The following is a 72,089-nucleotide window of genomic DNA, read 5'->3' as shown; positions in this document are numbered from 1 at the left end:
CTCTTTCAACATGATTAAACCTCTGTGAGACTTTCTTTTCCAAAACTATCATGGCTTGGTGATGAAGATCTAGAATTTTGGTAATGCCATCAAATTTCTGATATGAAACTTCCCCATATTCTTTGGCCATGGTATATAGTCTTTTCTCAAACTCTTGTAGCTCATTTTGGAATAGATTCCGAATGGTGTTGCCATATATGAGGGGCCTGAGGTTTGAGAGGGTTCTGCAGAAGATTCAACTTCATCTTGGCCCTTTGAAGCATTGGTCATTGGATGTTTTCCTTTCTCTTTTCTTGCCAATTTCTGTGAAGACTGAAAGGGCACTAGAATCTTCATCTTATTGAGCTGGTTAATTCCAAAAGCAGCAATCTTTACTTTAACTTCTCCAAGCTCGAATGGTGCAATGTTGTTTACTTAGAGAAAGTATGTGGCCAGCTGAGGATAGGGAATGGGTATGGATTTAGATTTATTGATGGTGAAATCCTTTATCTCATTGTAGATCAAAGCTCCAATATTGATTTTCTCCCCACTGATTATCCTGGCTAACAGAAGGTAATCATCCTAATTAAGGTGGGAAAAGCTTCCAGATTTATTGACCATACTTCTTGAATAGATGTAGTAAATTATTCTATAATAATCACACATCTATTTAGGTGGGAAGTTCAGCTCTCCTGGGTAACTATCACTCTGCATCAAAATCTTATATGCTTTTATGTCATTCATATCCCTTCCTCTGATAGATTCAGGATTTCCTAGTAGCTCATTTATCTTAGTAGAAGTGAGGGTAATGGTTCTGCCTCTGAGTCGTGTTGTGAGATAATTATTCACCAAATTATCTTCCTCATCATACTCTTCCACAAATTCCATATTACAGTAAAATCTCTTAACCACTTCAAGGTAATATTCACAGCCAATACTCAGCCAGTTAGAATAATGTTCTAGAGGGTTACTCAAACTAATATGATTTGCTCATTCTTTTTCAAACTATCCAAATCTATTGAGACCACAGGACAAAACTTTTGAGTTGCAAAATCAGCTTTGAATCTCCCTTAGTTTACGTCCTTTTCTAAATTCCTAGCGAGAAATTCAGATGGTTCAGAGGGGATACCTTGGCTAAGGGCTTGGTGTGACGCACCCTCACTTGCTTTTTGTTTCCTCTGTCTTGGTTGCTTGGGGATAGGAACTCGTAATGCAACCTCCACAACTTTCTGAACTAAAGCTTCCTCATCAGATTCTATTTCAGAGTCCTCGGTAACCATTGATGGCTTGGATTTTGACTTTAGCTGTGGAGATTTTCTCTGAGGAGTAGGTTGCTTTTCGGTCTAACTTTCCTGAATCTTTAATACTCCTCTCTTCTCTGATGGTTCTTCCCTCACTTTTGGTCTGTATCTTTTCTTTGTAGTGTCTCGGGACTGGTTTTGTTTTTCAGTGCTTTCCTCTTGGTTGACATTCAATTGCTTAACTCTCACCATTCTTGTTGTATGGAAGGATTTTGAGGATTTGATTAGTGAAAAGAGTTTTTGAAGGGTGCGGAGGAGAATGAGGATGCTTCAAGAGTGATTTTCGAGTGGAAAGGGAATAGTAATTTAATAGAATAGTAAGTTTTGGACTGTTACGTGGGAACAAGGGAATGATTTATTGAGTTAGGGCTGTGATAACTGACAGGGGGTTTTCAAAAATTGGACGTTATAAACACTAAAATTATCAATCAAGTTATCAATCAATGAATAATTGATCATGTGTTTGATATATATGAAGAATACACAAGAACACTGAAGACAATTATCGATTAAGTTATCGAGCAATGAGTTATCGATCACGTTATCGATAAAAGTTAATGAGAGAAATGTGTACTTGGTCTGGTTTATCGATCATTTGATCGATTAACGGTTTATCGATAATTCTTACCATTTAACTCTGAAATCCTTGTTGCTCTTGATCGATGTGTTGATTGATGATTGACTTATCAATCAGCTTATCGATAACATTCGTTACAACTTCATTCTTTTGCTCCATATACCTTATTTAGTGATCAGTTGATCGATAAATCAATCCTTACTTACATTATGATTATCGATGTCCTCATCGATCATTCTATACTCTATTTGCCTCTGTTTTTCCTGTGAAATAACAGAGCTTCCTGCAAAACCAATTTCTATCCACTCTGATGCCTAAGTTAATCTTTTAATCATCAAAACATTAAATCTAAAGACTCAAATTAGAGAGATAATATGAGATTTCTTATAGCTTATTAGGATTTACCATTCCCATTTCTCTTCTGAAGTATTTGAACTTCTGTTGATTGAGAGGCTTTGTGAAAATGTCTACTGTTTGATATTTAGCGGGGATGAATTCTACTTTTACATCTTTCTTTTGAATATGATCCCAAATGAAATGATGTCGAACGTCAATGTGCTTAGTTCGGGCATGATGAACTAGATTCTTGGATAGATTTATTGTACTCGTGTTGTCACACAGAATTAGAATCTCTCTTAAGTTGATTCCCAAATCTTGTAGTTGTTGTTTTGACCATAGAATCTGAGCACAACAGCTGGCAGTGGCAACATATTCTGATTCTGTGGAGGAAATTGCCATAGTATTCTGCTTTTTACTTGACGACGAGACAAAGCATCCTCCGAGAAATTGACATTGACCACTGGTACTCTTTCTCTCTGTCTTATAACCTCCATGATTTGCATCGAGTATCCCATTAGATATTCTGCTCCCTTCTCCAGATACCAAATTCTCAAATTTTGTGTTCTGACAAGATATTTGAGAATTCTCTTGACGGCTTCTTCATGTGATTCCTTGGGGGCTGATTAATATCCTGCGCACATTCCCACACTGAGTTGAATATTTGGTCTGCTTGCCATAAGATAGAGTAATGACCTAATTATTCCTCTATACTTGGTTAGATTCATGTCCTTGCCCTTCTCGTCTGCGTCCAGTGAAATGGTTGAGCTCATAGGAGTTTTTACACTCTTGGCATTTTCTAATTCATATTTCTTTAGTAATTTCTCGAGATACTTTGTCTGGGATATGAATATGTCATTTTTCTTTTGCTTGATTTGCAATCCCAAAAAGAAGTTAAGTTCTCCCATCATCGACATTTCGAACTCACCTTGCATTAACTTAGCAAACTCTTGACAAAGATCCTCATTAGTAGCTCCGAATATAATACCATCCACGTAAATTTGAACAATCAAAAGTTCCTTTCTACTTCTTTTAATGAAAAGTGTAGCGTCTACTTTGCCTCTTTCAAAACCTTTTCTATCAGGAAATTGCTAAGGTGTTTGTACCAAGCTCTAGGAGCTTGTTTTAAACCATATAAAGCCTTTTTTTTTTAGTTTGTAAACATGATCAGGGAAGTTTGAGTCTTCGAAACCAGAAGGCTGTTCAATAAAAACTTCTTCTAAAATATAACTGTTCAAAAATGCACTTTTAACATCCATTTGATATATTTTGAAATCTTTTATGCAAGCAAAGGCCAAGAGTACTCGTATGGCCTCTAAGCTAGTTACTGGAGCATATATTTCCTCATAATCAATTCCTTCTTCTTGATTATAGCCTTTAGCTACTAGTTTTGCTTTGTTTCTAACGATTTGTGCGGATTCATCAAGCTTATTCTTGAATACCCATTTCGTGCCTATAACCAGATGGTCATTAGGTTTGGATACCAATTCCCAAACTTGATTTCTTTCAAATTGGTTCAGCTCTTCCTGCATTGCAACTATCCATAATTCATCGGATAAAGCCTCGTCAACATTGGTTGGTTCAATATGTGAGATAAAAGCAAAGAAGCGCACTTTATTGAACACTTGTCTCCGGGTTTTAACCCCTTCATTGACTTCACCAATGACTTGTTCTAAAGGATGATTTCTATTATGCCTCCAAGCCTTAGGCTGTTCTAAGTTTTCTTGTGAAAGAGGTTCATTTGAATCATCTTTGTTTTCTAAAAATTCTTCTAAAAGTACTTTATTTGAAGATTTGTTTAAATTCAATTTTTGAAAATTTTGAACGATCTCAACATCATCATCTAGAGGTTTTGAAATATGCTCAATTTCAGCAAACACGACATGTGTTGACTCTTCAATTATGAAAGTACGTTTGTTGAAAACTCTATAAGCTTTACTGAGATTAGAGAAACCGAGAAATAAACCTTTATCAGCTTTAGGATCAAATTTAACAAGATTCTCTTTGTTGTTGTTGTGAATGTAGCACTTACTCCTGAAGATCTTCAGATGAGCCAGGTTAGGCTTTCTTTCTTTGTATAGCTCATATGGAGTTTTCCCGAGCAGTGTTCTGATGTAAGCTCTATTAGAGATGTAGCAAGCCATGCTCATTGCTTCGGCCAAGAACACTTGTGAAATCCCTTTCTCATTCAGCATTGCTCTTGTCATTTCTGTGAGCACTCTGTTCTTTCGTTCAACAACTCTATTTTGTTAAGGAGTTCTTGAATCAATCCCATTGTTGTCACAGTAGTCTGTGAATTCGTTATTCCCGAGTTCTTCTCCGTGATCAAATCTAATAGACAAAATAGAAATACCTTTCTCATTTTGGACCTTTTTGGCAAAAACAATGAATGCATTAAATGAAACATCCAACCTCTCAAAGTATGCATTTGTAAGCGTTATGGTTCAAGTAGGTCAAAATACAAGCCTGTGGATTAAAAATTTCAACATAACTACTCAGATTACTATTCACTGTTTAAATTCAGATTTCAGGTCCAATTTTAAAAAATCATAACTAATTCTATAAAAATCGTATCTCCTTGTGTACACATCTGATAGGTCAAACTGGAGCTACAAACTCACTGCTCCATGACTTACGTTTTATCTCTTAACCTCTTTTTACTTTAATTCTTTCTATTTCTTTGGCATACATAAATTGAGTTTATGCTTTTCCAATCATCCTCATACATTTCTATTCCTCCCATAAACATTGTAATTAAATACATGGCATCATTGGCATCCATAACATAAATACATAATAGGAGAATTACACATTGAATAATAACATCATTCATTAATGTCAATAATTCTCCACTTTCTTCTCCTTGCCTCTTGTGCCATTATTGCCTACCATTGATTGACCTAAATGGTTAGTTAGGGAGGGGTGAGATTCAGGGAAATCTCAGTAGCAAACACTACCCATAAGCATGCAAGACGTAATGCACATGCATGACATGTTATAACATTAACACATGAATGCCATAGAAAGTAAGCTAAAGCATTTCATACTTTCATAACATATTGCCAAGGCAAAGCATAACATAAACTTGCAAACACAACTTTGCAAACATTTCATCATAGCTTAGTCACATCATGGCAACACAACCACATCATGCAAGCATACATATCAAGCACATAATATAGGTAAGTTCACTACCTTGTAACATAGCTTTCCACTTGCTTTTTCTTTAATTCCCTTGTCATTCCAACCCTATGGATTTTCGATCAACACCATTAAACATCCTCTTAGATGTTCCGAGGTCCTAAAAACATCAAGACATGATGCAAAACAATTATTAGAATCAAGTCATCAATTTATCTCTCCTTGATTCTTTCTTGAACATACTTGAACTCTAACTTTTGAGTTTCAATTCCAACCTTCCTAAAATTATTTCCACATGCAATTCCCACATAATTTTGCATGTAGAATCCATTTACAAGTTCAAAACAATCAAAATCCAATCCTAACCATTCAAAATAGTCAAGGCCGAACAGAATCACAAACTAAGAGAAAGTTGGATTTCTTGCAAAATCAACACAGAACCACTTGATTTTTGTTGTTTCCAAGCCTTTAAACATGCTTTTAACATCCATATCATCTTCTCCCATTCCAATAAATTTTGTTCAGCACCTCCCCATGGGATTTCAATCATAAAAAATCCAATCAATCCAACCACCAGCTCAAAAATAATAAGAAAGGTAGAAACTACATTAAAAACGGCACGCATACCATGTTTTAGAGCTTGATATGGCTTAGGATCACTTGGCCTTTCTTTCTCCCTCTTCTTTCTCTCTCTAGACACCATATTGCAAGAGCTTCCCCATGGGTTCAAGGAGCTTGGACGAAATGGAGGGGTGGGGGTATTTATAGAAAGCGAGAAAAATCCTGGCCGCCAGTTCTGATTTGATCTCAGCCATCCATTCTTTCTTCTTGAATAAGTAAGCTTTCTCTCCAAGAAATGTGACACTTGTCTAGGGTGGATGACATCATGCTTACATCATCAAGCCACATGTCATTAATTCAACCGTACACGTGTCTTGCATTCGACCGCACACGTGTCTTGCATCCGACCACACACGTGTCTTGCATCTAACTGTACACGTAATACCTTCTTTTCCCATCTAACTGTACACTTGTATCTTCCATATTTCTTCATCATTTTGGCATTAAAATATGGAAGAAATTAATATAAAATTCGTGTAAAATATAGCCCTTAGGCATTCCTCCACCTATTTTGCCATTCTGCACCATATCGGGTACTTTTCTGAGTCCTGACTAACTTGGTAGCACTGGGATATGTTCTGCCACCATTTTCTTATCTTAATTAAGTGCATATATGGCGTCATCTTAGAAGAGTATAAATGAAAATAATTAACTCTATTAACAGACTATTAACCTTATTGAGTCATGCAGTAGAGATTTCACTATAACGGGTAGACAAAGGACTGTCTAAAATATTCCCGTACTGCATTCTGATTTTTATGCTATCCATAAATATCTTCTGCTGACTCAGCATGATGACTCGTAAGTGTTATGATTGCATTTGGTGACTCAGCATGATGACTCGTAGGTGTCATGATTGCATTTGGTGACTCAGCATGCTGACTCAGCGCCGTCATGATGGTCTTTAGATATTTTCTTTCTCCTTTTCCTAGAAACATTATTAAATAATACTTAATCAGGGTTACCTTCTCTGAATTCTTTCTATCAGCTCATAACTCTGTTGATCTGTCTCTGGGTTTCATTCTTTCCCTTTCATCACGGGAAATTCCTCTAATTTTTCTTGGGTCAAAAGTCAAACTCTAGACAGCTATTTTGACTTTCCCCGGATAGAGTATAAATAGGCTTTAAATTTAATTAAAGCTAACCTTGTCAGTTTCTGGGGATGGAATTAATTTTACAATCTATGTAAATTCCTCAATTACTGTTCCCTAGTTTTTCCTGATTATTTGAGGCCATCTCATAGTTTAAATAATTCAATTTAAGTTACTATCTCAAATTGTGCAAAACCCTAGAATGACTTCAAGGCATTTCTGTCATTTCTAGCCTTATATCGGCTCTGCGATCCTATTCCCATTTTTTCTGAAATTTTTCTAAGTCATTTGGGCCCTTTTTGCTAACTCTAAGCATTAGCCAACTAGAACTTTTATTATTTACAATTAGGTCCCTACTTGGCCTAGGAATCTTTTCTTTGCAAGTTGGTCCCTCCTTAGGCTTAACCTTCAGAACCATCACTTAAAGTTTCTGGCATAACCTCTAGCCCTTAGTTGTTTTCAGTTCGTCATTCTTTAGTCCCCGAACATTATTGTTTTACACATTTGCCCTTAGAAAATCTCTTTTTCCTTCCGAGGGATCTCTGGGACTTTCGTTGCATTGGACTTAATAATCATCCTTTCCTTGTGCTATTACTTGTATCCATGAGTCAAAATTTGGGGTGTTACATTAAACGTCTCATCTTCAGAGGAAAGAAATAGAGTCCAGGTGAATCTCGAATAGTCATCAACTATCACAAGAGTATACAAATTTTCACCGAAACTTTTGACTCTTGACGGACCAACCAAATCCATATGAAGCATTTGGAGTGGCCTTTCAGTTGAGATTGTCTTCTTTAATTTAAACGAGGATTTTGTTTGTTTACCCTTCTAACAAGTATCGCAAATAATATCATGTTCGTACTGAATTTTCAGTAACCCAATAACCAAGTCCCTCTTTGTTAATTTTGAAAGCTGATTCATGTTAACATGTGCAAGACGTTTATGCCAAACCCAACTTTCTTCCTTTTTGCTAATAAAACAGCTTTCAGAAAGTTTTGAATCAATTTGAAAAATATAACAATTACTGTCCCTTGGAGCTCTCAGCTTTACATTCAATTCTTTGTTCTTCAGTGGCAAGTCATCTTTGGTTATTACGAAGCATTCCTCCGAATCAAAGATCACCCAGTTGTTTTTGTCGGTACTCTGACTGACTCTGAGTAGATTGTGACACAAGCCTTCTACGTAGTACACATCTTCAACATTCATCCCTTTATCACTTCCTATTTCTCTGATTCTAGCAATTCTTCCAGATTGATTACCACCGAAGCTTACTTTGCCTCCTTCTCTTGGTTTAAGTGATGTGAATTTCTCGGTATCACCCGTCATATGTCTAGAGCATCCACTGTCGATGTACTATTGGTTCGTTCTGGATGCTTTAAGACATACCTGCAATAACACAATCATGTTTTAGGTACCCATACCTCCTTAGGCCCTTTTTGGTTAGTATGGATTGTCCTAGGCACGTAAGTACCTTTGGGCACCCATTTTAATGTCTCGTAAATTCCTTTCTTCTTATGATAACAAGAAGAGGTTATATGACCTTTACGGTTGTAATAAGAACATAATGCAAAAGAGTTAGAGGAATGAATAGTATTTCTAAAGAAGGTAAGATATGACTGACCACCACTTTTCTTCTTTCCTTTCATCTTATCTTGAACAGGATCATATCCCATTCCAGTTTTATCCATTGAACAACGTTGAGCTTCTAGAATCACTTTAAGTATTTCACTACCCTTAGTGAATTTTTCCAAGGTTCTTGTGAGATCCTCAGCCTTTCTTCTATTCTGTTCACATTCCATACATACTAGAGGTGGAACTGTGTTATCTTTCTACTTCGCTTGTTGTTCCTCCAGAAGCTTTATTTTTTTCTTGGAGCTTACAAACTCCTTTGCAATTCTTACTAATTCTAAATGTAATGCATTGTATTCAGATTGTAATTCATCATAAGAGAGTTCAGAAGTGATTACCTCATCTGTCTCTAAATCTTCATCTTCTTGAGCCACGAGACAAATGTTGGCAGTTTCTTCGTCCTCACTTTCTTCTTCTTCTGAGGAACTATCTCCCTAGATTGACGTGACAAAGGCTTTTTTCTTTCAGAACTTTTCTTTCTTCTTTTCTTTGTCCTTCATCTTGGATAGTTGAGGACACTCTGCTTTGATGTGCCCCGGCTTTTTGCATTCAAAGTAGATAATTGGTTCCTTTGGCTCATTATGAGATGTGGAGATTTTATGTTTTGATTGAAACCTCCTTCCAGTTTTATTTCTGTAGAATTTTTTGAACCTTCTGATGATAAGACCCATTTCATCATCTTCCAGGTCCTCTTCGTTGTCATCTTCACTCTCTTGAGTTCTGAGAGCAATGCCTTTGCGGTTTTTCTCATTCATCTCCTTTTTATATTTTTGCTTGCTCTCATATTCTGCAAGACTTCCAAATAGTGCTACAACTGAGCCAATTAATTCTCCCTTCATTTCCTCAATGGCTGTTACTTTTGGCTCTATTCTTTTGTGAGACCGCTTAAGATTTTTCTCATTTGATCCTCTTGACTATACTTTTTCCAAGTGCAGTAAGATGATTGATAAGGTGTGAAAATCTGACTTCCATGTCTCAGATGCTTTCTCCATCCTTTATTCTGAATAATTCAAACTCTGTGGTGAGAGTGTTGATTATGCTCTGTTTGCTGACCGTTGTTCCTTCGTGGGTGATCTCCAGTGCCCCCACATTTCTTTTACAATTTTCAGACTAGAAACTCAAAAGTACTCCTTTTGGCTTAGCACACAGGTTAGTATATTGATAGCTTTATCATTTAGTGTCACTAGCCTCTTGTCTTCTTCATCGAACTCACAGGGACTCTTATGAACTTGTTGACCGTCTACAGTTTTCATTAGAATCTAGTTCCCATGTTTGATCACGTCCCACAATCCGTATTATGTAGTTTTGATGAAAATCTTTATCCTCATTGTCTAGAAGGTGTAGTTTTCTCCATTGAAGCCAGGTGGCTTTGATGTTGAACATCCTTCAGGTAGTACACTGTCTCTGAAACCTGCCATTGAATCTCTCTTCGGACTATTAGGTCTTTACTGAAGAGACCTGCTCTGATACCAAATTTTAGTGGCAGTCTTACCTAACAGGGGGTGAATTGGGTCAGTTATAAAAATCTTGTGAATTAAAAAAATAGTAAGCTAAATAGAAATAGAGAGCGTAAGTTAGAGTGATTTCACCGTAGAGAGTAGACACAGAATTTATACCAGTTCAGTCTCAACCACTTGACCTACGTTCAGTCCTTAGAACACCTATAGGTATTTCACTAATTTTCAAGATTAATTGAGCTCTTGGTGTCGCAGTACAGCAATTGATTTGCTCAATCACTCGCCCTTACTACTCGTAAGGTTACAGACCCACTCAAGAGTCCACACTCTTGAGTTTCACTCAAAAAGTAATTAAAGATGATATGTAAAGCTCTCTTACAAAGTAAATGGATGAGAAACACTGAAGCCTAGTACAAACAAGAACAGAGTATTGAATGCAACAGTAAGTTATTTTCAAAAGATAGCTCACGTATTCAATCTATGCATACAATGCTTCTTCGCGCCTTTTATAGTTGAGGAAGTTTGTTAGACAGAAGAGCTTCTAGTCATTGAGAGTTCAGTTGCGTGTTTTCCCAGTTGCAACGGTTTTCGCCATTAATGCTTCTAACATGGTAGGTTATAGGCTACTAAACAATCGTTGGATAACCGTTGAGTTCTTCGTAATCCGTAATAATACTTCAATCTAATAAGTTTTTCTTCCAGAGTAAAGCTCAGGAGCACAACTGATCAAATGATAAAAATGAGCATTCGTAGTTTGAAAGTGGAATCAATCAGTTGCTAAATGTATTGAACAAGAACTGAAAATCCTTGATCGAAATAATGATCGATGACTGGTTGATCGATCGAGTTATCGATTAATCAAATAGAAAGAATTTGAAACAGGCAAGTTTATTTATCGATCAAGTTATGGATTGATAATTTATTGATAATTGATAATAAAAATAGTGACTTCAGAAAAAACATGTAGAGAAAAGGCTCAAGGTCACTTTTGATTTTGAATCCCTTAAAATAAAGAATTAAGATAAACAAGAAGGCTGAGAAAAGCTCAAAGGGAAATAATCAACATATTTTGAGAATCACAATAACTTGTTGATGTTTAACTGGAAAGAGTCAATGATCGATCAAGTGATCGAAAACTGCTTGATTGATCAAGCTATCGATAAAGCAAAGTGAGATAGGAATAGATTTTCAAGGAATAACGATCGAGTACTTTATTGATAAATGAATGATGGAAGATTTGATCGATAGAAGAGATTTAACAAAGAGTTTTTCAAAGGGCACAAAGCAAATGATGATCGATTAAGTGATTGATTAATGTTTGATCGAGTAAGCGATCGATAAAATATAACAGAGAGACTTAGTTCTAAAATGCCAGGGAAATGTTTGATCGATCACGTTATGTGAAAACAAGACATTTAGATATATGGGTGATCGATCATTTCATCGATAATTAGATTATCGATCAGGTGATCAAAAAAACATAACTTAAAAAGTAGAGCGAGATAGTGATGATTGATCATTTGATTGATAAATTACTGATCAATCAAGTGATCGATAAATCAACTAGATAACAACCTTGAACAGGGATATATTGAGTGGGTTATTAAGCAATCTTTGATCATGTTATCAAAAAATCTTTGATCGATAAAGTGATAGATAAATGATGACAGAAACAGAATATAACTAAAGTGAAAGAGCTTTACCATTTATCTGTCTTCTTATCGATGACCTATTTATCAATCAAGTGATTGATAAATACTTACCAAAATTATGTCCCATTATCTGATAGGTGTTCGATCATTAGATTATCGATAAATTGATCAATAATTTTCTACAGACTTCTATATAAAACAATGTTAACAATGATCAATCAATTGATCGATCAACATATATAAACTGATTTATCTATCAAGTTATCAATTAACATTTCTGCTAAGTTGCTCATTTTTACAGGGAATTTATCTGAGAAGTGATCGATAAATGTCACACCTTACTTATATAGTACCTTAGCATTTATTTAGAACCATTCCAGACCATCTTGGATGGTCTTACACTTAAAAATTTCAGTTTGGACGTTAATTTTCGGAAAATTACTGTTCACTGTCCAATTTTCAGATTACAGGTCCAACTTTGAAAAATCATAACTAATTCTCGAAAAATCGTATGGAGGTATTCCAAAATTCTATAAAAAGCTCTTTCAATGCTCTTTAACAGAAAAATATTCAATTGGACTTATTCTTGCCCAATTCATACAGTTTATTAGGTTAAGATTACTATTTGTTTGGTAAAATCTGAACTCTCCAGATTCTGCGCCTTAAATTTGAAAATTCATATCTCTTTGTATACACATCCAAATGAGGTGATTTACCACTCATTTTAAAGTTTGGGATGTGTACTATAAGTGTACCAAATTTTGTAGCTTAAATCATTCATATGATAGGTCAAACTGAAGCTTGAAACTAACTGCTCCATGACCTACGTTGTATCCCTTAACATCTCTTTACTTTAATTCTTTTTATTTCTTTGGCATAGTTAACATGGGCTTACTTTTTCCCATTCGTGCTCATACATTCCTATACATGCCATAAGCTTTATAATTAAATACATGGCATTCACAACATAATTATAACATAGGAGAATTATACATTGAATATTAGTGTCAATCATTAGTATCAATAATTCTCCACTTCTTCTCCTTGCTTCTCATGCCATTGTGCCCATCATTGATTGACCTAAATGGTTGGTTACTAAGGGGTGAGATTCAAGGGAATCTCAGTAGCAAACATTACCACATACATGCACAAGATGGATGCTAGTGTATGGTATGTAGTTCTTCATAAACTTAAGTTAACTAGTAACATGCCATCATGCTTTATGCTTGGTATAAAAATGCATGGCCATGGGAACATATTAAAAATAGCATTTCCAGCAACAATCATCATGTCATGACATCATTCAAACAACAAATACAAACCAACACATGAGCATACCATGTCAAGCACATAAAGGGTAAGTTCACTACCTTGCACCTCAAGCTTTCCTCTTACTTTTCCTTTGACTCCCTTGACTTTCCAACCATGTGGACATTCGGTCAACATCACCAAACATCCTCTTTGATGTTCCAAAGGTCCTAAACATAACCATAATGATCACACAATCTATTAGGACCATTAGATTACATAAAGCTCAAGACTAGCTTTCTTGAACCTCAACCCTTTCTCTTAGTCTTAGGGTTTTCTTTCTAACTTTTCTAATATAAATCCTATCATTTCCCATCTTTAAGATCCATTTCTTGTCAATTAGGACCACTTTAGATGGCCTTAGATTCAAGAATACCAAATCTGAAAATTTTGGTTCGCGGGTACTGTTCATGCAGAAACTCCAGAATTTTTGCTCAACTTTGAAAATTCATAATTAAATCTAGAAGCATCCAAATTGAGTGCTTCCAAGTCTCACTGACAACTCCTTAAGTTAAATTTAAAGGAAAAATAGTTTCAGAAACCAATTCCAAGCCGAACGGTACTGGAACTGTACGAAACTCGACACTCTCTCAAAAGTTCAACACTGTTTCCAGATTTCAAACCTTAAATTTGAAAAAATCACCATAAATCGTACACATATCCAAATGAAGTGTTCTACCCATGGATTTAAAGCTCACAGAGTGTAATTTAAGTATGCCAAATTTCAGAACCAGATATGAACAGTAAATAATTTGAAATAGGCATCAAATCAGCACGTAATTCTTCCAATTTTCACATAGATCCACTTGGATCTACCATACTTTGAGGTGTTCTAGCAAGATCTAACAACCAAACTCCCTTCCCCACTCATCAACCATTTTGACCAGCCATCAAAAGGGAGAGAAGACAGATTTTTCAACCTTAAAAGAAAAGGAAAACAAGACAAGAACACATCTAGAACCAAGATCTCACCTTGAATCCTTGATTGATGACCAAAGTTGATAGCTTTCCTTGGTTCTCCTTCCAAAACCCTCTCTTTTCCTCTCCTCTTTGCCTTGGACGAAATTCCCATCTGATTTAGGGGAGAGATGAGCTCCTTAGTGCTCTCAAAATATCTCATCTACCACATTTAATGAAAGTCCAAGTGTCAAATGCCTAAGCCTTCTTGAAACCTCTCTCTTAATTAACTTAATTCATAATATAATTACATTCCAAAGTCAAGATCCTCTCCATTGGTAGCTTGACACTTGGAAAAATTTAATTACCATCCATTAAAGGCTTGACAAGTGGCGACTTGTGGGCCAAGTAAAGTGCAAGACTCTGATTAACACTTTATCGGTGCACTTTTACTCCGGGTTTAACTTCTTTTCTATAATTACAGTGCTCTGGCCTCTGTAATTATTTTCTGTCAGATCCATAAATTTTCTTTAATTCTAGAGAGTATCTATGAATTTTCTTAGGCCATAACACTTCCTTTAAGCCTTGCATAAAATTCATTTACTAAAATACCCTTTTATCGGCAAAACCAGCTTTTTAATTTATTAAAGCCATTCCACTGGCCTTTTGGTTGCGGGACTAATTTCATAAATTAGTACAACCTTCTAACCATTTAATCTCATTTTTATATACATTTTTTGAGGTCTCTTGCTATTTTAAATAATTACCTCAAATGGTATACTTTTTACCGGTAATAACCTCATAAATTCCATTGAAGTTGCCTCAGGGGTATTTTCGTCTTTTCTCTTCACAGAAGAGCCTTAGAATATTATTTTTCATTTTTTTTGGGATTTTCTTGGAATTCTCTGTGTACTCTTCCATTTTTATCCCTATTGGTCATAACTTTCGGAATTTACAGTTTAGTCCCTACTTGGACTTAACTACATATAATCCTCTCTTTGAGGCTTCTAACTTAACCTTTGGCCTATATCTAGTCTCTTTTCTCTCTCTAGGCCTTCGAGACTTTACTGGAGTCTCTAACTTTGATTATACTGAAGCCCCTGAAAAACTTTTACTTTGCAGTTTAGTCCCTGAAACTCTTTGACTTCCTTTCTCATCTTTGGGACTTCTGCTCAAAAAGGGTCTGGTAGCCTATCCAATGCAGGCTACTTTTGATGCTTCTAGGCCCAAAAGTCTGGACGTTGCAATAAACCCTTGATCGATCAGGTGATCGATCAACTTACCAAAGCACAGATTACCCAATTTGTTATCATCAAAACCTTAAATCTAACAAACATTACAATTATAAGTTCTATGCCACCTCTTGTGTCCTTAAATTGCACAGCCTACTTTCTTGATTTTTAAGATTCCCCTTACTCAACAATGTAGCCTATTAAACAACAAGAATAAAGATATTCCAAATCCATAACACCATCCTCTTTATAAAACCTTACCCTTTTAACCTTTAACTTAGAGCTTTTAGCATCATTACGCTTTTCATAATTCCCATAGGTTCTCCCTACATAATTTTTCATGTAGAATCCATTTTTAAACTTAGATTCATCAAAATCCAATTCCTTCCTTTTCCAACTTGGCCAAATGAGTTCCTTAGAGTTCTAAAAATTTCATTTTCAATTTTGATGCTTCTAGATATATGTTCTCCACATATTCCCACTCAAAATCACCTTCTAAATCCAATGAAAGCATCAAAAATAGAAAAATCAAACCCTAAGGCAACATTCTTTTCTTACTTGTATAGTATCCCCATTGGGCACAACTTGATATCTTTCAAACAACAATGTTTAATCATCACTAAACAATCATTTCCTATCCTTTAATCCATATAACAACTTCATATCAATCATAAATCAACAAGAGACAATTCATGCAGCATCAGCCCTTGGAGTTTTCAACCATTAAACTCCACCAAACTAAGTTTAAAACCATTAATCCGAAGAGAATCAAACACTAAATAGAATAGTCAAGCTTTTACCTTGATTGGTGACTTGAAAAACGTGGTTTCACCTTGATTTTTCTCTCCTCCTTCTCCTCTCCACTTGGCCGAAACCATCTGCCCTCTAAGCTCTCAAGTTGACCAAAAGAAAGTGATTGGTGAGTAGAGGAACTAGTATATATAACACTTGTCTCATACTTGCTATGTGGTAACCATTTTAGCCATTGACTTTTACCATGAGACACTTGGCTTCTTCACTTCTCCTCTTCCTCTTCAAGGCAGCATATGTCCCTCTTACATGTTCATCTAATTGAATGAAGGTGCCACCTTATGGGACACATAAGCTGCTATATGTAAAAATCCACATATTTTATTAAAAATTCTAATCTTTCAACTCTTTCCTTCAACAAATTGTACTATTCAATCTAGGTCGTGATCCTCTATAAATGGTGCCATATGAGTCAGAAAAATGGGAGAAAGTTTGGCCCCACTAAGCTTATGGCTATCACAATATGTAATTTCATATAATCGGTTAAATTTTTCTCAAGTCCTGTTAAGTTCACTGTCTCAAAAAATTTGCTTCCTTACACCAATAACTTCCTGTTGATGAGAAAAGGTTCCCTAAATTTTCTTGAATTTTTCCGGAAATCAACCCTTTATCGATATAATTTTTAGCTTTAAGTAATTTAAAGCTAACGTCTATACCTCTAGAGATTGGAAACAATTTTAAAATTCATAATAACCTCCCAAATAATTTTCTTAATTTTTTCATGAATTATTGAGGCTTATATATTTTAAATAGCTCAATTTGTCCAATTTTCCTTTAATTAGCCAAAATTCCCAAAAAATACAGAAAATTCCAAAATAAATTATTTTCATCTTATTTTCTTCTTTCAGGTCTCAAATACTATTCTGTGACCCTTCTTCTATTTTTCATGATTTTTGAGAAATTTTCTAGAATTTTAGGTCTATTTTCCCACTCTATTCAATATTAACCAGATATTTTAAAAAGACAATCTGGTCTCAGTCTAGTTTCAATTCAAAAGTTGTGCCATCTATCTGTTGGCTACTCTACTTAACCCATGTTCTATTTTATATTCTTTATTTTTAGGATTAAAATTAACAGGATAACGCTCACATTTATATTTCTCTCCTATAGAGAATTGAAAAAGTTTTAAATAGAGACTTAAATCATCTTAATACGATTTTTTTACAATTAGTTATGAATTTTCAAATTTAAATTAAAAATTTTGAAATTTACCAGTGAATAGTATCCCGAGAATCAAATGTCAAATTTCCAATCTACAGGTTTATTTCATGATCCATTTAAACCATAATGATTTTAGACACATACTAAGGGGGTTGAAAGGAATGATGTTTCAAACAGCACCTGTTCATGAGAACGATTACCCTAAGTTGACTATAAAAACATTATGGCATTTTATTATATTTTAATTACCATAAAAAACAAAAAAATAAAAAAATTTTATTTATAAAAAGAGAGGAAAAATAAAAGGAAAAAATAAATTATTTACAAAGCTGGACTTGGCCTAGGATAAAAACCTACAGCTTATGTACCCTTTAGAGGGATCAAAGCCCATGTAGTTCAGAATGCGTGTTGCTTGATTGATATCTTTTAAAAAATTAAAATGTTTATTTCATTTTATTTAAGAAAGATCTTTTTTGTTGGTTTTCGTCTTTTAATTCATGAAAACCATTTTTTTATTTTTTATTTAGAAAATATTTTTTGAAAGAAATTTTAGATTACACTCCTTGCAGAGATTCCCATAATCTCACTGTCACATCCAGTAATATGGCAACTAGGAATAAGGATATTCCTAAATATTTAAAGGCCAAAAATGACGAGGAGAAATAAAAGAATTTTAGTGAAAAATAATTATTATAATTTTCCAAGCCAATTATGAAAAGTTTGACTAATTAAGGAAAAATTGGTCAAGAATAATTATGCAAAAATAATTCTGAGTCTCAAAAAATTAAGGAAAGAATAAGGACAATGTTCCTTGAGAATTATATGAGATTATAAAATTAGTTTTATGACCAATTTGCCCTTAGAGAAATTACAAAGGAATTTAAGGGCAATTTAAGCCAATTTAAGGTCTTTATTTGGAAAATTCCAAATAAATATATTTAAGGGGAATAAAATTTCAAAAAAATTCCTACGATATCCCAAGGAATTATAAGAGATTATGAAATTAAAAGAAGGCCCTCAAGTATCCAAGATTTTTCCCAATTCCTCAGAAAAATGGAAAAATCACTAAAGAGAAGGAAATTAGTTTTCCATTTTATTTAATTATTGGAAAATTAAATTTGAGACAAAGAGGGAAATTTGGAAAAAAAATGAGGAGAATAATTTATGGATCTGACAGAAAATAATTACAGAGGCCAGAGTACTGTAATTATAGAAAAGAAGTTAAACCCAGAATAAAAGTGCACCGATAAAGCAAGACTAGAGTCTTGCAATTCAAATGGTTTACACTTAGCCATGTGTCAAGCCTCTAATGGATGGTAATTAAAACTTTCCAAGCGTCAAGCTATCGATGAAGAGGATCTTGACTTTGGAATTTAATTATATTATGATTTAAGTTAATTAAGAGAGAAGATTAAGACTAAGTAGGCTCTTGACACTTGGTCCTCATTAATGATGGTAGATGGGATATTTTGTGTGCATTGAATGAGCTTCTCCTCCCCTAAATCTGATCCATATTTCATGCAAGGCATGAAGAGAGGGAAAAAGAGAGAGTTCAAAGGAAAACTAAGAGAAAGGCATCAACTTTGGTCATTCAATCAAGGATTCAAGGTGAGTTCTTAGTTCTAGATGTGTTCTTGTCTTGTTTTCCTTCTCTTTTATGGTTGAAAAATCTATCTCCTCTCTCTATAATGGTTGGCTGAACTGAATAATAAAAGGGGAAGGGAGTTTTGTTCATCACACTTGCTAAGACACAACAACACAAGTTAGAACCTAGTGTTTGCAAGTGATTATAGTTGGTTTTGAAGCATTTTTCATGGTTATTTCCTTGAGTGTTATTTTAGGCCAAAGTAAGATCTGAACCCTAGGATATTTTTTTCAAATTTTTGAGGCTTCCATTGTGTTCAAAATGAAATATAGTGTAGGGTAAACCTAAAGAACAAGTGTTGGAAGCCATAAAAGCAAAGTTGCAATTTTTGAGTTTTAAACCCTAAGGGTTCAGCCAAGCTGAAACTGGAAGAGGAAAATTTATTTTGTTAAATCCAAGTAGATATTTGGAATCTACATGAAAAATCATATCGGGTTGAGTCAAGAGGGAATTTTTAGGGTTTATGGAAACCAACTCTAAAAATTCAAGAACAAAGATGCAAGCTTTAAGGGCTTAGGAGTTACTTAAGTTATGCTATTGATTTTATGAGGAATGGTTGATGATTCTTGCTACCCTTTTTGTGGATTGCCATGTTAGGGTTTGGCACATGTGGAAGCAAGAAGGAACAACAAGAAAAACAAAAAGCATTGGATTAAGGTAGTGGGATCTAATTAGCCATTAATGTTAACTTTGCATTGTTATTTATGGCATGTATGCTTGCTATTATATGATTGAACTATGATGTTGTGATATGGTTGCTCCTTGCATTTGTTGCCATGGCCTTGCATGTTGAGGTTGCCTATTTATAAAAGATTAGTTCTCCTATGATAGCTAATGTTGAAATGCTTTATAACGATGCATGTTAATGTTTGGTTGATTGATCGTACTACTGGGATTTCTTAAAATCCCATCCCCCAAATATAATTTAATATTTTAGGGCCTGAAACTAATATGAGCAAGCTATAGATTGGAGGCTAAAGTATGGTGTTTTGCCATAAAATTCGTGGACCCTTTGGTTATGTATATATTAAGCTAACAGTGCTGTAAGCACACTGACACTGCCATATTCGTGCAACTTTTTGATTATGCTCCTGAACGTGTTCAATCACAAAACTTGGTATAATGAAAGATAACATCCTGAGCTTCAATTTGATAGCTAATACATTAAAAATGAACCAGTATACGATTTATAATAATTTTTCAAAGTTAAAGGTCAGAATCTGGAAAAAAGGTTTTTGGCAAATGGATAATGTTGTATTTCTCAAAAATATGACCCTTTTTCATATGGAATTGGACAATGAGATTATTTTTTCTTGAAAGAGGACTTAAATAGCTTTAAGTAGAATTTTGAACCACCCCAATTGGATTTTTTTGGAATAAGTTATGAATTTTTGAAGTTGGGCCAGAAAAATTGGATTTTTACCCGATGAACAATAAAAATCTGAAATTTAGCGTTTTTAAGATGAAAATTAAGCCCAAGACCATCCAATGTGGTCTAAAGTGGTTTTAAATGAAATCTAAGTGGATATAATAGTAAGGTGTGACACTCACATGGAAGAATAATTATTTAAGCTTGCAGAGGTTTTAAAAATCTCACACAGCTATGAAAAACATTTTGAAATTATATATTTTATTTTTATGAAAAGAGAACTTCCTTAAACCCCCTTTAGTATGCACCTGGAAGCATTACAATTCAAGCAGATCATGAAATAAGCTTGTGAATTGAAAATTGAAAATTTGATTCTTATGTTATTGTTTACTAGTAAATTCTAGATTTTAGGACCAAATATGAAAATTCATAACTAATTATAAAAAAATTACAGTAAGGTGATTTAAGTCTTTATTTAAAGCTTTTTCAATTTTTTATAGGGAAAAATATAAATTTTGCCTTAAACCTTCTCAATTCATACAGTTAATTCATGAAAATTTAATATTTATTTGGTAAAAATTATACTTTTCAGTTTCTCTGTCCTAACTTTGAATAGTCATAAGTCTTAACACGCACATTCATTTTAAGTGATCTACTATTTGTTTTAAAGCTCAAGATGTGTACTTTAAGCATGCCAAATTTCATTGGTAAATTCTATGGTTTGTCTCACTTTCACTTTGTCACAAATTCATAGCTCATTTTGGGATAATTGATCCCCTTGCTTGGATTAATAATGTATACATATTTATTTCTTTGCATGTAGTCATTCCAACATTGCATAATTCATTCTCAAGTATCATTATACTCAATGCATGTGCCATTCTCATCATTTATCATTACATAGCATTAATGGCATATTCATATTATACATTGACATGCAAATTACATAACGTAATATAATACATTTCCTCAATTCTTTTCCTCTTTTCCTTGCTTCCACTTCATGTATCCTTTTGCTTGTTCATTAACATCTATTAGGGTTGGTTAAGGGAGGGTGAGATTTAAGAGAATCCCAGTAGCAAACATTATCTATATGTATGCAAGATAAATGCTAAGTGGATGACATGCTTGGTCGTATGCTTTCATACTTTCATGCTTCTAAGATGACATGCTTTAATGCTAATCGTTTCATTCACACATGGCCATAGAACATACAAGAACTAGAACAAAATTCTCATATTCTAAATTGTCATCAAGCAACACCAATACTCAAGCATATATATCAAGCATACAATAAGAGCAAGTTCACTACATTAGGTTTTTAAGCTTTCTCTTTTGCTCCCTTTTGCTCTCTTTGCCTCTAACCATTTAGGTTACTTACTCAACCTTTTATATTCATCTTCCTTGATGTCTCATGGGCCTAAACACATTAGCACACAATGCCATTTACTCATTAGAGCGATGATCACAATCAACATCAACACTTTGCTCTCTTTAAACCACATTGATTTCTACCTTTTAAATTTGATTTTCAGTCTTTCTAAAATTAATTCCACATGTTATTCCCCCATAAATTTGTGTGTAAAATTTTTTTCCAAGCACAAATTAAACAAAATCTAACTCCTTCCCCCATAAACAAGCCTTGGCCATGACATATAGGGTTTAGAACAAAAATTTCATTTTCAATTCTAATGCTTCAAACTTGCTTTCTCACCTTTACCCAACACAATTTTTCATTTTAAACACATTAGAAGTATCAAAATCTTCAAAATGTAACCCTATCGAGAACCTTAGGTCTGGCCAAAATATTACACAACATAGGAAAAGTTTGACTCTTTCCAATTTCATAACAAAACTACTTGATTCTTACTCTTTTCTGGCTTTTAAATATGATTCTATCATCAATCAATCTTTTTCATGGTTTAAACATAATTGAATAGCACTCCTCTTTAGGGTTTCAAGCTTTGAAAATCCATCAAAACTATGGCTAAAGCTAACAATTCATAGAGTATCATGAACTAGAAAGAACATCATGCTGATTTATGTTGCTTAAAACTAAATTTAATTACTCTTATTAATACAATAAATGATGCTTAACAAGAGGTCAATCTCAAGGAGCTTTTATTTCTCTTAGTGTTATTAAGCAATTAAATCACAAATTAGTACAAAAAACAAATCTAGAATGCAAGGCTTTTCATATTGAAATCATTTTTATATATTCCTCTATTATAAAGAATAAAAATAGGGAATGAGAAGAGATTAAAAATAGATGAAATGTGTAAGATGATGATGACGATCTTCCTAAGAATGAGACTTTACCTTCATTACCTCAGAACAATAAAGCATAATGCATGTAAAAAGATACACGCATCAAACTATGAATGGTTGGATCGAAAATTCCCAAAATAGTATCAATTGATAGCTACTAAATCTTATTCGATTCAACTACAACATCAAGTTAAACCAAACTTAATAATACAATGAAATCTACTAAAAAGAATGGAATACATTGTCGGTTCAATCAAAATCTAACTTGAATACGTAATATCCTTCAAATTACAATTCAAATCTAATAAGAGAATCATAAATAACTGATACAACCAGATAAGCTAATCATGAATCACAAAAACAAATGAACTTCCTTATCATAGCCAATGTTCTGGTTCAACTTCATATCTTAGGAAGAGTGGAGAATTGACCATATATAACTTGGAGATTTACTATACCAAGCTCACTTCCAGAATGAGCCATGGTAATAAAAATGAGATAAGAAGAGATAATCAAGAAGGAAAGAGTGAAATAGAATCTGAGGTGAATGAGAGATGGGTAAGTGGATAACTAATGAAGAGTGAAGATCTAAAAGTAGTTAAAGAACTAAGAAAATAGAATAAAGAAGTGACAAAAGTAAACTAGAGTGAATTAGATTTGGAATGTGATGTCCCTACTCATGAGTGAATCTGTCCCTCTTTATGTCTAGGTTCAAGATGGAATGAAATGTCAAATCCATTGGTGCTGAGAATGGAAATTCAAATTCCTCTGGATAAAAACATTCCATTACATTGCAATTCCACTGGAAACCAGATTCTATTCCTTCCAAGATTCCTTATAATGTTGCCATGTGTCTTGAAATATAAAGACCCGAAATATAATATCAAATGTTCTATATGTTGGAAATTAGGGAATTAAATCTTAGTCAAAAAGTCAATCAAAATATTAGAAATTAAGTTCTCATTCCCAAAATACCCTTCTTAATCCAATTAGGCCCAATTAACTCATTTTAATTGAAATAAAGTGCTACAAAGCTCATAATAAATATAAGAAATCACTATAAAATAGAGATTCATCATTTGTTCTTACCTTGATTTAGGACTTAATTTCACTGAGGTTTGGCTTGATCTCCTCCTCTTACTTATTCTTTCTCACCTGACCAAGCTCTCCTCTTTTTTTCTCTTACATTAAAAGAGGATTTTGGAGGTCTAGAAAAATTATGAAAAGTTGTGTATGAATAGTAATCAATAAAACTTTAAGATGGTTTAGGATAGAGATCTAATTTGTACGCCATCTTTTTAGACCAAAGTGGGCCTCACATTGGGCTAGAAAAAGGTTGTGATGATTCCATTCTGCCAAGAAGAGATCCTGATGTAGGAGTTTGTTTTGATGTGTTTTGATGATTCCAATGGGCTTAAAAGGTGTTTTTGTGTAGGGAAACACCAAGAGAAAGTGTTTAAAATCAATAGAATCAAATGTGAAATCTTTGAACAAATATATATCCCTATTCTGCCAAGGCTATTTGAGAAGGAAGGAGTTTGAATTTCATAAATCTGAATTGATATTTGAATTCTACATGAAAAATTATGTAGGAATAAGTCAAGACATTTTTGGAATCAAAGGAGAAATAATTATGTTAAAAATCAAAGGAAAGGGGGGATTTGATTAGGTTTAAGGCTAAGTATTGGTGTTTAAGTTAAATAATTGTTAATGTAGTTTACAATTATGCTTGGATTGTAGTTTTTGTGGAAAAAACCAAGGGGAGCCTTAATTACTTGAGGAGGCCAAATTGTATTAAGCATCAAGGGTAGCATTGAATTATAATTCGATTATTTATCTTGCTTGCTTAATATGTTTATGTTGATTACTTGAATTGAGGAATTTATGTTGTGGCAATTGTTGATTTTATGACACTTGATATGCTTTGGCCAAATGCACAGTAATATGTCAATGTGAAAGCGTGAATGTTTCCTCTCTTGATATGATGCATAACATGATTTTATGTGACTTGAGGATGTCTTGAAGTTCGATGACATATCACATTGTGCATTGCTTGATTTACATGATAATTATAGTTCATTGCTACTAAGATTTCCATGAAATCTCATTCCCCCCTATGTCAAATTATACATTACTAAGGAGTGGATCAAGTATAGAAAAGGGCAAGGTATTGGTATTGAGCTAAGGAGGTCATGGAAATTTTATGAAATTGTATAATATTTATGTTGTGTTTTGATGACTTTAGTATAAGTTTGTAATGAGTTAAAGATATGATATACTTTAGAATTATATAATTTTATAATGTTGAATGGTTGTTTATAATCATGGTTTGGTGTGTTGAAATGAATGGTAATTGGAAAAGAGAAAAGAAAATTCAAGAAAATTTGGTTAAGGGATAAAAAAGCCTTGTAAAGGGGCAATTTTGTGACACAAAAAATAATAAACAAATGGATGAATTTGAACTTGAAATTTAGTAGGCTTATAGATCTCATTTTTAGCTTTAAATCAAATAGTAGATATGAAATTCAAAGTTTTGTATTAAGAGATATGCCCTTTCAAAGTTAGGCTGAAATACTAAAAAAATTTAAAAATGACCATATGAACAGTGCAACTTGACAAATTTTCTGGCTCTGTTTCGTGATGATTTGATGCCAATGAGTATTTTTTCCTTATAGAACCATGACATGCTTTAAATAGAAATTAGAACCACCTCATTTTGATTTTTCTACATTTAGTTATGAATTTTCAAAACTAGCAAAAATTGTTGTGAATAGTGAACAGTAATCGGAAAATGAAAATTTTAGAATTAAAATTTTCTCATATTTAAGACTTGTTTAATGATCTTAAAGGGTTCCAATTGTTATATAATAGAGTAATAAAGGACGTGTGAGAATCTTGCTCTAATCCCCTTGTGATTTTGCCACATAAACCCACTTAGGTGTCCAAAACATTTAATATAAATGCCACCTCAAGGGACACATCATGTGCCGCATATTCCACATATGAAGAAAGCATACTATTTTATTACATAATTCTATTCTCCCAAGCTTAACCCTTAACAAAATGTATTATTCCATCCATGTCCCTTTCATCAAATTTGCAATAAAATAGGGAGGAAAACAAAGAAAAATTCTTACATAATTATACCCTTAGCTATTCCTCCACCTATCTCACAATTTTACATTGTATTGGGTATTTTTCTAAGTCTTTACTTACCCGGTAACCTTGGGACATGTTCTAACACCCTTTTCTCATCTTAAATAACTTCACATGGCATTATATAACATGCATAAAGAGGGAATGATGCTCTTCTCTTTATTCTTTCATTAAAACATTTAATAATATTTATTTTAGAGTAAACTTGGTCGAATTCTCTCTATCAGTCCATGACTCTAAGAATCTATCTCTTGGTATCAATACTGCCTTTTTATCATAAGGAATTTCTCTAATTTTTCTCAAGTTAAAAGTCAACCCATAAAGGTTTATATTGACTTTTCCTTGATAGTATATAAATAGGCTTTAAATTCAGTTAAAGCTAACCTCTCTGCTTTTTGGAGATGAAATCCTTTTTAAAACCTGTGATGATTCCTTAAGTATTTATTTCCAATTGATCTCCAATATCCTTTGGCCCTTAATCATCTCTAATTCCCATATTCGGGCCTTTGAGACTTCATTAGAGTCTCTAACTTCTCTATCTTGTGGTTCCAAAAACTCTTACTTTGTAGTTTGGTCCCTCAAAATCCTTTCATCCTTCTAAGAAACTTTTGAAACTCCTGCAAAAGGGGTCTGGTAGCCTACCCATTTCAAGCTAATTCTGGTACTTTTAGGCCCAAAATTTGGGATGCTACAAAAATCATTTTTCTTAAAAAAAAATCTATGTAACCCTATTAGTATGCCTACAAAGAATCCTATAATCTCATGCAACTTACTAATGATCCTAGATGCCTACAGAAGCTCTTAAAACCTCACACGACATAGATTAAAAGAAAGGGTTGCAATGTTTTAAAAAAAATAGAAGAAGGAGAAGAAAGAAGAATGATCACCCATATAAAAGAAACAGGTTAAAATCAGTTCATCAAGAAATCCAACATAATAGGAAAGGAAGAAATCCGTACCTGATATTTCTTTATCATTTGGCTAAGAAGATAAGAAAATAATTAGTAGACAAACCAATGGACATGTTAATATATAGATTGTATGATACCTATCTCTGTTGAATATATAATGAGCGAGTGAATAAGATTAAGTAAGATAATGATAAAAAACAAAGACCGACACACCCTAAGGGAAATCATAAAATAAGATGCAAGAAATGAGCTAAGATCAATTTTCTTCCTATGAGCAATAAATCTATTAGGCAATGGCATAATAAAGTGGATTAAAAGAAATACATTAAAAAATAAGGATAATAAATGTAAATAAAAGAGTGAAAACACTCAACCACTAAAACAAAGGGATCAAGCAATGGAGTATAAAAGAAGAAGAAGAAAAACGAATAAAAGAATAAAAGAAGCAAGATGTGCACAAAAGTACCAGAATGCTTGAATACGTATGCCTCAACTCTATTGATATTTTCATTAGTATTTGATGATGATTAAACCTTGTTATTTGAAAGATTTCAATTTGTGTAGCAATATGGGACTGTTCGGCCAGAGCTAGTTCATTATTCTAGGGTTTGATTTCTATCATTTTGATACTTTCAATAAGTTTAAAAGGTGAATTTGTGTAGGATTATATGGAGAACATATGCTCAGAAGTATTGAAATTAAAAATAGAAATTTTGAACCTTAAACCTACCTCTTAGCCAAATTGAAAAGTGAGGGAAATAATTAGATGATTTTGGTGAATCTAAGTTCAAATATGGATTCTACATGAAAAATTGTGTAGGAAAAGTATATGGGAATTATGTCAAGGAAGATAATGCTAAAACTCTAAGATAAAGGCTAAAAGGTTAGGGTTTTAGAGTTTATTATTTAATGGGATGATGTTATTGACTTAGAATGCCATTGTTTTTGTTGTTTAATAGGCATTATTGTTGAGCAAGTGAGAGCTTAAAAGAAGGACAAGAGGCTGTGTGATCAAGTGGACTAAGAAGTACCATAGAACTTATAATTTGATGTTATCTTACTTAGTTTATTGCTATGTGTAATTTTTATTTACATGCCATGGTGTGGTAAAGCTAAATGGATGATAATGTGCTTAATTCTTTGCAACGCATGCCTTGGCTACATGCATTGTTGAGTTTGACTTTAGGAATGGTTTATTGCTTCCTTTTTATGGCATAAAAGTTGTTTGATATCTTGTGAAATCACATGTAACATGCCTTGCTTGATTGACAGTGTAATTATTGTTCTTTGCTACTAAGATTTTTATGAAATCTTACTCTTCTTTATGCTCAAATTAACACTATTAATGGTTGCAAGTGGTCAAGAAAAAAGCAAGGAAGTAGCCCTGCCTTAAGGAATGATTATGTGCGATTTTATGGATATTATGTTATAATGTTGTAATGGTTATGAATTTGATGTCTTGATGACTATTTTGTGGTACGTAACATATGTGAAGAATGATTTTTGAATTATGTGAGTTATGTTAAAGGCATGCTTTGAATGGTTATGGTAAAATTCTAACAAGTTAACTTTTAAAGGATGGAATTTGACCTAAAATGGATTAAAGTTTGACTTCACGTGATTTTAAGAAAATGAACGAATTTCACCATGAAAATTGGTAGATCAATATATCTCATTTTTAGCTTTAAAATAAGTGGTAATTCATTAAAATTGGAGTTCTGTATAAAATGTTATACTAATCCAAATTTATGCATAAATCCTGAAAAATTGATCATATGAATAGTGCATATTGACATGAAAATTGGGTGCTCGTTGAACTAAGTTCTAACCTGAAAGTATTTGTCCCTTAAAGATCTCTTTGTAAGCTTCAAGTAGAATTTGGAACCATCTCATTTTAATTTTGCTATAAATAGGTATAATTTTTTAAAATTGGACTAATTGTTAGGGTTACAATGCATAGTAACCCAAGAAAGATTATTTTAAAATTTAAAATTTTCTAACTCAAAGACTTAATGGTTCTAATTGCTTCTACTAGATGTGAAAAGGGTGGTAAATTAAGGTGTTATACTTTTTGGTATTGATCAAAGGTTTTGGCATGTTATTTTGTGCTTTAATTGTGTGAATTTATGTTATGTATGGGTGAATTTATTATAGTACAAGTAAGTTGCAGGAAAAAGTATCATGGCCTCTTGTCAAAAGATAATTCAAAGGAGACAGTTAATAAGAGAATGGTGGTGAAACCATATCTTGATCTGTGGTTCAGCTGGAGGAGGATCCTGTTCCTCCCATGAATTACTTTTCAGGGCTGGAGTATGTGTTTGATCTATTGGAGCATGACAAGTCTAAGGTAGCATCCAATGTAGTACTGGATGTTAATATGGATGATGATACATAGAGTGTACTGGTACCTAGACTAGGTAGTGAGGAAGCAAGACCCAGTACTCATCCAGTACCCAGATTAGGCCCTGATAAGGCAAGTTCCAAGGGGGTAAGGGCCTTACCGTTAAAGAAGAGGCCATTGAAGATACAAAAGAATTGTATATACTTGGGGACCTAATACAAGGAGTTTAGATTTTGGTGACAACACATTAAGAGGGTTGAGAATCAGTATGCTACAATTTATCTAGAGTTTCTATATCCGATCTGACTATTACATTGGGTGGTTACCAAGAAGGACTAAACCCTAGATAAGACGGCCTGGGGATCAGTTTTATTTACTGTACTTCTAGAGACAAACTTATGGCAAGACTAGATCAGGTGAATTTGTGATAGTATAGACATGTGTACTTTTGATCAGTTGGTAGACGCCTTAGAAATATTTGTTATATTCACCTTTCCATTCCCGTTTCAGTTATAGTTAGTGTAATTATGTGATGACTGGTTGTGACTGTTATGGTTGTAACTGACTCTCTGACTATGTTGCTATAAATATATGTAAGTATGAATAAAATATAAAGGTGCATATGTATATAATGATTTTGTTCTTTTTAGAGTTAAGAAGATAATCAATGATGGTTAGAACAAGATGAACTGCTCAAGCAAGGAAAGCACAAGAGAGAACCCCTATTGACCCTATTCAAATGATACTGAATAGGTTAGATGAGCAGTAACAAATGATACAAGAGATACAAGGAGAATAAGAGAAAGATGCTACGATAGTGGCAATAATAACAGTAGCTATGGCTCAGAATAGAAACTCAGATCAGGGGTAACTGAGACAGCCTACCCAATCCAATCTTAAGAACCAATAGGTGAGCAGGCATGACCTGTAGTAGAAGGAGACAATTTATAACAGGTGGATTATGCACTTCTGTAAGCATAATCCACCTACTTTTAAGGAAACCCTAGATGTACAGGTGGCTAAGGACTGGATAACTTGGCTAGAGAAAATTTTCAAAGTCCTTAAATATCTAATAGAGAAGAAGGCCTAGATGATCGTATATAAATTAGAAGGAAAATCTGATAGATAGTGGAGTAACACAGAATTAGTTCTCTAGGCTAATAAGACACTTATTACCTAGGAGGTATTCAAGTAACAGTTTTACTTGAAGTATTTTTCATGGTCGATAAGGGATGAGAAAGAGGTAGAATTCCTTACCACAAACAAGTAGAAAATGAATCCTTTAATAAGTACCTAGCAAGGTACATCAAATTGTCTTGATACTTTGCCTATCTACAACATATGAACAATCAATGGTGATTCACAAAAAAGATTATCAGGAGCCTGAAACTAGGGCTGAGAGAAAAGGTAGTCCTGAGGTAGATTGAAAATTTTAATAAGGTGATCGAAGCTTGCCGAATTACCAAAAGCAATCAAAACCACTATGTCGAACTAGGGCAACCCTAAGGGTCGAGAAACGTCCAATAAGGATGATGACAGAGGAAACTTCCTATAATAACAATAGGAAGAAAAGTTTAATTTCAACAAGAAGCCCCAAAAAAAGGATTTGTTAAGGAGGACCCGATACCTTCAGATAATCTAAGACTTGTGAAATCTGTGGTAGAAACCATGGTGATCGGCTATGTATAATGGGTCAAAACCTATGCTACCAATGTTAGAAACTTGGACATTTTGTGAGGGAGTGTTCACAAATTGTTGACAGTTCAAGGCCTCAAGCTTAAGGCAGAGTGTTTGCCTTACTTAGGAGGAGGCTCATAAGTCACTCAAAATGAACTAAGGTATAATCAGTATAAATGATTATGTAGTGTATGCAATATGTGATTCCAGTACAAGGCATTCGTTCATATCACATATTATGCTGTGCTTTACTTTGATGTATTGCTATATGATTTATGTGTTTTCACTCCTACTAGTGCTAGAATAGTAACCTCTAGTATGTGTTTGAACTGTATCATCCGATATGTGTATTATTGCACTGTTCTTGACTTGATATGCATGCCATTATGTGATATTGATATGATAATTAGTCTAAACTGGTTGTCAGCTAATAGTGTACTCCTTGATTGTAAAAACAAAACCCTAATCCTTCCTCCCAAGAAAGTTGTCCCTTGCTCGGAGGTAAGACTGAATTTTATAAATGAGGCCAAGGCGAATAAATGCTTGAGATAGGGTTGCCAAGTGTACATCATGTTCTTCTCGGTGCAAGCAAAGATACGAGAGGGAATTGTGGAAATACCAGTAGTAAGAGATTTTCTGAAGGTATTTCCAAAAGAGATTAGTGGACTTCTACTAAAAAGGGAAGTGGAGTTTGCTATTGATCTAGTGCCCGAGACTGAACTGATTTTAAAGCTTCATATTAGATAGCTCCTAATAAAATGATGGAATTGAAGAAGTAAATAGAGGAATTGTTATAGAAAGGTTTTATCAAACCTAGTGTATCTCCCTGGGGTGCTCTACTATTATTCATAAAAAAAGGGTTGCAGCCTGAGACTATGTCTTGATTACTAGAAATTGAATAAGGTGATTATAAAGAGCAAGTATGCTCTTCCCCAGATTGACAATTTATTGGATTAGTTAGCCGCTGATACTGTATTTTTCAAAATTAACTTAAGATCAGAATATCACCAACTAAGGGTCAAGGTGAAAGATGTTCTGAAAATTGTATTAAGGACTTGCTACGGACATTATGATTTCCTAGTAATGCCGTTCCGATATTCATGGATTATGCAAACCAGATTTTCTGACTGTATTTGGATTGGTTTATCATAGTCTTTATTGATGATATTCTGGTTTATTCTAAATCTCAGAGGAACATGAGTAGCATCTGAGAGCAATATTAAGCATATTAAGAGAAAGAGGGTTGTATGTCAAAATCAATAAATGTGAGTTCTGGCTAGAGAAAGTGAAATTTTTTGGTCATTTGATTACTTAAAATGGAGTAGCCGTAGATCCTAACAAAGTAGAAGTAGTGCTAAACTGGAAGTAGCCCAGAACAGTGACAGAAATTAGAAGTTTCCTAGGGCTAGCAAGGTACCATAGGCGAGTTATTTGTGTGGGATGAGAAATATGAGACGAGCTTCAAAGAGTTGAAACAAAAGCTGACCTCTACTCCCTGTGCTAGTTATTCCCAATCCAACACTATCATATGTAGTGTAGATAAATGCAAGCAAACAAGGATTGGGATGCATGTTAATGCAATAAGGGAGGATAGTTGCTTATGCCTCATGTCAACTAAAATCGCACAAAAAAAACTACCCCACACATGATTTGGAACTGGTAGCAATAGTTTATGCCTTAAGAATTTAGAGGCATTATCTGCACGTTGTGATTATAAAAGTGTCAAGTATCTATAAGACCAGAAAGAGTTCAATATGAGATAGAAGAGCTAGATAGAAATGCTCAAAGACCATGATTATCAAATAAAATATCATCTTAGAAAAGCTAATATTGTGGACATGCGTACGTAGCCAGAAAGTAGTATAGGTTGCAACAATGATAATCAAAGAGCACGAACTACTAGAGAATTCGAGGGAATAGAGTTCTATTTATCAAATACAAATAAGCACAGAAGGAATGGAAAATTTGAAAGTAGATACCTTGCTAACAAAACAAATTATCAAGGCACAAAAGAGGGACCAGATAACAGATGAGTATAAAGCCAAAGTGCTAATAGGGAAAATAAAAGATTTTGAAGTCTTTACTGAGGGATTACTTAAGTTTAAAGGAAGGACATATGTTCGTTCGGTAAATAATGTCATAGAGTAAATTCTGAATAAGGCACATAACAGTGAGTACATTATTCATCCAGGTATAACTAGAATGTATTGTGATGTTAAAAAATTATTTCAGTGGCCTGGTATGAACAAACATATCACTCAGTACATGTCAAGATGCCTCACTTGCCAAAAACTTAAGATAAAGCATTAGAGACTGTCAGGATTTTCATAGCCTCTTGATGTCCCAAAATGGAAATAAAATAGTATTTCAATAGATTTTATTGTAGGATTGTCTTGTACATCACCAGAATACAACGCAATCTAGGTTATGGTTGATCGATTAATGAAATCAACCAATTTTCTTGCCATAAAGTTAAATATTCACTAGAGAAATTAGCAAGGTTGTATGTCAAAGAAATCATATGATTGTATAGGGTGCTAAAAAATGTTGAATCTGACTGAGATCCACGATTTATATCTCAATTTTGGAAAGCTTTGTATGAAGCAATGGGCATAACCCTGAGACTCAGTATGGCATACCACCCACAGACACAGAGACAAATCAAATGACTAGCCAGACACTGGAAAATATGTTGAGAGCATTTGTCTTGGATTTTAAAGGAAACTAGGATGAGTATTTATCATTGGTAGAATTTGCCTATAACAATAGTTATTATTCCAATATACAGATGGCTACGTACGAAGCTTTGTATGGTAGGAAGTGCTGATCTCTGCTCTGCTGGACAAAACTAAGTAAAAGAAAAATTTATGGTATAGAAATAATTGATCAAACCTTGGAACAAATAAAGATGATCAGATAGAGGTTACTGATAGCATAGAGCAGGCAGAAAAGTTATACAAATGTTAGAAGAAAGCCACTAGAATTTGTTGTTAGAGACCACGTATTTCTAAAAGTATCTATGACCACGGGTATAGGTCGAACCCTAAAGGCGAGAAAGTTGAGGCAAAAGTACATCAGACTACTCCAAATTTTATTTAAAGATGGAACGATGGCGTACAGACTAGCCTTACCCCTTAATCTCAATCAATTGAAATGTTTCCCAATTGAACAAGTATCATCCAAATCCCGCACATGTCATAGAATATGACAATATTGAGTTACAAGACAATTTATCATTCGAAGTATGGTCGAAGCGAATCGTAGACCAGAAAGTTAAGCAGCTGAGAAACAAAACAATTCTGCTGGTAAAGATGATGTGGAAGGATATGACACAAAAGGAAGCAACATAGGAAAGAAAGATGAATTTAAGAGTAAGTATTTGGAGTTCTTCCAATAAGGTATGTAAAATTTTGAAGACGAAATTTATTATAAAAAGGAAGGAAATGTAACATCTTATTAATTTTAACCTTGTAAATAAGGAATATAAAAAAGACCATGGGCCAAGCAGGGTAGTCGATAGATAGACGACATAACTTTTGAATTGAAACCAAATTGGGGATCGGACTGTCATTTTTAAAATATCCGGTCAATATTGAACAAAGTAGGAAAGTGTGCCTGAAATTCTAGAAAATTCTCAAAAAATCATGAAAAATAAAATAAAGGGTATAAAATAGCATTGCAGGCCTGAAAGATGAAAATAGTTTGAAAATAATTTATTTTGGAATTTTCTATATTTTCTTGGAATTTTAGCTAATTAGGGAAAAAAACGGACAAATTGAATTATCTAAAATATATAGGAGCCTCAATAATTGTTGGAAAATTATTTGAGAGATTATTATGAATTTTAAAACTATTCCCAGCCTTTAGAGACGCAGATGTTAGTTTTAAATTATTTAAAGCTAGAATTATATTTGTAAAAGGCTGGTTTCGGGAAAAATTTAATTAAAGAAGTTATAGAGCAAAATAAAATCTAAGAAAATTTAGGGAACCTCTCCTCATCAAAGAGCGGAGGTGCTGCCAAACTAAATTCTTGAGCTTAGAAGTGAGCCTTAGATAGTGCATTTGAAGGGAGAAACACCAAGCTTTGATCAAGGATTAATTGAGGTAAGTTTGAGCCTTATTTTGGTTAAGTTTAAAGCTTGTTTTGGTTGGAAATTCAAGTTTTAATCCAAGGTCATTATGATGTCTATTTTTGGTCAAGTGAAGCATGACTTAGGGAAGGATAGAAGCCTTGAAAATGAGTTAGAATTATCATATTTAAGTGATGTTTGGATTGATTTTTGGAAGAAAACCAAGTTAGGGTCCTTAAGTGTACATTTCGGCCATAGTGAGTTCTTGGGGTAGGAGTTTGTTTTGATGTGTTTTAATTATTCTAATGAGTTCAAAAAGTGTTTTTGTGTAGGGAAACACTAAGAAAAAGTGTTTAGAAGCATTGGAATCAAAATTGGAAATTTTGAACAAAAAAGGACCCTATTTAGCCAATGCAAATTGAAAGGGAAGGAGTGTGATTTTGTTAAAAATGAATTGATATTTGGATTTTAAATGAAAAATTGTGTGGGAATGAACCAAGAGATTGATGGAATAAAAGAAGGAACAATAATGTCAAGAATCAAAGAAAAAGGGGATTTAAGCAGGTTTAAAGTTAAGTGTTTGTAATCAAGCTTGAATGGTTGATAATGCAGCTTGTAATTATGCTTGAATTGATAGGTTTTGTGGAGAAGAACAAGGGAGAATATTAAAACCTTAAGGAACCAAATTGGATCAAGGTTAAAAGATAGCATTGGATCTATAATTTGATTGTTTTTCTTGCTTGTTTAATGTGTATGTGTTGCTTGCTTTATGTTGGTTGAATTATGTTATGCTAATGGTTGATTTTATGGTGTTTGGTATGCTTTGGCCAAATGCATAATGATATACTAATGTGAATATGTGTTTGTTTCTTTTCATGGCATAATGCATGACATAATCCTCTATGATTTGAGGATATTTTCAAGTATTGTAACATGTCACATTATGTAAATCATGCTTAACATGACAATTATAGTTCATTGCTACTGATATTTTCATGAAATCTCATTCCTTTCTATGTAAATTATGCACTAACTGGGAAGTAGATCAAACAAGAACAAGGGCAAGGAATTAGTCCTGGGATAGTGCAATTATGTGACTTCTGTGGCTATGTAATATTATGTTGTATATTGATGAACTTTGATATGAATTTGTAATGGATCACAAATGTGGTAAAATTAAGTCCATGTAATTATAATGTTGTAGTGCTGTTCATAAATATGGATTTGATATGGCTGGTTTGATGGGGTATGAATGAAAGGAAGGAAAATGCATGAAATTTGGATTAAAGGGACAAAAATGCCCTAAAACTGGACAAATTTGGGACACATACAATAATAAGCAAATGGATGAGTTTGGACTTGATATTTTCCATACTTATAGATCCTATTTTTAGCTTTAAGTCAAGTGGTAGATAATCAAATTTGAAGTTTTGTGCTAAGAGTTATGCTCTTCCAAAGTTGGGCAAAATTGTTAGAAAATTGAAAAATGACCAAATGAATAGTACAACTTTGCAAATTTCTTGACTCTTTTTCATAAGGATATATACCAATGAGTATTTTTTCTTTAAAGAAAGTACTATAAGCTTCAAATAGAGCTTGGAACCATCTTGTTTTTATTTTTTTATAATTAGTTATGAATTTCCAAAGTTTGTAAAAATTTCAGTAAATTGTGAATAGTAACTTGGGACCAAATTTTAAAGTATGAAATTTCTTACCTTTAAGTCTTGGATAAAGGTTCCAAATGGTCCTAAATGGGGTATCATTTGTTCATAAAGATAGGTATGACAAAAACATTCCCTCTTTAAGTTCCTCAAGTTGGCATAATTATCTATCATAGGGAGGTATTTATAGGTAAATTTTTGCCCTTGTTTTGCCTTGTTTTGCCCTTAGAAAACTTGGAAATTTCGAAGCAACTTATCCCTTGATCATGTCATCTCTGTCAAGATGAAGACAAATGTCTAACCATGTGATGAAAAATTAATTAAAAATTATAAAGCAAGCCCTTCCAAAACAAGATCATGCCATGTGCCTTGTGAGGTGTCTTCCTTTTAGAAGAACATGTGTTTAAAAACATATTATTTTATCACATAATTTATTCTTCTAAGCATGCTCTTCATAAATTTGGGAAACTCCAACCATGTCCTCTCTTCATAAAATACACGTAAAATGGTAGAAAATTAGGGAGAAAATTTCTCCATCAAGCTTTAGGTTATTTCATTGAATAACTACATCTAATCGATTAAATCTTTCTTAAATCCTATCTAATCTCGTAGCTCTAAAAATTTATTTCTTCATATCCAATAAATCTTTTTTAATGAGAGAAAGTTTCCCAATTTTTCTTAGATTAATGTTTAGGATAGAATCATGTGATATTCTAAGGTTAGGAATAATTTTATAATTTGTAATAAACTCTCAAATAATTCTTTCTCATTTTTACTTGATTTATTGAGGCCTCTATATAATTAAAATAATTCAAATTGGCCAATTTTTCCTTAATTAGCCAAAAATGCAAATAATTACAAAAAATTCTATAAGATATGAATGAGTGGCATACGCTTGAATCAAACATTGCACACACTAGGTAATTATTTATACTGATCACATGTTGAATCATCTAAAGCGACTTACAAGCCTCCTCCTAAGTAAGGGTGAATACTCTATCTTGTGTTTTGATGTCTTTAGTTGTCAGCACCTTGCAGACACTTCCTAGTAAAATGTCCTAGTCTTTTATATTAGTAACACATGTTTTGACCTATCATACACAGCCAATCATCATGATTTTTACCATAGACCTTACATTCTTTACCTTTCTTGGTAATATTGAACCCTCCTTGTCTGGTTTCTCTCATCTACCTCCTGCTGTCACTGTAAGAAATTCCTTCCTGTCTAGTTCTTATGGAGGATCTCTCAACCCTAAGGGTTACTCTAGCTAAATTGTAATGATTTTGGCTACTCTTGGTAATTCGACAAGCTTTTACTACCTTATTGAAAACTTCAATCTGTCTCAGGACTACCTTCTCTATCAGCTCAGGTTTTAGGCCCCTAATCATTTTCTTTGTGAACCACTACCCATCATTCACATGGGAGATAGGTAGAGTATTGAGACAATTTAATATACCTCATTAGATACTACCTATATCATGGTTAGGAACTCTACCTCTTTCTTGTTTCTTATCGATCACGGGAAATACTTCAAGTAAAATTACTCTTTAAACACCTCCTAGGTATCATTAGCTTGGAGGACTATTTTATATTTCTCCACCACCTATCAGCTTCCCCTTCTAACTTGCAAATAGCCATCTAAGCCTTTCTTTCTGATGAACACTCTAAACCTTTAAAAATCTTCTCTAGCTGAGTTATCCAGTCCTCAACCATCTACACATCAAGGGTTCCCTCAAAAGCTAGTAAATTATGCTTGCAAAAATATGTAATCTACTATTACAACTTGTCTTGTTCTATTGTAGGCTATGCCTACTCACCTACTAGTTCCTGAGGTTAGACTGGTTAGGCTAACCCGGCTGCTTCTGGTCTAGGTTGATGCATTTGGGCTATGGCTGCTGCTAGTATTACTGCTATTGCAGCATCCCATTCCTGTTCCTGTTGAGCTCGTATAGCTTGTACCTCTTGCATCATCTGTTGTTGTTCATCTAACCTATTCAGTATTATTTAAACAGGATCAATAAGGGGTCTTTCCTATGCTTTCCCTACTTGTGTATTTCATCTTATTCTAACTATTGATGATTATCTTCTTAATTACAAAAGGAACAGAGCCATCATTTATATATAAACCTGTATATCTCACTTATACTTATGTATTTATAGTAGTATAGCCAAAAAGATTATTCATAGTCATGACCAGTCACAAACAGTCACCATAGTTATACAGTTATTAGACTGGCTATTTATAATTGAAAAGGAAATGGAATAGTAGAAGCAACAAAAATCTTCAGGATGTCCACCAATTAATCAAAAGTACATAGATCAATATTGTCATAAATCCTTTTTATCTCATCCTACCATATCCAAGTCTTTAGGAGTGTTACAAATAAAGCCACCCCTAGGTTGCCTCGACTAAAGTCTAACCCTCTTTGTTGACCACCTCATGTAATAGTCTAATTTGAGAGAGAAAATTTAGACTATGACATATTGATTCTTTGCTTCCTTGATGTGTCGTTTATTACACCTTACTTCTAGAATGACTTAGAGTTCACTCAAAACCATTTTAGACCACATTAGATGGTGTTGGGCTCAAAAATCTCATTTAGGACGCTAAGAATGCTACTTTTCGGATTTTTACTATTCATTTAGTAAAAATCTAGTTTTCTAGTCTAACTTATGAAAATTCATACCTTAATCAAGAAAAATCAAAATGGAGCGGTTCAAAATTCTATAGAAAGCTATTTGAATGCTCTTTCAAGATAAATAATCTTGAGAACTAATTCTACTTGAAAAAGGGTCAGGTTTTTGTTAAAGTCACCTCTGTCCTTATGGTAAAAACCCTTTTTCCAAATTCTAGACCTTAATTTTGAAAAATCATTAAAAATCATATAGTTTGCCATTTTTAACACACTGCCTATTGATTTAAAGCTCTTGATGTGAAGCATACCAAATTTCATGAAGAAATTTATTCAGGAACTTAATAAAAACACGGCTCGAAATTGGCATCCTGCTTAGGGTTACAACATCAAGTATATATACTTATACATGACGAAACATAATTGTTTCCTCATGATTCATCACCATTTTGATCCTTGGATTTATAGCCTCCCTTTTGATGATTCAGCCCCTAAAATGTTAGGTTACATATGAGGGATGAGATTTCAATGAAATCCCAGTAGCAAGATCAATCAACCAAAACATCAACATGCATCATTATAAAGCATTTCACATTAGCTATCATAGGAGAACTAATCTTCTTATAAATAGGCAACCCCAACATGCAAGGCCATGGAAACAAATGCAAGGAGCAACCATATCACAATCATCATAGTTCAACCATACAATAGTAAGCATTCATGCCATAAATAACAATGCAAAGTTAACATTAGTGGCTAATTAGATCCCACTACCTTAATCCAATGCTCTTTGATTCCTTGAGCTTCTTCCTCTTCTCCACAATTAACAAATCCTAACATGATAAATCACTAAAAGGTTAGTAAGATTACCAACCATTCCACGCAAAAATTCACAACATAGCTCAAGTAACTTTTAAACCCCTTAAAGCTTCCATCTTTGTCCTTAGAGTTTTTTAGAGTTCATTTCCTTAACCCTATGATCTATGGCCGGACTGTCGGCTTCTAGTTCGTTAAGAAAGTGAGTTGCACCAGATAAAATGCAGTATAGGATGCAACCAGTCATTCTTCTCGAGGAGCTTGTTATTGGAAATCTTAATCTAAATTGGTTTTCAAAAACATTGTAAATTTGAGCAAGTAAAAAGGGGGTTTTAGTTGTTTTAAAGGTGGTGCAAAAAATGTAAAGTACAGAAAGTTAACTATTTTTGGTATTTTAAATAAATGAAGAAATGTTTTGGATTAAAAGGAAATTATAGTTAAACAGTCTCTTGATGATGAAAACTTAGCTATCACTGCTCTTTAGAATAATTGGGAGTTTTAGAAAACCTCTAAGTCTGAAGAAAACCCCAAGTAATCACTTGGGTCCAATGTCTTAATTAATGAAAACTCACTTTAATCAAAGTTAATTAACATCTCTGAAAGAGAGCCTTTGATTGTCGTTCGCTTAGAGGTTCTCGCTCAAAAATTTATCCAAGCTATGCAGTAGTGCAAACTCGGGTCGTTCTCTTTTGGGAGCCTAAATTAGATGTCTAAGTTAGATTAATGCTATGCAGAGTGATGAAAGAGGGGTTTTTGGTGTTTTTAGCCATTAATGAAATGCCAAAACTAAATGCAATTAATTCAAATCTAAGTTACTTGTTTTTTTTTTGAATTTTTCTAAGATAGTAGTAATGAAGTGAAGTTAATGATATGTAATCTCTTGAATACAGCTTTGAAGCAATCATAGTTCAAAATAATTTTGGGAGTAGAAATCACCAAGTTTTCTAAATGGAAACCTTAAAGAACTCTTTAAGTCTAGGATCTTAATCAATGTCACCCATTTCATAAGATCCTATTAAGCTCACTTGGTGTGTGTATTAAGATTAATTAATGCACTTGGTTAAATGCAAGCCCAGATCAACTCAACAATCACACATTACCATGCAAGACAGAGAGTATCAAAAGAGTTGCATATAAATATACATGTAACCACATGTATTGAAGCTCAAATTCAACACTAAATAATCCAATACACAAGACAATCATCCAGAATTGATTACAACCATAATCAAAATAGTTCAGCCCAAATTTACAAATCCTAAGACCTAGAAATTCATAAACAAAGAACTAGAACTTATAGATGAAGCTAACTCCCCTTTGAAGCTCTTGGAACTCATGCTCCTTCCACCATATTCAAGAGTTGAGAAGCTTAGCTAGTCATAACTCTTGAACCAACTCCAACTAGGTATTGTTCTTCAGCCATGGCAGCAGCAGATGGAAGAAAAGGAAATGGGATTAGGGTTTCTGAGGTGGAAATGAGAGAAGAGGATGAAAGATACGTTGGTGGTGGCTGAATAATGGTCATCTCCTCTCATCATACCCAAAATAGGGTTTCTAACCCGAAACTTACGTGCATGGGTCGGTTTCTGGGCATGGGTAGGTCAAAATTTCCGAAATGGTCGGGTCTGAGATTTGCTGCTTCGAGAGGTTCGCCGTGGCGAAACATGGCAGAGACCCCTTTCTTCACGGATGAGTTTTCGCCGCGGCGAAATAAGATGTTGGCCGCGGCGAACTTTGGCAGAGGATCCTTTCCTGCTTCTTTTGCCTTGAGTTCTTCAATTCTGGCTCCAAATCTTTAGTGTCCTACAATAAAAAAGTAACAAATTGAAGTATCAATTGTCCTAGAAGTCAATTGAATCCAATTAACAACCAATTATGACAATTTAATCCTCAAAATGACACTAACTTAAAGTAAGAACTATAAATCTAAATTAAGCACAATTTTCATTAAAAAGGACCAGAAAGTATAACAAAATCATGGATAATGATATGAAAAGAAACTAATATCTTGAGCTCAATCAAATTCCCCCACACTTAGACCTTTGTACTCCTGAACAAAGCTCAAGGATAATTCAAAGTAACACTAGCACAAAGAGAAACACTACCATGCTTAAAGATGAAAGTAGAAGATTAGTAAGAAATTCTCACAGAGTTGACATCAGTAAACAAGGATATGCTAAGAAAATGAGCACAATGGAAAATTAACTTAAAAGATTGATTAAGAAAGATCCATCTCACGGATAAGTGTTTCACTCTTAACTCACTTGTCTTTAGGGTTATTTCACTCCAAGTCTACTCAATCCAATTTCTACCATAGGCTTGTAATAATTCTACCTCTCTACCATGGGAAACAACTTTGCAAATCAAGAGGACTTTTAGGGGTCAAAATTTGGAATGGAGGTCAGTCAGAATGAATGAAATGAGAATGAAAGTGAAAATGAAAATGAGTACGAACATACAAATTATTAAGACAAAATTAGTCTAAATAAAAACTGGGAGAGAAGCTACTTATTTTTAGTATTTATATCTTCTTCTTTTTTTTATATCCCTTTTATATACTTTTTTTTTTCGTATGAGCAACTTCTCTTTTTTTTTTTTTTGCATGTATGTACTCAAGATGAAGGCTCAAAAGGGTTTGCAATGGTAAAATGATTGGGTTTGTGTTTGGGAAATGCGGGTATGAAATCGAATGCCTCTATCATTTTTACAAAAAATTGATTCGCTAAGCTTCGATTAAGAATGAAAACAAGTTCTAGAGAAATATGAAATAAGCAGATTCACTCAATTCAATAACTTAAGGTTCAAAAATCCTTCCAACAAGGCTCAAATCTCAATTAGTCAATCTCAAAAGTTAACAACCACATAGTCATAATTTCAAAGCACATCATCAATTACTATCTGTCAAAAACATGAGAATAACTAGCCTAAGTTCATTCCTCATTTAAAAGCATGGAAAATTTTCTAAAAGCACTAGTACTTTGAACTTTTCTACTAATTTTAAAAAGGATGCAGGAGTATGAAGATTCTAAGCCGGGAAATTTTTGAAGACCAGCTGAGATTGCAAGGAATTTATTAAATAATTTTTTTTTTAGGGTTTCGCCGCGGCTAAACAAGGGGGTCGCCGCGGCGAACTACGGCCGAATGGCTTATTACGCGTGAAAGAGGAGGCTTCGCCGCGGCGAAATATGGAGTTGGCCGCGGCGAAACATGGCAGAAAGCGAAAATTCCTGTGCAATTTCAACTCTTCAGCAACTAAACTCAAAATATTCACAATTAAACCAATCTATCAGTTCAAAAACACCTCAAAATCATCTAAATGCATGGATGCACGAGAAGTATTTGCTAAAATCCACAATATAGACCTCCCCCACACTTAAACACAACATTGTCCTCAATTTGTGAACAATGAGGGTGAAAATAGAACAAAGATTAAAGCAAACTAATCAGAAATCATCCAAGTGAACAAGTGTAAAGACCAATGAGGCATAATAAAGGGTAAGAAACAATCCAGCCTCAAAACAACACAAGAAACAAAAGAACAAATGAAAACAACAGAAAACCAAAAAACAGAAAACTAAGACTGATGCTCAGGGTCAGCTGCTCCAGATCCTGACGGTCCTGCACCCGATGTGCCTGCTCCGTCCATACCCATATGGTGCTGTGGCTCCTCCTCCTCAGCCGGTAAAGCAAAGTTCAAACGATCCGCAAGCAAAGCATCAAAACGGCGGCGGTAGCGACGTTCTCGCTCATATAGGGCATCACGGTCCTTCTGCCGCTGTATCTCCCGAATGAGTGTAACGCGAATCTGATGAACTTCCTCAGACAGCTCGTCAATATCATCGGCAAGCGTGTCTAAGGTGACTGGCTGGGGAGGTTCTGGAACATCTGGGCCTTCCTCGGCTGGATCAGTGGCTGCCTGGCCTGCACTAACATCGTAAACGGGGTGGACAGGTGGGTGGGGTGCAATGGTGGGCTGTTTAAGACGCTCAAACCGGAATGGAGGTGCAGTTTCGAAGTAGCTGTCATCATTGAATGAAGGAACTCCGCTCTTGCGGAAAAGGTCAGAGACAAGATGGGGAAAGATGATGCTATTGGTGACTTTTTTGGTATTGACGGAATCGTAGAGGGCGGATTGTATGATTTCAGCTACATCGAAAGATTTTCCGGTCATGAGGAGAAAAACAATAAGAGCTTGGCGTTTGGGGAGGTTCTGGAGGTGGGAAGTGGGTAGGATGTTATTGCAGACTAGGTGTAGCCACGGCTTTGCCTCAGGCCGAAAATCAGAACGTTTTAAGTACAGTTCAGCAGTGCGGGGACGATGCCAAGTGGCACCATCCCGGCATAGGGTCTGGACAATCTCATCATAGGGATAATTATCGCGATAATGAGAGTACTGAGAATTACGGACTACAGGAAGCCGGTAGTGGTCTCTTATGTTATAAATAGTGAAAGTGTAGTTCACATGCTTGCCCCGGAAGGGAATGGATAGCATGCCATGAAGGCGGGCGTAGGTGTAGAAATGGCGGACAAAGACATCATTACCATTAGCTCGTGGGCGAGCCAATTCAAGCATTTGGGATTCCTGAAGTCTTCGGACAAAGGGATGGTCGGATGGTTCAAGGGGAAAGGGTCTCTCCCTAAGGAGGGGGCGCTTGTCCACTACCTTATAGATGTCATCATAGGTTATGGGTCCCTCAGAGTCAGACTCAGACTCAGACACGGGTAAAGGTTCAGGGTTTTTGGTGCGAGGCATTTTCCTGAAGCAACAAACAGTAAGAACACTAAACACAACAAAAACACCTACAACCTAAACAACCCAGAAAATACTAAAATTACAACCTAAACAGTAGCAAATGGTTAGTTAATGATTCATAGGTTTTCAGGGGACTAAAAATTTTCAAAATTAAGCAAAGAGATTAATTAAAAACACAATGCACTATGAATCATTAGATAACCTATAGGCCACGTAACTACAAACTAACCACAAACTAACCCACCCTAACAGCACAAAACCAGAACAAATAAACTAATAAACCACTAAACTACACTAAACTAAAGGAAAGAACAAGGGAAAAGAAAGAACATACCGATTGGAGCGGAGAAGCAGGCGCACGGCGAAGGGAAGAAAGATGGAACAGAAAATTGGAAGGAGGGAGAGGAGAAGAGATGAGGGGGGCAACGGGTTAGAGGGAGATGGAAAGGGAGGGGCGCCGACCGGAAGGGAAGAGAGAAAGCTGGAACGGTTTCTGAAAGGGAGAATGCAGAGGGGAGAGTCCGAGCGATTAGGATTAAGAGAGGGGCCGAAGGTTCAAGTGGGGCGACGGTTTTGAAGTGAGGGGAATGAATGGGTTTAATGGGGTGGGGATATGAAAAGACCAAAAGGGTTTGAAGGGAAGGGGGGTGGGCGACTCAGATTGGGGGCAAAATGGGAAAATCAGGCTGGAAATCAGTAAGAATCGAAACGGCTCACCGCAGAAACGGCACGTTCGCCGCGGCGAACATGCCCGAGAAGAAAAGCAACGGAAGAAAGACGTTTCGCCGCGGCCAAACATAAGTTCGCCGCGGCGAAACAATCCCGAGAGCAACAAACGCAGAGACAGGTGACTTTCGCCGCGGCGATTTCGCCGCGGCGAAACATCACCGAAAGAAACAAACAAGAAAACGAACCACTTCGCCGCGGCGAAACAGGGGTTTGCCGCGGCGAAGGGTCACAGAACGCACAGAATAAAACCTAAAACACTGATAAACACAACAACCAAAAACAGACAAGGCTGGATATTTCAAAAACTTTAAAATGCCTCAAAAGAGATCAAGAGGTGTTCAACCAATCCATGAATAGGCAGTATACCACAGATAAAATTCCTCAATCAAATTGAATCATATAATTCATTTAAAGCACCAACTCATCAGGCATGAAACAAGATAGGACAGAGATCAAAACTTTCAGGGGAGTCTTATTGAATTTAGCTATAACTACTTTACTTTCCTACTGAAGGGAGTTTCTCCCCCACACTCATTCAACATACAATGCATGTAACATAACAAGATTAACAATTAAGCAAAAGCATGTAAATGAGTGAAGGAAAGAAACTACCAGGGAGCTAAGGGGGTTTCTGGTTCTCATGGTAGAGCTTCAACTGATGGCCATTAACTTTAAAGTTTGCTCCAGTTTCCTCATCGAGAAGCTCCACCATTCCAAAATTATGCACCTTTGTGACTGTGTAAGGCCCATCCCAACGGGTGTTGAACTTTCCTTGCTTAAATTTGAATCTGGCCTTAAACATCAGCACCTTGTCTCCCACCTTGAAGTTCTTCCGTAGGAGACCCTTATCATGCACCAATTTTGTCTTCTCCTTGTAAAGTCTAGCGCTCTCATAAGCCTCCAATCTCAGCTCCTCAAGCTCTTGCAGCTGCAACTTCCTCTCTTCCCCAGAAGATTGCAAATCCATGTTGCATTGTTTGACTGCCCAATATGCCTTATGCTCCAACTCTACTGGTAGATGGCATGCTTTGCCAAAGACTAACGATAAGGAGACATTCCAATTGGCGACTTATAGGCAGTTCTGTAGGCCCACAATGCTTCCTCTAATCTTAGGCTCCAATCTTTCTTGGATGGTTTGACTATCTTCTCCAGGATTTGTTTCACTTCTCGATTGGACACTTCAGCTTGGCCATTGGTTTGGGGGTGATATGCAGTGGAGACTTTGTGGGTGACACCAAATTTAGAAAACAAGTTATCTACCACTTTATTACAAAAATGGGTACCTCTATCACTCACCACAGCCCTTGGAATCCCAAACCTACAGAAAATGTTGGACTTAAGAAACTTAGAAACCGCTTGGGCATCATCTTTTCTAGTAGGTACAGCCTCTATCCATTTGGAAACATAATCAACAGCTAGAAGAATGTATATAAAACCAAAGGACGGAGGAAGGGACCCATGAAATCAATCCCCCAAACATCAAAAATTTCACAAAACAGTAAAGGTTGTTGAGGCATTTCATGTCTTTTACCTAACCCCCCAAAACGTTGACATTTGTCACAGGACCGACAAAAATCATAAGAATCTTTAAAAAGGGTTGGCCAGTAAAAACCAGAATCTAGAATTTTCCTAGATGTTCTCCTTGCACTGAAATGACCACCACAAACCATTGAATGGCAAGCTGTAATGACAGACTCAAACTCTTCACTAGGCACACACTTTCTGATAACTTGGTCACTACATATCCGCCATAAGTGAGGGGCATCCCAGATGTAGTGCCTCGATTCGCTTTGAAGTTTTTGTGCCTGAAATTTAGACATGAAAGGAGGGGTGAGTCCGGTTATAAGATAATTAACAATATGCGCATACCAAGGCTCTTTAACAGCTAGAGCACATAATACTGAATCAGGAAAGGAATCACAGGTGAGTTCAGAAGAGTCTACTCCCCGTGTATCATCAGGTAGCCTACTTAAGTGATCGGCTACATGGTTCTCAGCCCCAGCTCTATCCTTGATCTCAATGTCAAATTCCTGAAGAAGTAATGTCCACCTAATCAATCTTGGCTTCGATTGTGGTTTCTTGAGAAGATAGCGAACAGCTGCATGATCAGTGAAAACAGTCACATGAGAATTTAACAAGTAAGGTCTAAACTTCTCTAAAGCGAAAACAACTGCAAATAGCTCTTTTTCTGTTGTGGTATAATTGACTTGAGCTGCATCCAGTGTTTTCGAAGCATAGGCAATGACTCTTGAGAGCTTCTCCTCCCTCTGGCCTAACATAGCTCCTACAGCAAAATTAGAAGCGTCACATGAAATTTCAAAGGGCATGGTCCAGTTGGGTGCAACAAGAATAGGAGGAGAAATGAGTTTAGATTTCAAATCACCAAAGGCAACTTTACAAGAATCATCGAAATCAAATTTCACATCTTTTTGTAAAAGCTTGGAGAGAGGTAAAGCAATCTTGCTGAAATCTTTTATAAACCGCCTATAGAATCCCGCATGACCCAAAAATGATCTAATATCTTTAACACAGGCAGGATAAGGCAAAGAAGATATAACCTCAATCTTAGCTTTATCAACTTCAATTCCCTTTTTAGAAATCAAATGTCCTAGAACTATCCCCTCATTGACCATAAAATGACACTTTTCAAAGTTTAAAATCAAATTCTTTTCAATGCATCTTTTCAAAACCTTTTCAAGACTAGCAAGACAATCATCAAAAGAACCACCATAAACAGTAAAATCATCCATAAAGACTTCCATACATTCCTCTAAAAATTCACAGAATATAGCCATCATGCAACGTTGGAAAGTCCCTGGAGCATTACATAACCCAAAAGGCATCCTACGATAGGCGAAGGTACCAAAAGGGCATGTGAAAGTGGTTTTATCTTGGTCCTCCGGTGCAATAGGTACTTGAAAGTACCCAGAGAAACCATCTAGAAAACAGTAATGAGATTTGCCTGCAAGTCTCTCAAGCATCTGGTCTATGAAAGGAAGAGGGAAATGATCTTTCCGTGTGGCATCATTGAGTTTTCTATAATCTATGCACACACGCCAGGAATTCTGCACTCTTGTAGGAATAAGCTCATCCCTATCATTTCTAATAACAGTAACCCCACTCTTTTTAGGCACTACATGTATTGGACTAACCCACTCACTATCAGATATGGGATAGATGATCCCAGCACTTAGAAGTTTGGTAATTTCCTTCTTAACCACATCAAGAATCAAGGGGTTTAGTCTTCTCTGGGGTTGTCTCACTGATTTTGAACCTTCACTAAGCAAGATTCTATGTGTGCAAATGGCTGGACTAATTCCAGGAATGTCCGCTAAAGTCCACCCAATAGCCCTCTTATGCTCTCTCAAAACAGTAAGGAGTCTTTCTTCCTCAACCTTAGACAGGGAGTTAGCTATAATAACCGGTAATCGCTCATCAGACTCTAGAAAAGCATATTTCACAGTAGGGGGCAGGGGTTTCAACTCAAGAGTAGGTGGTTGCACAATAGATGGAATCAAATTATGAAGTTCAAGAGAGAAAAGATTACTCCCCTTTCCTTCAATCAGTGAGAGTTCCTCAACCTTGCAGATAGCTTCCTCTCCAAGCGTTGAACCAACTTCTAGTTGATCTACAGCAACTGCCTTAGAGGGAATCTCCTCCACGACTTCTTCCTCCATATCTGAAATAGCAACAGAAAGCCTTTCCCCAAGGGAATTATTGCTGACAATAGAGGGATCAAAGTCTAATTTGGAGTCAAGGGAGGAAACAGAAAATGCATGTGGGAGGGAAAGCATACAATTAAACACAGTGCAATCAAGGCATGTATCTTTATCACCACATGAGCAAGAAGAAGGTGTAGAGTAAAGGGATGAAAAAGAAGATATAGTGTCATCCTCATCATCAGAATTAACTGAATAAAGTTCAGAACTAGAGGAATCATCTTGCAATTCAAACTCAGAACAGGCATCATCAACAGCAACATCAATCATATTTACACCCAAGAGAGAATAGTCTTCATAAGGATGCCTCATTGCTTCATACATGTTAAAACAAACCTTATGATCTCCTACTTCCATAGTGATGGTACCTTCTTTCATGCTAATCAGAGTGTTAGCAGTCCTCAAGAAGGGTCTACCAAGAATCAATGTGGTGTCATGGACAAGCTCAGAGGACATGTCAAGTACATAAAAATCAGCAGGAAAGACCAAATCCTTAACCTGAACCAAAATATCCTCTATGATGCCTTCCGGATACCTAATACTCCTATCAGCCAACTGGAGTACTACAGTGGTAGACCTAAGCGTCTTGACTCCTAGTGAAGTGTATACAGACTTAGGCATCACATTAATAGCTGCTCCTAGATCTAGTAAGGCTCCCCTTATAGAAACTTTTCCTATTGTGCAAGGGATGGTGAAGGATCCAGGGTCTTGGCATTTCACAGGGATTTGAGGTTTAAACAGGGCAGACACATTGGAGCTCACTTGGACTCTTTCATTTGGTCTAAACTTTCTCTTATGGGTACATAGGTCCTTAAGGTATTTAGCATAAGCAGGAACTCTCTTAACAAGATCAAGCAAAGGAATGTTAACTTCCACTCTACTAAACACATCAATAATATCTTTTTCATACTTAGTTTCAGTCTTTCTTTTGCTAATCAAGTACGAATTAGGAAAAGGAAGGTCTTTGAGATTTACCTCCTTACCTTCCTTGCTAGAGGCTCCATGATTGCTCGGCTCAGATTCCACAGTTGACCCTTTGCCATCATGTTGTTTTGAGGCTTCTTTCAGCTTCAACCTCTTCTCCTTTGAGCTTTCAGATTGCTTCACTTTTGAAGATTCTTGTGGCTGCTCATCACATAGAATTTCTTCTTCTATCACTTGATCCTCCTCTTCTCTGAATTTCACTTGCTTCCCACTCCTAAGGGTGATAGCATTCAAGCCCTTAGGATTAATAACCGTGTTGGAGGGGATTGTGCCACTGCTCCTTGCTTGTTGTTCACTCATGTTGTTGGATAACTGAGTCACATAGGAGTTAATGTTTTCAGATTTAGTCTCCCATTGCTCCATTCTTTTTCCAAAGCGCTAAATCTAGCATCATTCTTGGATGAGTCTTGTTGAATTAGTGAAGCTAAAGAGTTGAACTGAGTAGCGTTGGCAGCCCTTTCTTCCTTCATTAAAGCCATCATATTGTGTAGGATTTGATTTGTGTCATCCTTAGGTGGGACCGCCAAGGCTTGAGATTGGTTTTGGAACTGGTTTGAAGATGGACCAGCTCCTCCACTCTTTTGAAATCTATTTGGAGGTCTACTATCATCATTCCTCCAGCTCAGTCGAGGGTTTGATTTCCATCCCTCATTGTAAGTGTTGGAGTAGGGGTCCCATTTTTGATTTGGGCGGCCTTGGAAGACTGCAGACACTTCCTCATATCGGCCTGGACAAATGCTAGAAATATGCATGACTGATCCACATGTTTCACAACTAGGCGCTGTAATGTCCATAGGAGCGGATGGGCGATGCACACTCATATTCTTCAATTCAGCAGTGATCAAAGACAATTGAGATGTCACTTGGCTTCCCAAAGAATCTACTTTTGATTCCAAAGCGTCCATTCTTCTGCTGTGCATCGAAGCAGCTCCCATCTCATGTACTCCTTTAGTATCTCTTACCCCATGTTGTTGATGATTCAGGGCCATCTTCTTTATCAAATCCCAAGCCTCTGCAGCAGTAGAGTCTATCAAAGATCCTCCCGATGCAGCATCCAACATACCCTTCTCTTGGTTCTTCAACCCATCATAGAAGTACTGCACCAGTTGCTCATCCAGAATTTGATGATGTGGGCATCTTGAAAGTAGGTCCTGAAATCTATTCCAGTAATCATAGAGGGATTCATCGTAGTCTTGCTTGGCAGAATAAATCTCCTTCCTCATTGATGAAGTACGAGAAGCCGGAAAGTATTTCTCCAAAAATGCCTTCCTTAAGTTCCCCCAGCTATGGTATGCATCAGCTACATGTCTTGGAAGGCTCATGTACCATTCCCTAGCCTTGCCTTCCAATGACAGATGAAAAACCTTCCATAGCACTTGGTCCAACGATGCTCCCACAGGCTTCATACTCTGACAAATCATGGAGAGAGATTGCAGATGGAGGTATGGGTCTTCTCCTGTCAAGCCATGAAATTTAGGAAGAGAGTTAATCAATAAACCTTTAATCTCAAAGTTAACTTCAAAGTTTGGACATGCAGCAGTAAATGGGTCAAAGTTAACATCAGATGTGGTGGCTTCCCTAATTGTTCTTCTTCTAGGGTTCCCATTATTTTCTCCCACTCTCTCTTGTTCACCATTTCCTCCATTGCCTCCATTCCTTACTTGGTTGGCATTGGGGTTAGGATGAGGGTGGTTTTGTGGTAAATCAGCCATTATCTCTTGGTCAGTAGGTTCACTCTCACTACTGGATAGGCTAGATTCCACTGAAATGTTCTCTTGCTCAATCACCAACTCACTTGTCCCTCCGACTCTTTTCTCTCTTCTTATCTCTGTGAGTCTTCTCTCAATTTCCGGGTTATAGGGCACAAGCTTGGTTTTTCGTGGCATGCAAAATAAGTATCACAAGAGAAAAAGTAACAAAATTGACTTGCGGCACACAAAGTCAAATAAAAGTATGCAATGTGATGAATGCAAGTGTATGGTGTGAGTATGAAAGTATATGGATGAGTATGAGTATGTATGGATGAGGTATGAGTATGTATGGGTGGGGTATGAGTAAGTATGCACAGATAAAGAAGCAAAATGTAAGTTTTAAAAACCTTCAGAGAAGTTGGCCGCGGCGAAAACAGGGGTTGGCCGCGGCGAAAGTTGGCAGAGAAGACCAGATGTCTGATTGCAGGGCATTGGCCGCGGCGAATGTGTCCCGAGAGAAATCCTTCGGTTTTTCAAATATTTGGCCGCGGCGAAAGAACAGGTTGGCCGCGGCGAATGTGTCCCGAGAGGATTTCCTCAGAAATTCAAAAGGTTGGCCGCGGCGAAAGATAATGTTGGCCGCGGCGAAAGTTGACAGACTGCTTATCAGACACTGGACTTTACTGATGCAACGTGGAAGATGCTAAAAATCAAGAAAATCAGTATGTTTGTTTGTATTTCCAAAAATTTTGATGCTATGCAAGATGAAAACCTATACTATGAACAAATATGCAACTAAACTACCCTAAATGCTACCCATAAAGATCAAAAACCTCAAAAGTCAATCAAATAGCACAAGCTAACCTAGAGAACCAATTTCTTGGCTCCCCGGCAACGGCGCCACTTGAAAGAGAGCCTTTGATTGTCGTTCGCTTAGAGGTTCTCGCTCAAAAATTTATCCAAGCTATGCAGTAGTGCAAACTCGGGTCGTTCTCTTTTGGGAGCCTAAATTAGATGTCTAAGTTAGATTAATGCTATGCAGAGTGATGAAAGAGGGGTTTTTGGTGTTTTTAGCCATTAATGAAATGCCAAAACTAAATGCAATTAATTCAAATCTAAGTTACTTGTTTTTTTTTTTTTGAATTTTTCTAAGATAGTAGTAATGAAGTGAAGTTAATGATATGTAATCTCTTGAATACAGCTTTGAAGCAATCATAGTTCAAAATAATTTTGGGAGTAGAAATCACCAAGTTTTCTAAATGGAAACCTTAAAGAACTCTTTAAGTCTAGGATCTTAATCAATGTCACCCATTTCATAAGATCCTATTAAGCTCACTTGGTGTGTGTATTAAGATTAATTAATGCACTTGGTTAAATGCAAGCCCAGATCAACTCAACAATCACACATTACCATGCAAGACAGAGAGTATCAAAAGAGTTGCATATAAACATACATGTAACCACATGTATTGAAACTCAAATTCAACACTAAATAATCCAATACACAAGAAAATCATCCAGAATTGATTACAACCATAATCAAAAATAGTTCAGCCCAAATTTACAAATCCTAAGACCTAGAAATTCATAAACAAAGAACTAGAACTTATAGATGAAGCTAACTCCCCTTTGAAGCTCTTGGAACTCATGCTCCTTCCACCATATTCAAGAGTTGAGAAGCTTAGCTAGTCATAACTCTTGAACCAACTCCAACTAGGTATTGTTCTTCAGCCATGGCAGCAGCAGATGGAAGAAAAGGAAATGGGATTAGGGTTTCTGAGGTGGAAATGAGAGAAGAGGATGAAAGATACGTTGGTGGTGGCTGAATAATGGTCATCTCCTCTCATCATACCCAAAATAGGGTTTCTAACCCGAAACTTACGTGCATGGGTCGGTTTCTGGGCATGGGTAGGTCAAAATTTCCCGAAATGGTCGGGTCTGAGATTTGCTGCTTCGAGAGGTTCGCCGCGGCGAAACATGGCAGAGACCCCTTTCTTCACGGATGAGTTTTCGCCGCGGCGAAATAAGATGTTGGCCGCGGCGAACTTTGGCAGAGGATCCTTTCCTGCTTCTTTTGCCTTGAGTTCTTCAATTCTGGCCCCAAATCTTTAGTGTCCTACAATAAAAAAGTAACAAATTGAAGTATCAATTGTCCTAGAAGTCAATTGAATCCAATTAACAACCAATTATGACAATTTAATCCTCAAAATGACACTAACTTAAAGTAAGAACTATAAATCTAAATTAAGCACAATTTTCATTAAAAAGGACCAGAAAGTATAACAAAATCATGGATAATGATATGAAAAGAAACTAATATCTTGAGCTCAATCAATCTCTTAAGACACTACTGAAAATCACTTAGAGTGTAGATGAACGGATGATGCAAGTGTCCTCTGAATGTCAATCGACAAACACAGAATACCAAGCATGCAGATTAATTACAATAATCACTAAAAATCAAACTGAACACAAGGATTCAAACTGAAATATTATATATATTAATCAATATTAACATCATCCAATCAAATACAATAGAATAGTCTAAACACCAGATTTACAATCATAAACCAAGTTTGATATAAGTGCAGAAAGTTCCTAAATCTAGAAATGTTCAACACAGCATTAAACAAAGGTTTAGACTATAGAAAAACCCCCTGATTAGATCATTGAGCTTAAGCTTCGTTCTCTATCACCAAGAGGCTAAGGGGTTTAGCCTCTTATGCCTTCAAACCAATTGCAATCGCTCTAAGAATGAACAGCCATGGTTAAAGCTAAAGATGAAGTTGGAAAAAATAGAGAAGAAGGGTGTTGGAGTAGTTTGATCGGTCCAGTAATACAGAAAATGATGAAGAGATGAAGAAAAATAGAAGTTTTGGGTGTAGGATCAATAGAGACTTGAGAGGAAATGATGGTGGCTTAACCTTGTGCAAATCTGTAAAATGGAAAAGTGTCTTTTCGTGGTGGCTGCCCCCTAGGTATAGAAGCCCAGAAACCTAATCCAAAATGCATAGCTTCACTTAACGCACTCAGGTCGTGACCTTAGGAATGTAAGGTCGTGACTCGGGGGGGTCAGGTCACGACCTAATAAGTTCCATGTCGTGACCCGAGAAGACAGAGAGCTCTCATCTTGACTTGGGTCCAAAATGTATAATTTCACTAAGAGGCATCCAGGTCGCGACCTTAGGAGTCCATGTCGTGACCTAGGGAGGCAAAGCACTCCCAACTCTTGTGTTTTGGTCCTTGTAATGTTTTGGCTCCATCCATGCTCCATCATGGTTCTTGGGTCCTTCTCCAATTGCCTAAAAGTCACAACAAAGAGCTTTGTAAAAGCCAACTGATTACAAATCGAGGGAATTAAAATTGAGAAGAGAAAAATGACCCTTTTTACCTCTTAAATAGCAAAATGCAATGCATGACTCAATGTAATCAAATGGATATAAATGCATGCATAATGAGGGTAAAATTGTTGCAAAACATTAGAAAACACTTGAGAAAACTACATGAAGATTGGGTTCTATTAGCCTAAAAATCCTTTCTTAGTTTATTCCTACATGGTTTTCATGTAGATTCCAAATATGAGCTTGGATTTAAGAAAATAAATCTCCTTCCTCAAGATTCAGCTTGGCTGAAACACTAGGGCTTGTTTTTCAAAAATCACAACTTTGATTCTAATGCTTCCAACACTTATTCTTTAGGCTTGTCCCATACCTTTTCCATTTTAAACACAATGGAAGCATCAAAACATTGAAAAATACATCCTAGGTTAAGCTCTTATTTTGGCCAAATAGTCCCTCATTGAAAACCAAGCAAGAGATCTTTTAAAAACAACACCAAACCACCTAAAACTACCATAATTTAAAGTGTTCTAGCTAGTTTGAGCAATAAAACTTGCTTCCCTACCCAAAGATCAATTTGGCTTGTCACACCTTCATTTTAAACCCCATTATACATCATTTAGAACTATTCAAAATCATTACACAATGCTCAAAGTAGGTAAAAACCAAGATTTAAAATTTTTTATTTCGGTTACCATTCGTGTAACCCCTAAAAATCGGATCAACTTTGAAAAATCATAACTAAATGTAGAAAAATCAAAATAGAGTGGTTCTAAGTCTCACATGAAGCTTATGAAATGCTCTACATAGAAAAAATATTCATAGGTATCAATTTCTCATAGATCAATACCAATTTCCACGCAATTATGTACTGTTCATTTGATAAATTCTAGAATTTTCAGTATTTTTTCCCAACTTTGGAAGGGCAAACCGCCTTGGACAAAATTCCAAATTTAATGATCTACCACTTGATTTGAAGCTAAAAAATATGTCCTATACGTCTACCAAATTTCAAATCCAGATTCAAACATTTGCTATTTATTTCATGTGTCCCAAATTTGGTTATTTCTAGGGAAAGTTCATCCCCTAATCATACTTGGTTTTATCTTTTCTTAACCTTTTACCCATCCTTAATCATATGGGCCTTAACACATACTTAAACATACATTCTAGTATACTTTCACATATTTACACATAAACATACATGTTTGGCTCCTACTAGAAGCTATTATCCAACAAACATTACATAATTTGTAACATTCCATAACAAGTTCCAAAAGTCATTCTAGGGTGTAGTAAATATTTACTTAGTCTCTAGAACTACCTCCTTGTCTTTACCCTTGCTTGAACTCCCTCCTAGGTGGTGTTAAACATAAGAGTGAGATTTCAAAGAAATTCTGGTAGCAAAGAATCACAATTATCGTGCATTCATGCAAACACTACGTGCAATGCTTTTGTGCATTTATTTTGCTTATGTGTTCATGCTTTTATACCATGAAAAGTGAGTTATCATACACATGTTCAGAGGACATAATGTCAAGGAAATAATTCAGACATTGCAATCAACATTTGCATCAAACTTAGTCACATCATGGCACACTTTGCACACATACACATTAACACATCAATGTAAGCAAGAAAGCAATCAAAATGTAATTCAATGCTACCTTTTGACACTTGGTTCTTGATTTCCTTTATGTTCAAGATGTTGTCTTGCGGATTTGGTAAGGTACCTATCGAACCAACACCAATGCCAATCATTCAACAATTATTCAAATACATTACACATTACTTAAACATTAACCCCCTTTGTTTGGATTTTTAGCCTAATTATTTTCCCTTTGATTCAAGAAACCTCCCTGGCCATTCCTACAAGATTTTTCATGTAGAATTCAAATATCAAATCAGATTTTACAAGATCTAATCCCTTTCTTATGTTCTAGTCAAAACAGAAATGAACTGTACAAGGGAAGATGTCAAAATTTCCAACTTTGATTTTTAATGCTTCCAAATTCAATTCCTCCACATATCCCTACACAAAAACACCCAAGGAATTCAATGGAAGCATCAAAACCATCAAAATATAATCCTAAGTCCATGAATTCTAAATGTTCGAAAACCTCCCCTTAGGTTCCTAAATTTCCACATTTTATTCCAATGAATTAAAACATACTTTAATGGCACAAACCTACAAAAAATCACATTTCAAATCCATTGGAACCATTAAAACACATGGAATCAAATCCCATCCTTGAGTTCTTGATTTGGATGAAACAATGTTCTTGGACCCTAAGAGGTTTCCTTTCCATAATCCATTCCAAAACAGCACCAAACACAACAACACAAGCTCACAACTCAAATTACTATCCTCCTAGAACTTCCAGCAAAACAGAAATGGAACAGCACTTCTCCCTCAATTTTAGCCATGGTTTGGCCATTAAATATGCATCAAATTAAAGCCTAAACATACCTTAAGGAGTCTTGGATTAAATCTTGATGATTAGCCTTGGATTGGAAGTGGTTTGAAGGGTATTTGGAAGCCAAGAAAATAGTTGTGCAGAACTTCCCCTCTTTTGTCAATTTTTGTCCGAATTTTGAATGAATTATGGGGGTATTTATAGACCTCATTTGGTGCCCAAAAACATGCCCTTGGTCAGCTATTTCTGCCCCAAAATTAAGTGCATAAGTCAGCCAAAATGAGGGGGCAATCCTAGCCATACATGCTTTGACTTAATTTCAAGAGAGTTGACGCAATGGTTGAGATTTTTCCACCCAATTGCTCCAGATGTTGCTTGGGCTGGGGAGCATGGTTTTGGGATTAGTTATAAGGGAAATAAATGGGAAAAAAATTGGTTAGGAAGTAATGGAACTGGTTAGGATAATTTAAAAATTCATTTGGTCACATAATACCCAATTTCTTACCCCCTACTAGGAAAAATAGCTAAGGGCTTCAAAAATTTCATTTATTTTCATGATAAATCCCTATTTATTCCAAAAGTGTGATCTGGAAGTTTTGGGAATTTTTCAAGACCTCTAGGTATTTATTTCACCTTTTCTCCAAAATCAGGTCTTTACCGATAGGAATTCGGAAGTAAATTCCCCATAAATTATTTCCTGCATTTTCAATAATTGGAAACAATTTTATAAATTCAAATATACTCCTAGGGAGTGTATCTATATTTTTCCTTGAATTTTTTTGGCCCTAAGGTAATTAAAATAATTATACCCCTTAAATTACCCTTTATTTTTCCCTATTTTCCCAAAAAAACTATTTTTTTGGGAATTTTCACCAAAATTTATTTTGGGCTATTTTCACTCCCAAAACATCATATGTGGCTCAAAAACACCTAATTCTACCTTTTTCTATTTTTAGAAAAAATTTTAGAATTTTTCTCAAAATTACTGTTTTGCCCCTAGGGACCCAATAAAGTCGGTTTCATCCCATTTTGGGTTTTCAAGTTTTATTCACACCTTATGTCTATCAATCATGTCTCATTACTTACATTTCCATCACTAGGATTTCAAATTTTGGGATGTTACACGACCAGCACCATAAAGGTGTAAGGAATTGAAAGACACGCAGCGGAAAAAATAACTTTAAATTTCCAATCCCTTGCCCGGATCTACCGATTGTGTTTAAGTCAAGTAGTAAGAGGTGTTACCTGTGGTATTCAAATCGTTGGTGGCTCGGGGATTCTGATGCTCGGGATGCCTATGCTCTCTTTTCGATCATGAGCGATCGACAACTCAGATCGGCTTCCTTTACCGGTATCCACACGAACAGCGTTCCAATCACGAACGATGTGCTAGCGGCTCTTGTCCTTCTAGGGTTTGAGAATCCGTCCTCACCATCTCTATTTTGGCCATTTCTTATCTGCAAACCTTTTGCACTCTCTCACACACAAAACCCTAGCTCCTTAGATCAAATATATAGGATGCTATTGGTATTATGAAGGACATTGGATTTCAGAATTAATCCTAAATTAATTCTGAAATTAATACAATATCACATATTGTGTAATCTAATAAGAAATCAATTAAATAAATATGGTTTATATATTAAATCCGTCCTATAGATTTAATTCACCTATTCATTTAATTCAAAATAAAGATATGACGAAATTATATTTGATTTATTCTAATAAATCAATTTTGAGATATTATATTATACCTTATCAATTTAAAATGATATAGATTTAATTTATCCTTATAAATCAAATCTTATAAATATCTCTTATATCATATAATATATATATACTCGAATTTATATATATATACACGTCCACCCTAGATTATTCATTGAATCTAGACATATCTTAGATTTAATGAATTTGGACATCATAGCTCATGTTGGGCTATTTTGTGTGTGACCCTGTAGGCCCATATGAAGTTGGCAGTGGGCTATTTACTATAATGACTCACAAGTCGTAAGCGGTCTCTAGCAAGACATCACGACTACCCAAATCATATGAGGATCGATGAACGATGTAACCTTTCATACAACCATATCACGTCCCTTTTGTCACGCGACATTTTGGTCATGGATGAGGCATGGAGAGTGTCATCCTCCTATTCCTGACCATTACTTTCTCGATCCCTGAGTAGTCTGAGTATAGAAATGGAACTACCTTTCCATTATAGTATGGCCATACATTTCTCAGACTCACTCATCGAGGGGCCCAGTAATATCTCTCTACGAATGTGAGGGACAAATTCCATCTTGACCATTCACATTCCTTCATATGAAAACCCACTAAGCCTAAACATAGTCTTTATGATCACTCGGTCAAAAGTGACTTTTGACTAGGTCAAAGCTGAGCATTTCTTATGTAGGAATCCATAATGATCTCAGGTCAAAGGGCATAGTGACATGGTTCGTATATGAGAGAAACCTATGACTTAACCCATGCAACTCTCTCATAGCGGGTCGGTCCAACACCTGTACTCTTACATGTGCCTATGACTTTAATTTATATCTCTATACATCTTCAAAGTCATACTAGTCTTATTTCATCTCTGCTCCCACATAGATGATCGACCAGGGATATTTAGGATAAAATCATGAGATATCCAAGGATAGTCATCACAGTAAACATGCAAATAATATGATAACATAATTAAGAAATTCATAAATCAACAATATTCATAACACAATGATTGGCCCTTAGGGCACAATTTCCAACAAAAGGAACAAGAACAGATTTTTCCAACCATTAAACTCAAGAAAAATAAGCAAGAAACCACATAGGATCATCCACTAACCTTAACTCCAAGCTCACTTGACCAAAGGTAGTGTCTTTCTTCTTGCTTGATCTTCAAAAATGGATGGCTAATGCTTCTTCTTCTCTTGGCCGAATGTGAAATCTGATTTTAGCAGGAGGAAGAGTTCCTTAAAAGCTCCAACAAATATCTCAACCACCCAACTACCACAATTAATTACTATGCCATGTGTCACTACCCTATTTAGTCTTGAAACTTCCCTCTTAATTAAATAAATTCAATTATAATTAATTTCCAAAACTCAAACTCTTCTCCACTTGAGGCTTGACACTTGGAAAGTTTAATTACTCTCTAATAGGGTCTTGACAAGTGGCAACTTGTGGGCCAAGTAAAGTGCAAGACTCTAATTTACACTTTATCAGTGTACTTTTACTCCGGGTTTAATTTCTTTTCTATAATTACAGTACTCTGGCCTCTATAATTATTTTTTGTAAGATCCATAAATTATTCTCCTCATTTTTCTCTTCCCAAAATGTGCTCTTTGTTTCAAAATTAATTTCTCAATAATTACATAAAAAGGAAAACTAATTTCCTCCTTTTAAGTGATTTTTTCCATTTTTCAAAGGAATTAGAAAAAATCCTGGATATTTGAGAGTCACCTTTTAATTTCATAATCTCTTATAATTTCTTAGGACATCTTAAGAATTTTATTGGGATTTTATCCTCCTTCCAAATATTTATTTGGAATTTTCCAAATAAAAGGCCTTAAACTAGCTTAAATCACCCTTAAATTCCTTTGTAACTTTTTCAAGGGTAATTTGGTCATAAAAATAATTATACAACCTCATATAATTCTCAAATAATATTATCTTTTTTTTTAATTTTCTGAGACTTGAAAATATTTTTCTATAATTATTTTGACCAATTTTCCTTAATTAGTCAAACCTTCATAATTGACTTGGAAAATCATACTAATTATTTTCCACCATAATTCTTCTATTTCTCCTTATCCTTTTTGGCCCTTGAATATTTAAGAATATCCTTATTCCTAGTTGCCATATTACTGGATGTGACATCATCCCTAGAGCTTGAATTCCTTTATTAGGTCCTTAGGTGTCTAGAATTCCTTCTTTATAGGTAATAATCTCTTCTTTGAGGGCAATACCTTTACTCCACTTGGACCTACCTTGTTAGGGCCTAGTCTAGGCACTAGAAAGTACTAGGTCCTACCTCATTACTATCTAGTCTAGGTAATGGGACACTTTGAGCATCATCTGCTACATCTATATCCTGCACCACATTAGACACCACCACTCATTTATCAGCTCTATTAGAATAATAGTTTATAGGAGTGATGAACCCTTAGTCGTTATGGGCTCTCAAAAACAATTCAATTCCGGATAGAAATGCACTACAGTGGTATAATTCGGGTCGTGTTCACTTTGAGGAGCTTGAATTGATCCTATGTAATTTAAGTGACAAAACCATGTGAAAAGGGTAAAATTAGGAGGGGTTTGTAAAGCTGAACTTAAGTTGCAATAAAATCAAAATGTGAAAGAGGTAAAGTCTTTTTGGTCTTTTTAAATGAATTCAAAAAGTAATGACAAGAAACAATTAAATAGATAGTTTGTGAACTTAATTGATGAAAATGCCCCTTGGAGAATTGATTAAACCTTCATCACTTCAAAATATATCGGGAGTTTACTTGAAAACCAATCTTAGCTGGTTTAGAAAAACTTCCAAACTTAGGTAAATTAGTATGTTAATGAAACCTTTGACCCAAAGACTCACAACAAAACTAACTACCCTCATGAATGCACACTTGGCGAGATTGATGCAATGGTAATAACAACTTGAACACAATAACCAATTATGCCAACAAGGCACCACATTTAAGCAAAACCAAATTTAGATTGAACATCAACCAATATTCACATGACTAAATGTAGGATTCTCATTACAATACAAATACTAAAGCATAAATTCTCAGAATCTTATCCAAAATGCAAAGATTATAACATTGAAGTTCAGCTTTAACAACAACACAGAAATTCCAACCAAGAACAACTGAAATGCTATTAAAGTAATGGAAAGGATGAAATAAACTCCCTAAATTATGTCCCAAGCTCAGGCCTTCATCAAAACTCCTTAAGGCAAAACGTTCTAGCCTCTCATGACTTCAGATATAGCTCCTCCAAGTTCTAAAATCACAGCACCAGCCATAGTAGATGAAGATAAATGATGGATGATGCAGAAAAGGGATGGAACTAGGTGAAAAGAGAGTGAAAATAGGTAGGAATCAATAGGGGAACCTCAAGAACCCTAAGAGATGAAAGTGAAAGTGTCTGCATGGTGATTGGTGGCTGGCTCATGCGTTTTCTTCTTTCCAAAATTGAAATCTGAGGTTTAAAACCTGGTTCTATATTAGCGTGTTTTCATCGTGACTAATTCACTAGTTCACCATGACTAATAGAGCAAAACGAACAGCTGCATTTAGTTGGCCTTATTCTATAATTTCTGCAATCTACTAGTCCTTAACTATAATTTTCTTGACCTTAGGTCCTTTGGAGATATTTTTCACTTGACCCTTAACCTGAAAATCAAATTAAGCACTTGTAATATCCAATTCAATTTCATAAAAGATGATTAATTAAAATGAAGCAGGAATTGACTATTATGCCCTTACAAATTGTTTAATAAGAAATCAAACTCACAGTTCTAAATTACCACAATTCATATCTAGACATGCATTTTAAACCAATCAATCCCTCTAAAAGCATGCAATTAGACATGAATTAATGCAGTAAAACTTGGTCAAATCAAAGAGAGACAGAATCCTCCTCTTCCCTAATCCGCTAGTCTGGGTATGCCTCATCAGCTCCCACTTGATTAATTGTCTCCTGTGAATGACCTTCTATACAACAGGCCATAATAATATCTTTCCCTACAAACTTATTCATTTCAAAATGAATCAACCAATTTATAACTCATTTTCTTCATAGCTAGAGCATACAATCACATGCCAGAACCTCTGTACTGATACTAAAAATATAACATCTCTCTCTTAGACCATATATCTCGTTAAATAAAAGCAATTGGAACCACATATCAAAGCCACAAGCCAAGAATTTAAATTTTAAAGACTTTCTCTCGATTTACTATTCATAAATAACCCTAAACTGATCAGACTTTGAAAATTCATAACTAATTAAAAAAAATAGAATGAGATGTTTCTAAGTTCTATTTAAAGCTTTATGAATGGTCTTCGATGGAAAGATACTCTCTGACTATAAATCCATTACACTTATGCCTAGTTTTCATGCAAACATGCACTGGTCATATGATAAATTCTTCTATTTTTTCATAATTTTTGCCCAACTTTGGATAAGCATAACTTTTTGTATAAAACTCAAATTTGAATGAATTACCACTCATGTTAAATCTAAAAAAATAAGATCTATTAAACTAACAAGTTTCATGATCAAACTCCCTCGTTTTCTTAGAATCATATGGTCTCTAAAATAGGCTTAATTTAGGTCATTTTTTTATTCTTTTTAGTTTCTATTCTTGCACCATTATGCCATATCATTTCATGGGAGTCATTTATCATGCCAAAGACCATATAACTATACTTCAACTATACTACACAACATGTAGAAGTTATTTAGTCACCCAAACATCATTATTACATGTTTACCTAACATTAACCAAAAGTCCATGAAATAGCTCATACCAAGCACCCTTCAAGCTATTACCACATCATTGCCTTTCCCTTTAGCATTTTTAGCCCCTAAATGCTTATGATTTAAGCATGACAGGAGTGAGATTTCATAGAAATCTCAGTAGCAATAAACCACGATTAAAATGTTAAGCAACCAAAGCATGTTAAGCTATATGTCACATATTGTTTTCATGTTACCAATCAATATTGATGCCATGGGAAGTGAGCAAAACATTATACCAATAGGCAACTAAATAATGCACCTAGCCAAGGCATAAAATGCAAGGACTTAGGCATATTATTACATATCTAGTTCTCCCACATCATGGCACATAAATAAAAAGCAACACATAACAACAAACAAATCAAGCTAACATTAATGCTACCTCTCTTCAAGCTTGAACTTTTAAACTCTTGTCCTTTCTCTTGATTCCTCTTATATCCTTGTCTAATGCCTATCAATCATGTATATAGATACTTCACATTACCACTTAAAACAATATAAAATACTAATACATTTCCTTTAACCCCTTTCTTTGGTTTTTAAAGCCACTGTCTCCTTTTTGTTTTTGCTAATTTTAGTTTGTATGTAGAATTCATATATCAATTTAGTTTTTTATCAAAATTCATCTCCTCCCTATCCAATTATGCTTGGTTGAAAGTTATAGGGTTTAGGCATTTAAATGTTTAGTTTCAATTTCAATGCTTCCAAACACTTTACCTTGGTGTTTACCTACACAAAATCACATTCTAAACACAATGAGAGCATCAAATCAACTCAAATAAAAACCCTAACTCTAGTTTTCAGCTTTGGCCGAAACATGGTCCAGGTATTAAGGAGTTGGATTTCGTAAAGAATTAAGCATAGATGTCACACCTTCCTTTTAAATCTCATTGTACGTCAATTGGAACCATTACATGGTATTTTTCAAAGCTTCAGAGTGAGAAAACTCAAGATCAAAACTGTTCATTTCCGTACTGTCCGTACAGTATTCATAGAATTTAGGGTCAAATTTGAAAATTCATAACTAATTGTAGAAAAATCAAAATTAAGTGGTTCCAATTTTAACCTGAAGCTTGTCATGAGTACTTTAGAGAAAAATACTCATTGGAATCATTTCTATTTGAAACAGTACCAGAAAATTTGACAAAGTGCACTATTCATATGGTTAATTTTTAAATTTATAGTATTTTAGCCAAACTTTGGAAGGCCATAACTCTTTGTAAAAAACTCCTATTTCAATGTTCTACCACTTGATTTAAAGCTAAAAATATAATCTATAAGTCTGTCAAATCTCAGGTCCAAACTCAAAGAAATGCTTATTATTTTATGTGTCTAAAATTTGGCCATTTTTTGGGACATTTTCTCCCTTGATTAGGTCTAATTTTGCCTTTTCTTTTATCTTTTCTCATTCTTAACCTTTTGGGACCCATAACATGCTTGCACATATATTCTAATATGCTTAGATATTTTCATACATGTTCATACATATTCAACTCCATAAGGGATCTATTATCCAACAAATACAAAACATCCAAAACATTACATAACATAACATAATATATATTAATAATGTCACTAAGCATCTATATGTCTTTATTCACCACTTCCTGGCCCTTGCCCTTACTCGGTCCTCCTTCAAACGTTAGTTTAAATATAGGAGGATAAGATCTCAAAGAAATCTCAGTAGCAGAGAATCATAATTATCATGCAATCATGCAAACATAATATGACATGCTTTTGTGCACATAATTTTATTGCTCATGCATAATAAAATGCCATGGAAAGTAAGCCAGTTTATTCATATTCACGTAACATAATGCCAAAGCATGCTTAACATATACATTGCAATCATAATTCAGCAATACAGCTTAGTCACATCATGGCATTCATAGCACATACACACATACGCATAAATATAAGTAAGAAAACACTTTAATTATAATTCAATGCTACCTCTTGTATACTTAGTGACTTGTTTTCTTTTGATTTAGCGTGTCTCCTTGATGATTGGGCAAAGTACCTAGCAAGTTAATATCAATGCCAATTATTTATCAACCATTCAATTACACTACGTAATACTTAAACATTAAACCTCCTCTCCTTGGATTTTCGACCTAATTATTTCCCTTTTGTTTCAATCAATCTCTTAGGTCATTCCTACATGATTTTTCATGTAGAATCCAAATATCCAATTAGATTTTACAAAATCACATTCCTTCCCCATGAACGTGAGTTGGCTAAATAGTATATAGTTTAGGGTCTAAAATTTTATTTTTGATTCTAATGCTTCTAAACTCATTTTCTCAACATAATCCTACACAAAATCACCATATAAACTCATTACAAGTATCAAAATCATCAAAATCTAATCCCTTGTCTAAGAACTGATTATGGCCGAATTATAGGGTTTAAGGTTTCAAAATTCTTGTTTTGATTCCAATGATTTTAAACACATTTTAAACTCATTAGAATCATTAAAACACATTTAAACAAACCCTAACCCTAAGAACAAAACTTGGCCAAATTGGGTATCATAAATCCTAAATTGATTTTCCTCCATAAATCAATCCAAACAACATCCAAACATACCAATCCAATCTCATAATCAAATTTTCTATCCTTCCCTAGCATTTCCTTATGTTGGCCGAAATTTCAACATAGTTTCCCCTTAGGATTAGACATGATTTTAACCTTCCAATTGCATAAAAATCAAGCTTACACATACCTTGATTAATCCTTAGCGGAAACTTGATGGCTTAGCCTTTGCTTGAAGTGGTTTGAAGGTGATTAGAGGTCAGTAGAAATTTTGGCAGCACTTCCCCAAGATTTTCCCTATTTGGCCAAAAAATGAGGGGGTAGAGGGAGTATTTATAGACCTTCATGAGCTGCCCAAACCTTGCCCTTCATCAGCTATTTTTCTGCCCAAAAACCCCTGAAATTTTTGTCTAAAAAACAAAAAAAAAATATAGGCCATATGATCATTACTTGCTCACTAAGTAAATTTAATCTAATAGTAAAAAATGTGCCAACAATTCAACATGTGACTTTTGGGCCTTGGGGCTCACGTCCTTTCTAACCAAAATGGGCTAACTAAATGTCCAAATTTAGTTGGGAAGTAATGGAGTTGGTTTGGTTCAAATCCAATTACAAACTTCCATTCAATTTACCCCTTTTTAGCCCTATATTAGGAAAAATAGCTCAAGGCTCCTAAAAATTTATTTCTTTTCATGATAAATCCCCATTTAATCCAAAAGCATAATCTGAAAAGTTTGGAAATTTTTCACAACCTCTAACTATTTATTTCACAATTTTTCCAAAATTGGGCTCTCACCAATAGAATTTCAAAAGTAAATTCCCTATAAATTATTCCTTTCATTTCCAATGCCTAGAAATAATTTTATAAATTCACATATATTCCCAAGTAATTTTTCCATATTTTTCCTTGTCCTATTGAGGCCCTTACATAATTAAAATAATTACATTTCCTCAAATTTCACTATTTCCCTCAAAAATAATTATTTTTGGGAAATTTCACCATAATTTATTTTGGGCCATTTTCACCCCCAAAACATCATAGGTGCCTCAAAAACCTCTAATTTGGCCTTTTTCTATTTTTGGGAATTTTTGGAAAATTTTCAATTTTGCCCTTTGGAGTTCGGTACCACCAGTTCGGCTTCCTTCAGTATTCAAATTTTGAAATGTGACATTTCCTCCCCCTTAAGTAAATTTCATCTTTAAAATTTAAAACATACCTCATTCAGACAGCTCTTGGTACTTGTCTTTCATGTCGTCTTCCTTTCTTCAAGTCGCCTCTTCCTGCGCCCGACTCTCCCTGATCACTTACTCCATTGGGATGGCCTTATGCCACAAGTGTCTAACTTAGTGACACTTCCCACATCAGGTCATCTCGTAAAGCAGCATCCTCATACTCTAGGATATGGGAGGAATCCGGCTGATATTTCTTTAATTAGGATACATGGAAGGCATCATGTGTCCAACTAAGGTTTAAGGGCAAAGCCAACTTATATGCCACTAGCCCTATCTTAGCATGGACTTGGAAGGGTCTCATATACTTAGGTGTTAGTCCTTTCACCTTTGGGGTTTGACCCATTCTTGTGGCTAGTGTCTCTAACCACAACCTGTATCAGCTTCCTTTTTATGATCACATACCCTTTCTATTAACTTTAAGTGGTGGACAATTCTTATCAATCATCTTTATCTATCGTTAGCTTGATCCATCATCTTTGGGCTGCAAACCCTTCTTATTTTGGTCCAGTCCACCTTAGTGGTGGTTGGCATCCCCTTTCTATATAGGGCTTCATATCCAACTATCCTTCTTGTATCTTTTCATTTTGTAGTGAGCTTGACTGAATGCACATCGTTCAGGACTTATAACTTGAGGTCCAATTAACAACAATCATGTCTATAAAAAAGTCAAGGGTACTCTCTTGGTACCATTTAACTACTAGAGCGGCCTTCTACATCTTAAACTCATCCCTAGTCATTTCGTTATTAAGCCTCAAGAGGAATCAGCCTCACGGCTTAATATGTCATTTTAATCCCATGTCTCGAGAGATATCACTCTCTTGACTTAGCATATCATCTCATTTCTATACTTCAAAAGGCATCATCCTCTCAACTTAACATGTAATCCCTTTAGGCTTGGTCTAATATGACCTTGCGAGCAACTGCACTCCATTATAAGCCTTTTCAGGATCCATTGTGACCCTAGAATATCAGCAACAGCAGCAGCATCAAATTACCACCTTAAGATCTTTAGGAGATCTTAGACCACGGGATTGAGTGATAAGTTATCTCCACTTCGTTGGTAACTTAACTGATTATTCTCCAAGATTGCTCATAGACACCAATGTTGTCTTCTCGAACCTCAATTAATACTCCTCATCATCCTTAAAGCTTTTGCCTTTTCCATATCCCCTTAGTTTTTAAGTTTAGCCATTTTTTATCACTTTCCCTTTATGGTGGCTCAAACTCTTGCTCATTTATCGAGCTCATTAGCTTATCGTCGCCTTACCTTAGGACTGTATTATCCTTATTGCCTTTAAACAACTTTGAGAGAGGACTTATATCATTATGTTGTCATTCAACATCACTCTATTAAACTTGAGGAGTTGCATATATCTACCTCGTAGTAGCCTTCTATTATGTTTGACCAAGTTCGCTCTCCTCAGGATTACGTTTACTCCGTGCCATAATTCAACAGATTCTTATTATCCTCATTTAAGGATTAACCCTCATAGATACTACATTGCTCATACCAAAGCAATTGGCAGCCCACTATTTTCCACACCACCGGTGAAGGATATGTCTCTATCAACTCCATTTGGCTATTCACTATTACCTTAACCTAGCATGGTTTGCTCTTGCGAACATAATATAACCCTTGTGATGAAGAGTCACATCCACTTTCAGAGAGGTACTTCGTGGTCAAGTTTTCCTCATATTCAATTCCTGTTAAGGTACACTCCTCACTTCAATATCCCTATAAAAAAAAAGCCTCTCCACGTAGAGTTACACCATTCTATATACAGTGGCCTTCCTTATTGGGAACTTTGTTTCTCAGATTTCATACTAGCCTGGGTGCCTAGGTTACACACTCCAATATCCTTAGGCTTTAGGCATCATCGGGAACTTTTTCATCCCTCATGACATATTCGCTCCCTATACATCCATTAACTATCACATACTTATCTATTTTCATTCAATTGCATCCTCAAGAGGGATCCTGCCTAACTTTACCTTTCTTGAATTGCCTTATTTTCTAACCAATTATCCCCATGGTCAGATATGGATTACCATACCATGCTCACATCACACAGCTACTATTTAATCACCATGCTATGCTGTGTTTAAGTCAGGCATCTAACTCAATGTCAATTCTTCATTTGATAATATCTAGCTTCTTTATCCCTCTTTGTTTTCTATCCCTTAGGGGTTCCTCTACCACTACTTAGGGATTTAATAAACCTCAATATTTTGTCCTGTTACCTTGCCTTTTTCAAGGTTACATTGATTACTTGAGCGTTGAGTTGTCATCTCACTTCCCTACTAGGGTATAAGCTCCTACCTTCATCAGGCCTACTATTCTTTCAGCTGTTTTATCGAGCTCATACAATAAGGAGTCTGTAACTCAAACCATCTCGGTATCATTCTATCACCGCTCTATTTCCTTTTTCCATCTCTGCTTTCATAGAGAGGGGTATCATATATCCTCAGCAGCCCTGTCTTTGGTATTCACCTGCCTGAGCTTCCATGATCAAGTTCAATCTTCACCTCGAGGCAAGGGACTAACTCTCAAGGAGGGAAAATTAATATCTTGGTCTTACAGTCGAGGAGTATGTTCTGTGAGGATAGCCTGTTCTGATAAGTATGCTATCGATATCATAGAAAGGCATGCATACCAAGTCTAATGTCTTGCAACAGTGTCTATACTAGACAATACAGTGTAGGCCAACGTCAGATGTGAAAACTCTAGTGCCATGGAAATGGAAACACATAAATCATAAAACATCCTACTTTTAACCCCTCAAAGTACGCATTCGTAAGCGTTATGGTTCAAGCAAGTCATGACACAAGCCCGTGAATTTAAAATTTCAACATAACTACTCAGATTACTATTCAATGTTTAAATTCAGATTTCAGGTCCAATTCTGACAAATCATAACTAATTCCATAAAAATTGTATTGAGGTGTCCTAAAATTCTAGGAAAAGCTCCTTTAATTCTTTTTAAGAGAAAAATATCAAACTAGACTTATCCATAACCAATTCGCATAGTTTAATCAATAAAAATTACTATTCATTTGGTAAATTCGGGAACTCCCAGATTCTATGCCTTAACTTTGAAAATTTGTATCTCTAGGTGTACACATCCAATTAAGGTGATCTAGCCCTTATATTAAACCCCAAGATGTGTACTATAACTTTGCCAAATTTTGTGGCTTAAATCATTCATTTGATAGGTCAGACTGGAGCTACAAACTCACTACCCTAGGACCTACGTTTCATCCCTTAATCTCTTTTTACTTTAATTCTTTCTACTTCTTGGGCATACATAAATTGGGTTTACACTTTCCCAATCATCCTTATACATTTCTATTCATCCCATAAACATTGTAATTAAATATATGGCATCATTGGCATCCATAACATAAATTACATAATAGGAGAATTACACATTGAATAATAACATCATTCATTAACATCAATAATTCTCCACTTTCTTTTCCTTGCCTCTCATGCCATTATTGCCTACCATTGATTGACCTAAATAGTTGGTTAATGAGGGGTGAGATTCAGAAGAATCTTAGTAGCAAACACTACCCATAAGCATGCAAGACATAATGCACATGTATGACATGTTATAACATTAACACATAAATGCCATGGAAAGTAAGCTACAACATTTCATTCTTTTATAACATATAGCCGAGGCAAAACATAACATAAACTTGCAAATATAACTTTGCAAACATTTCATCATAACTTAGTCACATCATGGCAACACAGCCACATCATGCAAGCATACATATCAAGCACACAATATAGGTAAGTTTACTACCTTGTAACATAGCTTTCCTCTTGCTTTTCCTTTGATTTCCTTGTCTTTCCAACCCTATAGATTTTCGGTCAACACCATTAAACATCCTCTCGGATGTTTCAAGGTCCTAAAAACATCAATAAATTATGCAAAACAATTATTAGAATCAAGTCATCAACTTATCTTTACTTGATTCGTTCTTGAACATACTTGAACTCTAACTTTTGAGTTTCAATTCCAACCTTCCTAAAATTATTTTCACATACTATCCCCACATAATTTTGTATGAAGAATCCATTTCTAAGCTCAAAACAATCAAAATCCAATCCTAACCATTTAGAATAGTTAAGGCTGAACAGAATCACAAACTAAGGGAAAGTTGGATTTCTTGCAAAATCAACACAGAACCACTTGATTCTTGTTGTTTCCAAGCCTTTAAACATACTTTTAACATCCATATCATCTTCTCCTATTCTAATAAATTCCGTCCAACACCTCCCCATAGGATTTCAGTCATCAAAAATCCAATCAAACCAACCACCAGCTCAAAAATAACAAGGGAGGTAGAAACTACATCAAAAACGGCACACATACCTTGTTTTAGAGCTTGATCTGGCTTGGGATCACTTGG

General features: G+C 35.2%; 1 protein-coding gene across 1 annotated transcript in view; it reads right to left on the bottom strand.

Annotated features, from left to right (window-relative positions):
• LOC114754833 (proline-rich receptor-like protein kinase PERK2) overlaps positions 1-130 on the bottom strand; it is a 495-nt gene extending 365 nt beyond the window's left edge. The window contains exon 1 of the mRNA XM_028943675.1: positions 1-130. This exon is cut by the window's left edge and continues 365 nt beyond it. Coding sequence (XP_028799508.1) covers positions 1-130 — 130 coding nt within the window.
• Positions 131-72,089: the final 71,959 nt, after the last annotated feature.

The sequence above is a fragment of the Neltuma alba genome, unplaced genomic scaffold, assembly GCF_004799145.2.
Source record: "Neltuma alba isolate B1F8T4 unplaced genomic scaffold, ASM479914v2 tig00010198_pilon, whole genome shotgun sequence".
Taxonomy (NCBI): domain Eukaryota; kingdom Viridiplantae; phylum Streptophyta; class Magnoliopsida; order Fabales; family Fabaceae; genus Neltuma; species Neltuma alba.
The sequence above is the reverse complement of the archived record's forward strand: the minus strand, read 5'-3'. Positions and strand labels throughout refer to the sequence as shown.